The sequence below is a fragment of the Poromitra crassiceps genome (genome assembly GCF_964638095.1).
Source record: "Poromitra crassiceps genome assembly, chromosome: 25".
Classification (NCBI taxonomy): domain Eukaryota; kingdom Metazoa; phylum Chordata; class Actinopteri; order Beryciformes; family Melamphaidae; genus Poromitra; species Poromitra crassiceps.
The window spans coordinates 4,957,152-5,029,240 of NC_139649.1; the positions used below are offsets into that span (position 1 = coordinate 4,957,152).

Below are 72,089 nucleotides of genomic sequence, written 5' to 3' on the forward strand. Positions count from 1 at the left end.
TTTCTGATGCTTTGGCAATATTGTTGTCGTGACATTCATGCCAATAAAGCGATTTGAATTGAATTGAATTGAATTGAGAGAGACACAGAGAGAGAGAGATAGACAGAGACAGAGATAGACAGAGACAGAGAGAGTAGAGAGAGAGAGACAGAGACAGAGAGAGACAGAGAGAGAGAGAGACAGAGAGAGAGAGAGACAGAGAGGGAGAGCGAGACAGTCGCAGCCGCCAGCTGTCAGGAATGGTGAAATGAGCTATAGAGACCAAAACCATTTTTGTACCAAGCTGTAAACATCTTTATTTCTGCTGTAAATTCGGGCATTTTAACATGAGGCCTAGGGGGAATGACTCCCTTTTTGAGCCAGCCTCAAAGTGGCCATTCGAGGAACTGCAGTGTTTGGTAGTTCTGAGCTGGCCAGAACCGAAGGGTTGGGGCTTGGTTCTGGTGCCGTGCATCACCCAGGTGCTACTGTAGGCCCACACAATGCCCACACCATTATGTGAAGTGCTTCAGATGCCTTGAAAAGCACTGTATCGTTCAGGGGGGACCAACCTCATGTGACTCTGTGTGTGTGTGTGTGTGTGTGTGTGTGTGTGTGTGTGTGTGTGTGTGTGTGTGTGTGTGTGCGTGCGTGCGTGCGTGTGTGTGTGTGTGTGTGTGCGTGCGCGGCGTCTGGGTCAAGCAGACTGCTGCTCCACAACACTCTGCTTGACCTTTTCCTTTCCCCTTACACACTCTCTCTCTCTCTCTCTCCCCCTCTCTCTCCTTCTCTTTCTCTCCCCCTCTCTCTCCCTCTCTCTCTCTCTCTCCCTCCCCCTCTCTCTCCCTCTCTTTCTCCTAAACAGGGATATTCTGGTGGGTTGTGACCGTTTGTTATTGTTGTCCAAAAGTTAAAACCGTCTATAGACCCCTTATACGACTACGTCACACTGACATCACGCAGCGTCAGATGCGCATGACGGAGGTAGAAAGACAGAGTCCGCGCAGCCCTGGCAAGTAGGTGATCTGCAGCTGGAAAACTAGACAAGCTAGATATGTCTTTGTGTTGTGCAGTGGGATGCCAGAATCGGAAAGCTATTGTAGCAGAGTATTCGGGTCGGCCTATTCACACTTGGTTAATAAAATAATAAACGATAGAGCCAGGCTGTAACGTTATAACAAGCTTCACCTTTATTCTCCCCACATATCCTGTTCTACGACAACCCTCGAGGGAACATACGCAGCCTCGCATACACACGCAATAGAACACAACACAACACTGAACAGTCTGTTACACTATCAACAAAGCAAGGACTAAAGTTTTACAGAATCCCGTCAACTCATACTCCTTTTAATGCTAACCGTAGGTGTCTTTGGTTGCAAGCCGAAAGAGGAAATCATTAAAAATGCCCGACTTTGCAGTGCTCGCTCATTTCATATCAGGTAAGCTGTAGCTGTCATCGCTCGGTTAGTTAACAACCAAGTAACATTAAATAATGTCATTATTGAGTTGAACTGATTGGAACGAGGACATCATTAAAAATGCCCGACTTTGCGGTGTTCATTTCATATCAGGTAAGCTGCCTGTAGCTGTAGGCTGCTAACAGCCACATCGCTCGGTTAGTTAACAACCAAGTAACGTTAAATAATGTCATTATTGAGTTGTGTGCATTATCAACATAACAATAATCTTTGCAAGTTACAGAATAATTATCTACGCTATGTATTGCTGGCCACTCTAGGCTTGGCCATTTCTTCTTGTCTTTTATCCATTGACACGGCGCCAATGCGTATGGGTCTGTATCCCATTAACCAACGTTAATTTCGATGCATAACATTGCTTATCAGGCGATAAGCTGTTGTAGTAAGCCGAGAACTGCATATTAAAACTAAAATGTAACTGTGTGTCGCAGATGGGCGCAGAGCAGTCCTGACAGCGGGGCTTTTACACAGCTCTCTGTCTGTCAATGCCCAATGTTGACAGCTGTATAAGGGGTCTATAGACATGAACACTCCACCGGATAATGACTCCATTCACAGAAGCAGAGAGCTCTGCTTCCCAGTCAGAGCTGCTCTCCGCTGCTCCTAACTGGGAGCTCGCTGGATGCATTCTACCGTGGGTAGGCCGCTGACTATCCCTAAGTACCTCGTACAAGCCCACGTCAAAAAATCCAAACTATCCCTTTAAGCCATTATCCTCTGAGTCCAGCGTTTGGTTTGGCGTTTAAGCGTTCACGCTCAAACATCTGCCACACGCTCCTTTGCATTCCATTCACTGAAGTATCTCTCTCTCTTCCTGCTTCCTGCAGGGGAAGTGATGTCAGCCAGGCCCTAACACAGTCAGCCAATCACAACAGCCCAACTGATAACACGTGAATATTCTCAATTCACTCGGGCAAAATGGTTTGGGCTGGTAGGCCTGTGAGTAGAGAGAATTACAATAGTCGACCAGTTTTGGGCTATCTCGTCGAAAGGGCCTTTCTGTGTGGAGTTTGCATGTTCTCCCCGTACCCCCCAGGGGGTTCCTCCGTACATAACCCCCCACTGAAAACATGCAGAAGATCGTCATCCGACCAGTGACGACAACATCTGAAGTTGGTCCAATGATGGTCCAATGAAGGTCCCCGGGCGCTGGAAAGAAATAGCGACCACTGCTCCCGGCCTGCCCCCTGGAGGAAAGGACAAGCCTGGATGGGTCAAATGCAGAGGACATATTTCACCGGCCACCGTCAGCATGGGTTTGTGTAGTGGCCGCATGCATGTGTTGTAGTGTTCGTGTGACAATAAAGACGGGCTGCCGTCTGAAATCCTCGTTCTTCAGCGTCACGTATACGCAGGGTGAGGGTCTTAGCCTTGATGGTGATGGTCATTATGCCAGACTCATGTGGTTTACCTACACTGGATGCTCTTCCATGCATGCCAAGAAAGTTCATTTTGACATACTGTAATTTGAAAATTGTGGAATTACAGTAAATCAGAATATAAACTGCGAATATGATTAAACAGGGATCTAGCTCTTTCTCCTAGTTGTGCATACGCTAAATAAAATGCTCTTTCTCTTTCTTTCTTTCTTTCTTTCTTTCTTTCTTTCTTTCTTTCTTTCTTTCTTTCTTTCTTTCTTTCTTTCCATCCTTCGTTTTCCTCCTAAGCTACAAATTCACTACTTGCCCATGAACAATATTTAGACAATGCGCTGTAAGGGCCCCAAGCATGGCGTAATACTAGCCTGTTTTCCTAGTGACATAAACACTGTGTGTGTGTGTGTGTGTGCGTGCGTGCGTGTGTGTGTGTGTGTGTGTGTGTGTGTGTGTGTGTGTGTGTGTGTGTGTGCGTGCGTGTGTGTGTGTGAAGGTGACAACTTTCCCCCCTTCAGAGTGGAGTTTCTCTCATGTCACAGTCAGGAAGGTCACAATCATTAACAGTAACCTATTTGGTCTCACTATAAACACACACAAACATGCACGCGCGCACATAGGCACACACACACACACACACACACACAAAACTACACAAACACATATGCATGTACAGTATGTACACACTAACAGGCGTGCACATGCACACCTGCACATGACACATTAAACAGGGGTTAGAGAGAGAGCGATGACCTCACCTTCTGCTCAACCAGCAAAACATCCCCACTCACAAACCATCACTTCACAACTTCACAGTGTGTGTGTGTGTGTGTGTGTGTGTGTGTTTGTGTGTGTGTGTGCGTGTGTGTGCGTGCGTGCGTGCGTGCGCGCGCGCTGCGCGCGCGCGTGTGTGTGTGCGTGTGTGTGCGTGCGTGCATGCGTGCGTGCGTGCGTGTGTGTGTGCGTGTGCGTGTGTGCAGTCTGTGTGTGTGCACCCCAATCACCAGAATAAAATGTCGACATTGCACATTTGTGCAATCCAGGGATACGTACAATCTCGTAACGTACATATTTAACAACTTTGCTTATGTTTAGGCAAGTAAAACAACTTGCTTAAGGTTATGGTTTGGGTTAGGTTTAAATAACAAAAACATGAAATATGGTTGAAATCACGCTGGGACGCGAACAAAGTGTTTACGCCCTCCATCCACCCTGACCACAACGCCCTTACTTTCCACCGTACTGTTTCAATAGCAGACTCTGTGAGGTGGATAATATTGATCAATCAATCAATCAATCAATCAATCAATCAATCAATCAATCAATCAATTAAATCAATCAATCAGTTTTATATTTCTACAGCGCCAAATCACAACAAGAGTTATCTCAAGGCACTTTACAAATAGAGCAGGTAGATTGCAGGCTCTTTATTTTAGACCCAACAATTGAAACATTTCTCACATGCACAGTGTCTCAACACTGTTTCTCTCATGTCCCCCTTTGGAGGAAGAATAATTTTCATGCCCCGCCCCCGGCCTGACAAAATGAGCCAGGTTGCTGCAATTAAGCTGTTTTGCACTGCAAACTTTTCAAAAACAGGTTGTAGGCTTGATATAGCATTCTCAAGTCACGTTCAATATTGAGTATAACTACCCGCCCGTCATGAACCCCCCCCCCCCCCCCCCCGTCCCGTCATTCCTCTGCGCCCCCCAGGGGGCCCCACCCCACACTTTGAGAGACACTGATATACACAAATTGATATGCAACATAGTTAGGTCCTTGAAAGGATGCGCCTTCCCAGTGGTTTTTTAGTGGTGCTAAACCAACAAAGTTTGAAGCATAAAGTACCAAAGGCACAAGGTGCTGTATAGCACTCACAGAACTTCAGGACAAAGGAAATCTCTATTTCACTGATTAATTTGGCCGTGTCAAGCAAACACATGCAACATATTTTTGGTGCAAAAAACGTGATGTTGCAGAAAGATACAATGCGGATGTGTGTGCATGAGTGAAGTACGAATTCCATACATGTTTGTGGCTATCTAACATTCTTGTCTGTACTGTGGGCTATGTGTTTTTGCATACTGTTACGGTCTGCAGTGTAGACCTACATGTTCTTGTGTGAGGATGGGTCTGATGATGCATTTATTTTCTCAGACCCCTCATGCAGAAGTGTAGTGACTGTTGGCTCTCGGGCCGGGCAGGAAACAGTCGGATGCGTGGATGACTTTGAACAATCTGTGGAGCAGCCATGCATGGCCCTGCTTACTCTGTGTGAACCACTGTGCTACTGGAGGAAGGTTTGATGGCTTCCCCTTCTATATATCTGATGCTTTATAGTGGTTACCCCTTCCTCTGACAGCCTGTGATAGAACAGAATATGTCTTATACGTATACTATAGTCCTTTTGACTTATGTTCTTCTGATACTTTAGCCACATAGGTTCCATGTGTTTTATAATGTGTTTCCCTCATTTTTGTAATCTTGTTGTATGGCAATGTAAAAGAATACGCTTCATATGGATTCACTCACAAACGTGCACTGGAAATACCAAGAAGTAACGCCCCTATTCTTTGCCACAATTCTCTGTTTTCTTTAAAGCGGTAAAATATCTCTATTTGACTTGTTTTAATTATTTTAATGTAGCTTACAGTAATGCATTTTTGCTTGTTCCCCATTCCCAACCTGTGGGTCGGTGCCACTGGTTGCAAAAGTATTATGATCTTCGTGGGGGGGGGGGGGGGGGGGGGGGGATTAATTATTATTATTATTAGTAGTAGTAGTAGTAGTAGTAGGGCTAGTAGTAGTAGTAGTATTAGCATATGATAGTGCATTTTCTCCATTGTTGAATACCATTATTTAATTTGTAATCAATTATTTGTTAATTAGCCTATTGCAGACAGCTCCTCACTTTTACTTTCTGATTTGTGTGTGGTGCTGATGGACAGCTCCTTTAACACATGTTGGCCTCTGTACTGTTTACATGAACCTTGTGTTTTCCACTTTGTAACCTCTTTTATTTTTCTATGCTCTTTTCTAATATCTATTTGATGTAAAGCACTTGTCTTTGAATCGCCTGCTCTCTGTATGAAACTCGCCTTGCCTTGGCCTTCAGTCAGTTCATGCTGTGTAGCCTATGGAAGCGGAACCTTCGTGCACGGAGCTGTTTTCTGGGCGGAGGCTTTTCGCTGCTGCACAGATTCCTTTGACATTGCTTGAGAGGAGCAGGGTGAAGGTTTAGCAGCTGAAACATTACGGAGGACAGTGTGTGAGTTTGAAGCGGAGTCATGTACCGGCGGCCGCTGCAGGCTGCGCTCACAAACATCGTTAACGTGACAGCGTCCAGAGCCGCCACAGCTAAGGTAACAACACAACTAGCGTTAGCTTAGCTGGCTAATGATAGCCCTAGCCAGCCTGCACGTATCGTTAATTAGCACTGCATTATAAACTGCTTATGGTTAGAGAAGAACTTGTTGACTTTGGGTAAATAAGCAGTGACTGTCTGGAGTAATACCATTACCCATCGAATCAAAGCTCTCAAACCTGCCGACCTGTAGAGAGAGAGAGAGGGAGGGAGAGAGACTGTGTGTGTGTGTGTGTGTGTGTGTGTGTGCGTGTGTGCGTGCGTGCGCGCGCGCGTGTGTGAGGCATCATCAAATCAAAACACTGCTAACTAGCTAGCTAACTAGTTAATAGGATTACTCATCTGTGTCAGTTGGTGTCTGTGTAGGTGAACTTGACCGTGCTGCTTAACATCACTTAGCTCATGTTAACTGTCACGGAATGAGTCAAGACTTACCCTCAGGCTCTTCTAAAGTCCGTGTCAACACTGCCAGTTGAAGAGCCCTCCCATCGAGCATAGCATTTTCGTTAGACAATCTGTGTTGGGCATTAAACTCACCTTATTTCTGCACTTTGAAGTCACAGGTAGGGTCGGGTGGGGCAAACTAATTATATCGGAAGCCTAGTTGCGGAAAAAAGTGAGCTGTTCTTTTTTTTAAGACAAAGTTTGACGAGAATCACCGAGTTGCCTGGAAACAGAGTCCAGATGCATGCGCACTGGCATAATTTTGTCTTGTACCTACATTCTACAATGCATTTAGACAGACCACGACCGCTCACTTTTTTCCGGCAACTAGGCTTCCGATATAATTAGTTTGCCCCACCCGACCCTACCTGTGACTTCAAAGTGCAGAAATAAGGTGAGTTTAATGCCCAACACAGATTGTCTAACGAAAATGCTATGCTCGATGGGAGGGCTCTTCAACTGGCAGTGTTGACACGGAATTTAGAAGAGCCTGAGGGTAAAGTCAAGACCATAGACTGTATATGGTCAATGGTCAAAACCAACGTGTCCAGTGACATATATTTCTCAAACTTAAGTCAGATTTCTGAAGGCACAGTCAAATAAGATAAAAAAGGAGGGAGTGCTTCTCTTAGTGATCAGTAAGTCTTAAAAATAGACGATTTTCACGTAATTGTCAGTCCTGTTTGCTGTAATGTTTTCGGAGATGTCCTGTACTAGCAAACACTCACTGCAGCGGGAAGTGACCTGGGGTTCAATTTTAGAATGTTTCGTTGTCAAGTTAAAACCGTCTATTCACCTTATAAAATAAAAAATAAAAATAAAGTTTTCTCAACTCAACTCTCAACTCACCTCAACTTATTCAGAAGAGACCGTCTGGCTTGAGAGACTAACAGGAAGTGTAAATACAATCGGTGGTTCCAATTGCATTTACACTTCCTGTGACTCATAAACCTAGTCTGACTCATAATGTGAGTTAAACTAGGTTTGACCAGGTGAGTCAGACTAGTTTGAGCAGGTAAAACAGCTGGCGTTTTGAACAGGAAGTCACGATACAATGGGTCAAGTGGGCGGGGCTGCATAAGGTGAATAGTTGCACACTCATGGATTTGAATACGCAGGTTTTCCACAGTACTATTAAACAATCTTTAGGAATAAGTACTGAGTAGTAAATACTGAGAGCCTCTCAGAATTTGTGAATTAGGGGGGCAAAAGCTGTATTTGAAGTTATTCTGTTTGTTGCAAGGAAATTAGGCCCACACAATAATGTTAGGCTATACACGTTAAGTCAGAGATATGCCATATTATTCCCTGAACCCACAACAAATCACTCTCTTAACTAATAAGATGGAAGAACAACGCCATATATGAAGAATGACTTTATCTTCTTGACAGAGTAATACTATCTGATAGTAATTTGGCTTTTAAAATGTAAATTTCGGTGTAAGATGAATGAGTTATCTTTGTCATGTTGTGATAACCAAACCGGTAGGGTGGTGGCTCTCATTCATGGTCTATTGTTCAATTTCCTTCATAAATCCTACGTATATCATACATATATCATCATACCGTTCCACCGTGTGGATCCACGACCGTTTAACTTGTGATCTGTCGTGTATGAGTCTACTGTACTTCCTACTGTAGCGCCATGTAAAAAGTTACAGAACATTTCTGATGATCTTTACTTTGTAATGTTACCACATGCTTCTCCCAACAAATGTTTGCTGATCCGTACAAAAAAAAAAATAATGCCTGTCAGAGATGTTGTCTTTCAAAGGCAATGATGGTCCTTCTCATTCTCTCCCTTTCTGCCCCCTCTGTCTTCTCTCTCTCTCTCTCTCTCTCTCTCTCTCTCTCTCTCTCTCTCTCTCCCTCTCTCTCTCTCCCTCTCTCTCTCTCCCTCTCTCTCTCTCTCTCTCTCTCTCTCTCTCTCCCTCTCTCTCTCTCTCTCCCTCTCTCTCTCCCTCTCCCTCTCTCTCTCTCTCCCTCTCTCTCTCTCTCCCTCTCTCTCTCTTTCTCTCTCTGTGCCTCTTTGCATCTAGGTGTTAGATAAAGAAGCCTGTTTTGCCAGAGCTTTAGTCGCCTGCCAACTGGCCAGAGCCGCCTCTCCCTGCCTCACACCATGTCGGACACTGCACGTCACCACACAGGTAAGGGGACACACACACAGGGGTGGGGAAGGGGGGGGCAGTTCTGCGGCTCAGGAGGTAGAGCGGTCATCCACTAATCAGGTCGGTGGTTCGATCCCCGGCTCCTCCGGTCAGAAGGTCGGTGGTTCAATCCCCGGCTCCTCCAGTCCTCCAGCAAGATACTGAACCCCAACTTGCTCCTGATGGGTGTGCCAGCACCCTGCGTGGTAGCTTGCTCCTGATTGGCTGTGCCAGCACCCTGCGTGGTAGCTTGCTCCTGATTGGCTGTGCCACCACCCTGCGTAGTAGCTTCAGCTTGCCCCGATGGCTGTGCCAGTACCCTGCGTGGTAGCTTGTTCCTGATGGCTGTGCCAGCACCCTGCATGGTAGCTTGCTCCTGATTGGCTGTGCCACCACCCTGCGTAGTAGCTTCAGCTTGCCCCCGATGGCTGTGCCAGTACCCTGCGTGGTAGCTTGTTCCTGATGGCTGTGCCAGCACCCTGCATGGTAGCTTGCTCCTGATTGGCTGTGGCAGCACCCTGCGTGGTAGCTTGCTCCTGATTGGCTGTGCCACCACCCTGTGTGGTAGCTTGCTGCCATCGGTGTGTGAATGTAAACATGTAAAGAGCTTGTGAGCGGTCGTATACTAGAAAAGCGCTATATGTAATATATGCAGTCCATTCACCATACACACACACACACACACACACACACACGTACACATGCACATACACACACACACACAAATGTGCAATTCTGAACAGATTTATATATCATTCAAATGTCCCTGTAATCTGCAAAGCCTGACCGTCATCAACTCCCTGTGCCAACCACGGTTCTATCAGCAGCCAATCAAACGCCACGACCCAAAAGACCACGGTTCTATCTGCAGCCAATCAAACGCCACGACCCAGAATGCAAGTGCCGGGCCCCTGCTGCCCCCTCTCTCTCCCAGGCCTAATTCTGTACAGCACAGAGGAGAGAGAGAGAGAGAGAGAGGGAGAGGGAGAAAGAGAGAGAGAGCGTGAGAGAGAGAGAGAGAGAGAGAGCGCCCTGTATCAAAATACCAGCAGCCAAAGGAAAGAATGAAAGCTGAAAATGGTCAAAACATCGTATGCACATGAAGGTCACCACAATAAATGAATCTTCTTGAAACCATTTCCAAACACACAAACAGTTGCCCATACTGGTGAAGGGCAGTTGGGGCCGTGGAGGATGTAATTTAGACATCAAGGCAGCCAACAGCTGAGAATAGGTCCAACAGCTGCACTCTCTCTCTGTAAAGGCCAACTTCTGCAGGTGTGTGTCAACAACATCTGTGTGTGTTTGTGTGCAAGTGTGTGTGCGTGCGTGTGTGTGTCTATTTGTGCGCCGTTGATGTAATGGAGGATATACACTCACCGGGCACGTTATTAGGAACACCTTGCTAATAGCGGTGTGCTATATCGTATCGTTCGTGTTAATACCAGTACTATTCATATCGTGATAATGGCAGTATTCCGACTTGTTGATGTAATAACGTCGTACTGTTACGCTGCGTAACGCTATGACGTACTCACGGCAACAAGCATGGCTGAAAGCGGCTTCACGGGGGAGGAGTTAATCCCTAAAAGGCGAGTGAGCGACTTCAGTAGTGTGGAAGTGGTTTGGGTACAACAATAAACCTTGCTAATATCTTTGAAGGCAAACTGTTAAGTACAATGCTAACATATACAAACATACTGTATTTTGTTGCAATTGTATGTTCTTGAAATTAATAATACAATATTTTACAGTATTTTGTGGTATCGTCAAGAATATTGTTATTGCCGAAATACTAGGGGTGTCACGATACACTCAGTTCACGATACGATACGTATCACGATACTGGGTTCACGATAACGATACGATACGATACGATTTTAACAATATTTTTTTAAACTTGAATAATGACAATATATGACTGGAAAAGTAGTATTTTATTTGAAATGCACAAATACAAAACATGCTGTTGTGGGAAATTGTTATTACAATAACAACTAGAAAAAACATGAGATTGGAGATAAGGCTTATCTTGAAATAGAATGAGTTACACCGTCACTTAGATTTACTTTGAACTAAAAGGTTTCTCAGCAGTATAAATTCTCATTATGCATCTTCAGTTTTTCTTCAAACTCAAACAACAAGACTTTTCTTAGTCTATTTTTTATGCATCTTCAGTTTTTCCTGTCAAGTAAACAGTTTTGCCAGAAACTCAATTGAATGGTTTCTCTCCTGTATAACTTCTCATGTGTCTCTTCAGAGACTTGTTCAACTGAACTACTTTCCACACATTGAACTTCAACAAACAAAGACGTTTCTTTGTCTACTTTTGGAAAAAAAAAAAAAATTTTTTTTTTTTTTTTTTTTTTTTCACGATATGAGATTTCATCTCAACGATACATATCGTGACGTTTTACTATCGCGAAATTTCGTGGGACGATATATTGTGACACCCCTACGAAATACCCTGAAATATGGTGGTATTATTTTAGGGCCATATGCCCACCCCTACTTGCTAATACTGGGAAAGTATCAGCTTTCAGTTCAGCACCACAGCGAGACTGTGCATACTCGAACGTTAACTCGGCGCGTTGGCCGCGGTACACGTCCAAAACGTTATTGTGTCGTTTACCAAGAACTTGCAATCATGTCGGTGGGGGGGACATTTTATTGTCCCTCCATTTCAAAACTCATTCCGGTGAGCCTGCAGAAGGCTTTGCTAGATGAGGGACAAGCATGTTAAATGAGGAAATGGCATTTCCTCATTCCACACAACAAGGATTTGACGGCGCAGAGTCACATTTTTGAGGAGCTGCACGCCACCTACGCCGAGCTGCGCCGAGGGACGCCCAGCTGCGGCGACCCCCTCGGCGCAGTCAGCGCCGGCGATTTCGCTCGAGCATAATTTGCGCTTTACTGCTTTCTGTTCACCACAGCTGGAAAGAGGTTATCTGACTTTACTGTCAGCTTCAAACACTCACCGGATGTTGTGTTGTTGTTTTTGCACGATTCTGTGTCACCTCTCTAGAGACTCTGCTGTGCTGTGTGTGAAAATCCCAGGAGATGATCCGTTTCAGAAATCCTCAAAACTGAGATTAGGGATGCAGAACGATTGGCAACGTTTACCATTTATTTGAATTTAAATGTTTATTTATAAATGAATCATTTTAACCCGATCAATCCTCTTCGGTCTCCATCCGCCCATAAAGGCTTTAAAATGAGATGCCTGCGTAGGCCCAAAACCAACACGACAGGCTGATAAAATGACCGACTCTCTCTCTCTCTCTCTTTCTCTCTCTCCAGCTGTGTAATGTGAAGGAGACGCCCCAGCACACGGAGGAAGAGGTGGGGGCCTTCACTAAGCTCATTGAGGCCATGGGCTTCACAGGACCCCTCAAATACAACAAATGGGTGAGTGATGGAGAGGGAGTGATGGAGAGAAAGGGGAGAGGGAGTGATGGAGAGAAAGGGGAGAGGGAGAGAGGGCGGGCGTAACCTGCGCTGTGTCGACAGCACTGGCAGCAACCCGTGTTAAGAGCTCGCCCAGGGGTGGAGCAGCCGGGATTCCATCCACCGACCTCCCACTTCCAAAGCGGACACACACACACACACACACACACACACACACACACACACACACACACACACACACACACATTTAACACATACATTTAACACATACATTTGACCATGCCAAATTTCACAGACCGACCGAGGATCATGTAATTCCCCCCCCCCCCCCAGTGCACCCCCAAACAGAGGAGGCGCTAGTGCAGCGACCAGGACACATACTCTTAATCCGGCTTCCCACCCGCAGACACGGACAATTGTGCCTGTATGGACGCCTGACCAAGCCGGAGGTAACCCGGGGGGGGGGGCTCGAACCCGCGGCCCTCGTGTTGATAGGCAGGGGAATCTACCACCGCAGATCTTTCACAATTTCATCTTTTTTAGTCACATGCACCTCCTCATCACAGCCTTGTAGTGTGTGTACGTTTCCCAACAACTCGCACATCGTAAAAGCTTCAAAGGATGATGTTGTTTTTAATGGTCATGGCGCAGGTTTGGTTGTGTGGGAGGTTTTTGGACACAGAGTCTCCGAGGTGGCGTACAGTAAGTGTGGAGGAAGTGGGTTGTTGGTGTGTCCCCCTGGCAAAGCGTTGGGCTACAGGCCGGCTTGGCAACACATCTCTGACCTCATATCCTGTTTCAGCTCAGAGGGCTGTGCTGCCTTGTGCAAGAGCGCTGCATCCAAACACATTTTTTGTTTCAGCCCACAAAAATATCTCACGGTCACGGTGGACTGTTAAAGGCAGGTGGTTAACTGAAAATACAGTACTACTCACTCAGGGATGAACCGTATTGGATCTTTTTGCCGATATCAGATATGCTGTTATTTTACAACTCTGACAGATTGCTGATATGGGCACATTTTTTCCACCTTATTTCAGAGAACATCAAGGGCCCTATCTTCCCAAAAACGCCAATTTAGTGCGCAATGCAAATTGGGGGTGGACACAAGCGCATGCCTGTGATAATTGTACTGGGCATTGGCTGCCACAAGCCAAAGCAGGCGTTTCAGCGCTAAAATGTGGGATAGATGGCATTATCCTATTGTCAGCAGCGCGCAATTACTTTGCACTAAGAGCTTTGAAAAGGACCTTTTACGCCCAAATACCTCACTGCGCTGGGAGTGCACCGTAATCTCCGTGCAGCGCAGCGCAAAAAATAATTCCTTTTGGATATGTCATTACGCACAGCCTTGCCACACCAATACATCAAATTATGCTGCTAAAATTGGGTATTAGCAGATAATTCAGTGAGGCAATCAACTATAACTCACTGAGAAACTTTTATCACATCGCAAAGAGGGAAATGAATTGAGAAAACTTGTTGGACAATGGACATAGGCTATTTACCTTCATAACCCGGAGGGTCGTTGGCACCACAGACGATCTGTCAATAAGCTCTCTCCATCTCTCTCTCTGTCCTCGCACAAGTGAGTACACTCTATTACGCGTGGAGAGAATTACAGTATATTGCATGCCTCGCGCAAACAGCCATTGCGAGACGGGAATCTGATTGGTTTTGATTGACGTAATGACCAGCATTGCCTGGCCACACCGTGAATAATTCTGGTAGTTAAGACCGCCCAAATCCCGTTTGCGCAGGCATTTGGGGACGCAGATGATTTTGACACGGCTCTAATTTGCGTCTGCAACACGTGCCGTGAACGTTTCCGCATGCCCGCCGAGAATTGCATCCCCAACATATTTTGGGGCTATTTTAACTTAGAAATCAGATCAAATTATTACGCTTACTCTTATGGTGATGGCCCACTGGCAGATGCAGACATAAATACAATGCTTTTCAAAATGTACACATTCACTGGGCAAAATAGGAAAAGTACCTTCAACTTAGACATGTGCATATATTTATTTATGTAACATTTTCTTTCAAACAAAACTGCAAGATTCATCCTACTTAAACAGGCTTGGATGATATATCTGCCTGTCATATTGGCAGAAATGTTCGTTTCGGGCTGATGCGGATATTTCATTTTAACCCATTGATACCTGATGCAGCATTTGTGTGTGTATCCCTTTAAGAGTCAGTACACAGCCCAGCCGGCAGGAAAGTCTTGCGGGTCTTGACGAGAGTTGGTGAAACTCACCCCGAATGAGGAAATGAGATCCCTGTAAAGAGTAGTGGAAATAGCCCGGGGGTGAATAGCCAGTCTGATGTTTCTTTAGGGGTCATATAATGACGATATGGGTAGAACACAGGAAGAAAACTGTCTATTTACATGGAGTAACAGCACGCTGCCATGTGGTCCCGATGGAGCGCATTCAAGGACTGGCTTGGAGTACTCTTTCGATCACAACAACGCCTACGACGGTCCAAATCGCTGTGGAGAACACTGGGTGAGTCGTCAGATAATAATTAATGTGAGGAGAGGGCTCCAGGTTAAAAAAAAACGAAATTCTCCTTTAAAGGGATACACACACAAATGAGGGATATACACGCAAATGCTGCATCAGGTATCAATGGGTTAAAGCCTTTATCAGCTGATACCGACGACGTGCCGATATCATCGTGCAACTGAGTTTATTATCTTATATTATTATGTTACCTCTTAAGTTTGTCGATGTTTCCGTTAAAGATAAAGTTACAGGGACAAGTTACATCCATTGAGTTGCATTTTGACCTTCTGTTCACAAGTTTCCAGTAACACCAATTGTGATGATTTGAGTAGACTCAGTTCTGAACTAGAGAGTGAGAACTTTCACCAGCTTTCCTTGTTAAAACTGGGTGGAAACAATTACAGTTTAAAAAAAAAGCATTGCAAAACCAATCCAGAGTGTTTAGGGCGGACCTTCATGCAGAAGTTTTGTGCTTGTAAACAGACAAATAAAGTAACGTTGCTCGGGATATCCATTTACAATGTTGTCCATGTTACAAAGTGATTCTCTGTATCTCCAGTTTGTTTCACTACGGAGGATAATGGGGGGAGAGCATCATTTCCGGTAACTTGTCAAAGGGGCGTAGGTTTGTAGCAGACGCCGCTGTTCAAGTAACTCTTTTTGGCGAGGACTTCCCAGGCGGTTGGTAGGTGGAGATCTCCAATTGTCTGGGAGCCGAGACTATGATTTGAGTAACATTTTTCTACTGCCATTTCTGCATCTTGTATCAATATCTTGACCATTTTTGACTGCACCTGGCTTTCTAAGTAAAATGAAATATTTGTATATTTTATAATGAAATATTTAAATTATTTTAATTTTAACATTTTAACATTTTTTTTTATATTGCCGATATTTACTCTATTCTTTTACTTTATATTATTCTCTTTAAATCGTGCACCTTTTGGATTGTACTAAATTCCTATTTATCACTCAGGAACCTTCTAATCTGTGTGTATATATCAGACTGCACTTATATTTCTCTGTCATTTTATCTTTTATATTTTTTGTCTGCTGACTAGTGACCGCTACTCCGCATACGACACTAAGTCAAATTCCTCGTATGTGATCTGATTACGTACTGTGGCAATAAAAGTGATTCTGATTCTCATTCTCTCTCATCTTCATAATGCCAACATCCTATTATATATTAATTGTACACTCTTGAACATCTCTCAATATATCATTAATTGTATAGTCCGACTCCTAAGTCCTAACATGTCTGTAAACAATCTTTGGTAATTGATTGCTAATGATGTCTTCTCTTTTTCGTTTGTGTTTGCAGAAAATCAAGATTGCTGCCTTGCGCATGTACACATGCTGTGTAGAGAGAATCAACTATGACGACTTCTTTGAGAGTAAGAGTGAAACATGTCAAACAAAGTGGTGGAGCAGTATAGGTTTAACTCACTTATATTTCTAGGAAGTCCATTCAAGCCTATATATTTTTTGTTATATATATTTTTTTCCTTATATTTTTTGAAATCTCTCTTACATTAGACATAATCTTTTCCAAGGGCATGCAGTAGTTGAGTTCGTTTACCCGTTGTGAGTGACTGGGGGGGTCCTCCATTTGCAAATACAATCCATTTATATAGAATAATATTTTTCGCTGCTGTCATGGTGGCCAATCCAAGAAAACCAGCTGGATGTACTGAATTGAACTGGAGACTAGAGTAATCTCTCCCAGAAGTACTATGGAAGGTGATAAATGAATGTGCATATTTAAAGCTTTCTTGAGTGTATTTTTCTATGGCCTCCCACCATTGTACTAACTTTGGACACCCCCAGTATCTAAACTCTGAATACCCCAAATATTTGGTTTGGACAAGTTGTTACAGCTCTGCTAAAAATGCATGCAGTGTGTGCTTTAATATTCATAGCAGCATGGTGCTGCTATGAATATGAAAGTTGTCCAGTATTATTTTATTTGCTTGTCAGCAGATGACTTTCTGTAGAAAGAATTAGTTATTAGATCGTTTTACAGCAATGTGTTTTTTTACTCTGGAGACCTGTTTAACGTGTCCATGACACATCTGTGTGTTCCACCCCAAAATATTCGGGAGAAAGCAGTATCAATCTCATGCCATCGTCAATGTAATATTCAAAATATGATGTGATATCAGTTTAATAGACTTATAATACTAGAAATTGTGCGCGCGCTCGATTTCTAGGCTGGAGGAGATGATGCGCCATGGGTGCACTTTTTTGGGGGGTTATGACTAAACACGTGCCACATGTGTCTCATGCCACATCATCCATATCATCAGTGGGTACGAACGACATCACTTGATGACTGTGGGGCATGACATGACATCATCAGTGGTTATGACATCATCCTTAATGTCACTCAGTGCTTTCCAGTTGACCCTTGCCCCCCGCTGCCCGCTGCCCTCATCTCTGTCAGGGATTGGCTGCTTAGAGCGTACGTAGCCTTCCTGGTCGTACCAGGCCCTCAAAGACCTCAGCAGCAAACTTCATCACTGATGACATGTTCAATGGCATCATCCGTGGGAAGCAGGGAAGGGAATGCTGATGATGTCACTGATGATGTCACTGATGATGGCTCTGTGAGTGTGAAGGCCTAAAAATGTAAAATATCACTCTAGTGCCCCTGTGGGCAGATGTTTTTCAGCTTTCTTTTGCACTAGATTAATTCCAGACCCCTGAAAAGAGTTTTGGCAAATTTAGAAGGATATTGGAGTAACAGCTGGGGAGATAAATGTGCTCAGACCAACATGCAGACGCATTTGGTGATTCTATAGTAAGAAGATGCTGAACGTTGATAGAAAGCGTGCCGTTTGTAGGGGTCAAATCTGACATGATGTCCCCAGAGAGGCGAGTTAGAGACACCCTGGTTCACAGCTCTGTGCTCTGATCCTATACAGGTCTCCTGTTTAACTGAGTGAGAGACCCCAGCCCGCCATGTTAATGATCTGAACCTGACCCAAACACTCCCTGTGTGAAGGCACCACTTTCCCTCCGTCACACACACACACACACACACACACACACACACACACACACACACACACACACACACACACACACACACACACACACTCTGCTGGCACTGCTACACACACACACACACACACACACACACACACACACACTGCTGGCACCGCTACCAGTCCTGACAAGGCCAAAGTATACATATACAGCATTGGTTTGGTACTGGTCCCGGTCCAAACACACACACTGGCAGTAAACAGAGAGGCGTTGGTAGTGGGACCGCTCCAAACGGAGCTGAGGGGCGTTCAGGGACACTGTCACCACCTGCCTGACACATTTATTTGACACTTTACTGCCTGGCACACATGTGCACAGCACTGCACACACACACACACACGCACGCACACACATACACACACACACACACACACACACACACTCTCTCTCTCGCTCTCTCGCTCACCCACGCACCCTTGGACCTGCCACTTGCAGCTTACTGCATTTTAAACTCTGCAACAGCAAAAGCGCGCTCATACATATTCAGTATGCAGGGTCCCCTGGTACACAGGTGTCTCATACATATTCAGTATGCAGGGTCCCCTGGTACACAGGTGTCTCATACATATTCAGTAGGCAGGGTCCCCTGGTACACAGGTGTCTCATACATATTCAGTATGCAGGGTCCCCTGGTACACAGGTGTCTCATGCATATTCAGTATGCAGGGTCCCCTGGTACACAGGTGTCTCATACATATTCAGTAGGCAGGGTCCCCTGGTACACAGGTGTCTCATACATATTCAGTATGCAGGGTCCCCCGGTACACAGGTGTCTCATACATATTCAGTATGCAGGGTCCCCTGGTACACAGGTGTCTCATACATATTCAGTAAGCAGGGTCCCCTGGTACACAGGTGTCTCATACATATTCAGTAGGCAGGGTCCCCTGGTACACAGGTGTCTCATACATATTCAGTAGGCAGGGTCCCCTGGTACACAGGTGTCTCATACATATTCAGTAGGCAGGGTCCCCTGGTACACAGGTGTCTCATACATATTCAGTATGCAGGGTCCCCTGGTACACAGGTGTCTCATACATATTCAGTATGCAGGGTCCCCTGGTACACAGGTGTCTCATACATATTCAGTAGGCAGGGTCCCCTGGTACACAGGTGTCTCATACATATTCAGTATGCAGGGTCCCCTGGTACACAGGTGTCTCATACATATTCAGTATGCAGGGTCCCCTGGTACACAGGTGTCTCATACATATTCAGTATGCAGGGTCACCTGGTACACAGGTGTCTCATACATATTCAGTATGCAGGGTCCCCTGGTACACAGGTGTCTCATGCATATTCAGTAGGCAGGGTCCCCTGGTACACAGGTGTCTCATACATATTATTCAGTATGCAGGGTCACCTGGTACACAGGTGTCTCATACATATTCAGTATGCAGGGTCCCCTGGTACACAGGTGTCTCATACATATTCAGTATGCAGGGTCCCCTGGTACACAGGTGTCTCATACATATTCAGTATGCAGGGTCCCCTGGTACACAGGTGTCTCATACATATTCAGTATGCAGGGTCCCCTGGTACACAGGTGTCTCATACATATTCAGTATGCAGGGTCCCCTGGTACACAGGTGTCTCATACATATTCAGTATGCAGGGTCCCCTGGTACACAGGTGGCTCATACATATTCAGTATGCAGGGTCCCCTGGTACACAGGTGTCTCATGCATATTCAGTAGGCAGGGTCCCCTGGTACACAGGTGTCTCATACATATTCAGTATGCAGGGTCCCCTGGTACACAGGTGGCTCATACATATTCAGTATGCAGGGTCCCCTGGTACACAGGTGTCTCATACATATTCAGTATGCAGGGTCCCCTGGTACACAGGTGTCTCATACATATTCAGTAAGCAGGGTCCCCTGGTACACAGGTGGCTCATACATGATTATGATTAGCATGATCTCTGGTACCAGCCTCTCTGTGACCCAGCTTATAGAGAGGTTAGGGGAGCAAGATCTCTGGTACCAGCCTCCCTGTGACCCAGCTTATAGAGAGGTTAGGGTTAGCATGATCTCTGGTACCAGCCTCCCTGTGACCCAGCTTATAGAGAGGTTAGGGTTAGCATGATCTCTGGTACCAGCCTCTCTGTGACCCAGCTTATAGAGAGGTTAGGGTTAGCATGATCTCTGGTACTCTGTGACCCAGCTTATAGGTAGTAAAACATGGAACCGTGAATGGCAAGAAATCGCCAAAATTCTGCAACCCAGTACTGAAGACACAGTACTATACTGTATACTTGAAGAATACAGCAGAAAGTGGAAAATGTGTTTAAAACAAAGAAGAAAAAAAAACAGCTGAAACTAAATCAGTTCATGCTCTGTGCAGCTAGAGACTGTCAATGACTGGTGGACGTGTCAATTGTCCCACCACTTTTTGTAACGTGTGTCTGTGTGTGTGTGTGTCTGTGTGTGTGTGTGTGTGTGTGTGTGTGTGTGTGTGTGTGTGTGTGTGTGTGCGCTTGTGTTGCAGAATGTACCCTCCCCGACACGCTCAACTCTTGGTTCCTGATAGCACAGCTGCATGTATGGTGAGTTTTATACACGCGCACACACACACACAAAATAGTGTGGACTTTTTCATTTTCTGTTAGATCTCATATCATGTCTTTCTTTTCCACTATTCTCTCCATATTTCACGCCCCCCTCCCACACACTTCTGATGTTGCTCCCCCCTCCCTCTCTCTCCCTCTCTCTCTCTCTCTCTCTCTCTCTCTCTCTCTCTCTCTCTCTCTCTCTCTCTCTGTCAGGATGTGTTTGGTACGGATGCGACAGGAGGGCAGAGAAGGGAAGTACATGTGCCGTTACATCGTCCACTCCATGTGGGAGGATGTAGAGCAGAGGAGCAAGATCATGGGGGTAAGTGTGTGTGTGTGTGTGTGTGTGTGTGTGTGGAGATGGGAGGGGTCTCATTCATAAAACGATACCTAGATTTATTTATTTTTGTGTGTGTGTGTGTGTGTGTGTGTGTGTGTGTGTGTGGGGAGGTGGGGGGACGTCATCGGGGGTCTCATTTATAAAACGGTACCTAGATTTTTTTCTTTTTTGTGTGTGTGTGTGTGTGTGTGTGTCTGTGTGTTACCTCACAAACGCCATTTTCAAGCTCGGTAACGCCATATCTCAGTAACACCTTGACGTAATTTCTTCACATTTGGCTCAAACCTCAAAGTCTGGGCAGACATGGATGTTGACTGCTAACTTGTTGGCAGAGGCTATATCCACAGTGCGGTCCTTCTAGTACTAAAAGTGATTGAGAAAAATGAATGGGGAAATATCGGAACCCGAGGTGACATCATGATGTCATGTGACTTGTTGAGCTCTGTAACTAGTTGAGGGGCGGAGTCAGTGTGAGGCTTGTGCTTGTATGGAACTTTCAAGTTGAAATTCTAGTGACTGTTTTATAAATGAGAGCCAAAGTCCCTCAGCAGGATTAAGCCCACAGGAATCATGTAACCGCATTTTCACCATACATACATATTGTACATACATGACATGACATGTATAGCCTGATGCACAGTGTGTCTATGACAGCACACAGGATAGTAGAGCCCAATTAGAACAGCTCAAAGGACGTTTATGAGTCATGTTGAGGAGGCCATAAGGAGATCACATGACAATGATTCCACAGCATTCAGCATGTCCTCAGCTCTGACGGAATGCCCTGCATAATGACCCTGGACATAACCAAAAGTCCTAGATAATGACCCTGGACATAACCAAAAGTCATGCATAATGACCCCGGACATAACCAAAAGCTGCAGCAGCTCTGGTAGAAAGTCCTGCATAATGACCCTGGACATAACCAAAAGTCCTGCATAATGACCCTGGACATAATGACCCTGGACAAAACCAAAAGTCCTGCATAATGACTCTGGACATAACCAAAAGTCCTGCATAAAGACCCTGGACATTATGACCCTGGACATAACCAAAAGTCCTGCATAATGACCCTGGACATTATGACCCTGGACATAACCAAAAGCTGCAGCATCATTGAAGTCCTCCTTCATGCTTTTATCCTACATTAGCATTGCAGTAGCTACAGTTGTATTTTCATTCAGTCATTCAGCCCATTTTCAGGACTCGTGACTCAACTTGGACTGATTACAACACTGGCAACAGAATAAGCATATTGCTACGTAGGTCCAAACCGCTACTTATGAAAACAGAACAAATGGTCGTTCTGTTTAATAATAACTCATGACTGTAGAAACAATTGAAGCAGCTGAACAAGAGTTCTACCCCAGCAGGCAGCCTCCTGGTGCCAAGGCTTCTGAGCAGGTCCCAGGAGAGGCAGCCTCCTGGTTCCAAGGCTTCTGAGCAGGTCCCAGGAGACGCAGCCTCCTGGTTCCAAGGCTTCTGAGCAGGTCCCAGGAGAGGCAGTCTCCTGGTGCCAAGGCTTCTGAGCAGGTCCCAGGAGACGCAGCCTCCTGGTTCCAAGGCTTCTGAGCAGGTCCCAGGAGAGGCAGTCTCCTGGTGCCAAGGCTTCTGAGCAGGTCCAAGGAGAGGCAGTCTCCTGGTGCCAAGGCTTCTGAGCAGGTCCCAGGAGACGCAGCCTCCTGGTTCCAAGGCTTCTGAGCAGGTCACGGGAGAGGCAGCCTCCTGGTGCCAAAGCTTCTGAGCAGGTCCCAGGAGACGCAGCCTCCTGGTTCCAAGGCTTCTGAGCAGGTCCCAGGAGAGGCAGCCTCCTGGTTCCAAGGCTTCTGAGCAGGTCCCAGGAGAAGCAGCCTCCTGGTTCCAAGGCTTCTGAACAGGTCCCAGGAGAGGCAGCCTCCTGGTTCCAAGGCTTCTGAGCAGGTCCCAGGAGAAGCAGCCTCCTGGTTCCAAGGCTTCTGTTCTGAGCAGGTCCCAGGAGAGGCAGCCTCCTGGTTCCAAGGCTTCTGAGCAGGTCCCAGGAGACGCAGCCTCCTGGTGCCAAGGCTTCTGAGCAGGTACCAGGAGAGGCAGCCTCCTGGTGCCAAGGCTTCTGAGCAGGTCCCAGGAGAGGCAGCCTCCTGGTGCCAAGGCTTCTGAGCAGGTCCCAGGAGACGCAGCCTCCTGGTTCCAAGGCTTCTGAGCAGGTCCCAGGAGACGCAGCCTCCTGGTTCCAAGGCTTCTGAGCAGGTCCCAGGAGAGGCAGCCTCCTGGTTCCAAGGCTTCTGAGCAGGTCCCAGGAGACGCAGCCTCCTGGTTCCAAGGCTTCTGAGCAGGTCCCAGGAGAGGCAGCCTCCTGGTTCCAAGGCCTCTGAGCAGGTCCCAGGAGAGGCAGCCTCCTGGTGCCAAGGCTTCTGAGCAGGTCCCAGGAGAGGCAGCCTCCTGGTGCCAAGGCTTCTGAGCAGGTCCCAGGAGACGCAGCCTCCTGGTGCCAAGGCTTCTGAGCAGGTCCCAGGAGAGGCAGCCTGGCGGCTGTCGCTGCTCCACAGTCCTCCCCTCTATTCTTTCTCAGTGGAGCAGCTCCAGGAAGTGACATCACGCTCGCCTCGCTGACCTCACAGACTTAAAGCTTGGCTTCTCTCGCTTTCAGAAAGACTTTCTCATACACACAAATCTAGACTTAACTGTCCAGGAACATAGAGGAAAAAACATACTGTAATTCTGTGTGTGTGTGTGTGTGTGTGTGTGTGTGTGTGTGTGTGCTGTGCAAGTGAAAGTTATGTTCCTCAATTTCTAATGTCTCTGAAATCAGCCATAAAACAATGTTGCTTGTAACATGAAGCGTCCGGAGTGTGTGGATCATATGTGATAGCAAACATATACTCTGAATGTACTCTGAACACTATGGCTGATTCACTTAGTGTTTCTATGCCTCCGCCGGTGATAGCCGCGGCCGGAGACATTATGTTTTCGGGTTGTCCATCCGTCCGTCCGATGCTCGTGAACGCGATATCTCAGGAACGCCTAGACGGAATTTCTTCAAGATTTGGCTCAAACGGCCACTTGGACTCAACGAGGAGCTGCTTCGATTTTGGTGGTCAAAGGTCAAAGTTCAAGGTCACTGTGACCCACGTGTCCGTCCTAATTGCAACTCTTTCACTCCATTTCTTATGTTGTAATGTTATATTCTTAAACAGGTTGGTCATTGCATCATGTGCTGTAGTTTTATTTTGCTGTTTTCTAAGCTGAATAAACGCTGTAGTCGGGTGAAGGGCGTCCTTGGATTGAGAAATCGGGGAAAGGTGGTACTGAAGCCCAAAACAAGTGTGAGAACCGCTGATGGTGTGAACACACTGGCTTTGCATTATAGGGCGTAATCTTTCATTATAGGGCGTAATCTTTCATTATAGGGTGCAACATTAACACCAGCCTGCAGCCAAGTGCTGTTCAGTTTGCCTGCTTCAGCAGGTCACACAGCAACCCTGTGACAGCCTCTCTCTCTCTCTCTCTCTCTCTCTTAGAGCCCGACCCATACTGGATTTTTTTATGCCGATACCGATATTAGGGAGTAAAATATATATTCTTATATTATATATGCACACATTATATTACACTTTTTTTTGTTGTTGCAATGATCCCTCAAATATCAAACACTTGACAAAGATATGACTTGACATGACTTGAGATATGTAATGTAGGCAGGATATTTTACAGCTTATCAATCAACTTTATTGTCCAGAATTACATCAATGCAATGAAATAGTAAACTTCACTAGGAATTTAATAATTATAAATAACTAGAAATAGAAAAACACAAATAGAAGAAGAATAAAAAAAAAAGATCAAATATACACAACATGCTGTCTATAAAAAAAAATCGGCCAACATAACGACTGATACCGATATATCGCTTATCGGCCGATATAAGCCGATAATATCGGTGGACCGAGCCAGTGAGACTCTCTGTCTCTACCTGCTGAACAGTGAGCCAGTGAGACTCTCTCTCTGCCTGCTGAACAGTGAGCCAGTGAGACTCTCTCTCTCTCTCTGCCTGCTGAACAGTGAGACTCTCTCTGCCTGCTGAACAGTGAGACTCTCTCTCTGCCTGCTGAACAGTGAGACTCTCTCTCTCTCTCTCTGCCTGCTGAACAGTGAGACTCTCTCTCTCTCTCTCTCTCTCTGCCTGCTGAACAGTGAGACTCTCTCTCTCTCTGCCTGCTGAACAGTGAGACTCTCTCTCTCTCTGCCTGCTGAACAGTGAGACTCTCTCTCTCTGCCTGCTGAACAGTGAGACTCTCTCTGCCTGCTGAACAGTGAGACTCTCTCTCTCTCTCTCTCTCTGCCTGCTGAACAGTGAGACTCTCTCTCTCTCTCTCTCTCTCTCTCTGCCTGCTGAACAGTGAGACTCTCTCTCTCTCTCTCTGCCTGCTGAACAGTGAGACTCTCTCTCTCTCTCTCTCTCTGCCTGCTGAACAGTGAGCCAGTGAGAGCAGCAGGTGAGCTTTGGGGTCCGCCAGTCAATTTGGCCGCTGGATGAAAAGGTTAAATTTCCTTATAAAAACACTTCAACGCTGCCAGTCGCCACATACTGTATATAATCCAAGTCACTGAGAGCGGCTGCCTGCAGGGGGCGTCAGTGTGGCTTGCAGGCGGAGGGCGAAGCAATCACATGTCTCTATGTTACGCCTGATGTTAACAGAGCAGGATGGCTGGCCGGGAGCCAAGGTCAAGATCACTGTTTACAATGAGGTCTGTAGTTTGACTCCTCTAGCCTGGCCTGACAGAAAGAGGTCACACATGAGAGATTACTGTGTGTGTGTGTGTGTGTGTGTGTGTGTGTGTGTGTGTGTGTGTGTGTGTGTGTGTGTGTGCACTGTGCGTGTGTGCGTGATGGGCGGAGCATGTGGGGCTGCAGGTGTTTTCACAGCTGTGCATGTGAACTGCTTTTTGTCAGCATACGTACATACACATGCATATATCCTTATTTGAGTTGAGGCCTCCTCTCACACACACACACACGCACATACATACACACACACACACACACACACACACACACACACGCACATACATACACACACACACACACACACACACACCACAGGCTACATCCCCACGACACGGATTCGTTCTAAACCAGCGTCTTAAAAGGAAAGTGATGTCTGTCCCGAGTGTTGCAGCTGCGCTCAAGCAAAAACCTATGTCCATACTAGTGCTGCACGATTCATCGAATCGCAATCTCAATCGCGATGTCCGCACATGTGATTACATAACCGCAAAAGGGTGCGATTATTGATATATTATATAATATATATTGATTTATTTATGTTTGCGTGTGCCTCGTCTAACATTACACGCGACGCAGCAGATAAACAAACACACGTTTCTCTGCCACCACACTGGACATCAACACTAGCGGCAGGAGACTTCTCCCACTCCTGCAAATACAGTAATGTTGTGTATAACGTTAACACAAACATATAACATCTTACCTAGAGAGAGCAGCCATGAGATCGCTAACAGCTGGCTAAGCTAAGCCACTAGCCGATCAGAAAAGCATGTAAACACAGCCATGTGATTAGTGAGAAAGTTGGTAAAAGAATGAGAGAGCTGCGGGTGCTTATGCAGAACTAGTGCACGTTTAAGTGTACAGAGAAAAAACACTCCAGTCTGTCATAGGGCTGGGCAATATAATCGATACGGCAATATATCGCGATATTTTATTTCCCGATACTGTATCGATACTTGGATGCCAAGTATCGCGATATTAAAAAAATATATATATGTTGCAGGCCATGCCATGCCAGGCCTCTGCATCTGGTGATTCCCACCCCTAATCGATACTGTATTGATATTTCCCATATCGATGCGTTCAGTAACACTCAACACTCAGTAGTTTTGACTAAATTTGTCCACTAACTTATCAGTATAATGTGATGTACAATACATATTATTACACTACCTGGGTGGTACACAGTGTGTTGTATCTTTAGCTCTATTATTTAATTTTGAGTAAATTCTGTAGAATATCGCAATATATCGCAATGTGTATCGCATCGCAATTTATCGGGATACAATCTGTATCGTGACCCAAGTATCGTGATACGTATCGTATCGTGAGATCCTTGCCAATACCCAGCCCTAGTCTGTCAGCTCGCCTTCAGTGTCTGCATGTAACCTCCTTTGAGAGAGCCTGGTGACGCCATGTTAACGTGCTGTAACCTCGTGTCACCAGGCTCTCTCTAAAAGAAGACGAGTCAGGTGAGTGTGGTGTTTAAGGTCAAGTGTAATCTGTTGCTACAAAAGAAATAAACTGGGTGTGTCTTACTCATTGTATTACTGGACAGACGTGTAACTAACTTTGCAATGTGAGCCATCTTACTCAGCCTATGTGCTGTAACACAGTGCTGCAGTTTCTTTTGTCTGTTTGAGGCAGGCACATGTCTCAAACACAGAGCCGTATAATAGAAGAGTTCCGGCATCTCCATTCACTCCAATGGACCAGTTTTTTTCCAGGAAGTAGAAAGTGGAACTCTTGAGTAAAAAAAGCAGCACTGTGGAGTTGCAGCAAAATAGACAGTTTGTGTTGTACTTTGAAAGGGTTTTTCATCCCTTGAATCAAATTGTACATTATCAGCTTTATTTTAGCATGCAAAAGTAGCGCAAGACCCATTCCTGGCTGTTCATTGGCTAATGAGTCTCGCATTTTAGTCCTCCGCTGACGCCACTCTCTTACTAGAGGACACTACTCAAACATAGACTGATATCACAGGATGTTGTGAAGAGTACATGGCTATATAATTTGTAAAGGTTTTATAAAAAAAATATATATATGCTGTATTCTGATCATAAAATGTTTTATATTTTTTGAAAGATACATTTATTTCAAATTGTTTTATTTATTTATTTTTTTATATATTTTAATATGTTTCATGTATTTTAGTCTGATACTGTGAAAGCATGGTATTTTTGTCCAAGGTAGTCATGCCATCAAAAACTCATAACCGGCACATTCCTAGATACCATTTGTTTATTATATCGCAATTGCAATATTGTCCACAATAATCGCACCTTTTCCCCAAATCGTGCAGCACTAGTCCATACTAACAGGCTTGAATGCACATATCTCATGCTGTGTGTGTTCAGCAAAATAATCTCCACAAATGAGGACCACTTTTATGACTTTTGAAGCGTTTCCTGAAAATCGTGTTAAAAAACACACACAATTTACGCTTCCAAAGTCATAAGGTGGTCCTTATTTGCCGAGATTATCTTGCTGAAGACAAACTTTGCCGTTTCATAAACTTTTGTTGACCGCAAACCTCATTTCATGCATTTGACCGAAATTCCCGTACAAAAAAAAATCTTTGACTTTTACACGTACGAGCCAGAAATGCTAATGTCCAGGTCTTCCAGACTCATTCCTGCGGTAGTACTGTATTCTGAGTTTTGTAGCTGACCCTGACCTCTGACCTCCATACGAGGCGGGACAAGAGAAAACAGAGCGGCCCTACAGGGCTCAGTCATGTCTCACATTATAGGCAGACGTGGACCTGTTGTGGATGCTTGTTTTCCAGACCATTTGTTTTGAAAGCACACCTGTGGTTTGAGTTCCCCTCGCCTCTCACCAGCACCCCCTGCTGGCTGTTACCCTCGCCTCTCACCAGGCACCCCCTGCTGGCTGTTACCCTCGCCTCTCACCAGGCACCCCCTGCTGGCTGTTACCCTCGCCTCTCACCAGGCACCCCCTGCTGGCTCCCACCTGGTGCAGACACTGTAATATTGTGTCATGTGATATTATTCTCTGCTATGTTTAAATCAGTGGCTCTCAAACCTTTTCACGTCAAGGAGGAGCCCTAAACGCACACAAGTTAGACCACAGACCCCCGTCTGATCAGATTGTTGCTTTTAAAAGTTTGATTACAGAACCTGTATGAAAGGTAGGGGTGTCAAAATTAATCGTTTAATCGATGCATCGAGATGCGGACGTGTGAATCAAATCGTTTACAGATGAATCATTGAATCGTTTATTTTTAAATTTCTGTTGACATTCAGATTTTAATGCACTTTCTAAGTCAAAAAGGGACTTCATATTTATCTGACTGCTTGTATTAATTGATGAAAAGTAGCCGTGTGCAGTAAAAATATAGAAAATTGAGGATTTGATACTTGGAGCTGCCATACTTTTGAGCTGTATCCAGATGCATCGTGGAATCTAATCGAATCGTTGACAGATGAATCGTAATCGAATCGTGAGGTCAGTGAAGATTCACAGCCCTAATGAAAAGCATGAGCAAAATAGTCACACATTCTGTCATTGTGTTACCAAATGTGGATCGAATTGTGGTAAAAAAAAAAAAAAGTATTCCCCTTTTTGCTGGGGACCCCCTGGAACCCCCTCAAGGACCCCTGGGGGGCGCCGGACCCCACTTTGAGAACCACTGGTGTAAATGTCCCCTTCTGAAAGACTGGCCCATCAACATTATGCAGTAAACGTGTCTGTATCGGGGACGTATGTTTCTCAAGTTATATTACAAAGATCTATACTGTGTGTGTGTGTGTGTGTGTGTGTGTGTGTGTGTGTGTGTGTGAGAGAGAGTGAGAGAGAAATGGAAGAACCTGGCCTACAGCCCACACAAAATGTTCATAATCAAGCACATATTTTTACAGCACACACACAGAGTGCAGCAGTGATTGCAGTTGTTCTTAAGTTTCATGCTAATTGTGGTTGGAGCAGTGAAAACATTGGTCATGTTCTCCGTGTTCCTACCTGCTGCCAGCCGACACCAAGCAACACACACACACACACACACACACCACACACCACACCATTGACCTTTTTCACAGCAGCCATTTTGTGTCTAAAAGGCAGGGTAAACATAGGTGCAACTAAAACATTAATGAGGGTCTTGTATAGCGTCTATTTGACTCTAAATGGGCGAGTTATATAAAAATCCACCCCCCCCGTACAGTTGTTATCAAAGGTGAAATTGGCTATATAGGCCAAAACCGTGTGGATCGTCTTCACCTGTCTAATTCAATTGGCCAGTCTTGAGCGCCGATTGAATGTAATTGGCCACTGCACTAACGAGCCACCAGATTGGGCGTCCTTAAAGGAGAATTCCTGTTTTTTTACACCCCAGACCTTATTTCCAGCTTAAAATATGATGTCCTACTCACCCAAATAACTTTGGTGTCATTCTGATCCCCTAGAAGATATTCAGATCCGAGTAGAGTCCTGGAACTGGCCTAAACGGGCGTAAACGGGGCATACATCGTTCACACTGTAAATAACGTATTCTCTGTCACGTCGCGGCTCATTATGGTTGTTATATAATTATGAGAACATGAATTAGCGATGTAACGACCCTCCGTGCTGCCGACAGCCTGCTCCGTTTGCTGTAGTGTCCGTCACAGATAACACCTCCCGCTTTATCTCCCCCTGCTGTTTGTAATCGATATATGGCCTTATTCCATACGAGCGGCAATTGAATTGAATCGACCATAATCTTGAAATCAGATCATATCTAAGCTAGGCTGCTAAGCTACACAACACAACAGACGGAGTCAACTCTGACCTGCCCCGGATGTGCTTATGTTCTTCTTCTGTGGTTTTCTCTTCAATGCAATGCGCGTTCATGTGAATTGTCGGGGAATGCCCTCTGATTGGCCCACAAATGTGCCTCGCGCCGTCACCCACTACTGTATGTGCGTCACTACACCCTCCCTCCTCCCACCCCCCTCCTCCTGTAGAAGCCCCTGGGGAAAATGGCGGCGGCGATTAGTGTCAGGCAGTCTGAATGAAATTGAATGTAACGTTCCCAATTCTATGTATTAAATTCTAAAAAAAATTAACGGCAACATTTGGGAAGGCTAAGCCACACAACTAGTTAGTTATAATCTAACACCGTGCTTCAAAGACGGAGAACTGGCTGTGTTACGACGATGACGGTAAAATGACTCAAAAAGGTCTCCGCGGAGATCTCTGTTACAGGCAGGCTCTACGCCTCCTCCTGACCAGGCGTAACTCTTACGCCTGGGCGTAGTGAAAAGAAGGCTTAAGCCATCTTGGTGCAACCGGCGTAGCTGTTAGGTCGTAAAGTTATAACCAACTTAGCTTAAGACCAGCGTAAGACCAGTTGGTGCAACCGGCCCCTGTTCTGTTACCAAACAGAAGCGCTTCTTGCTGCTTAAAAATAAGGTCTGGGGTGTAAAAAACAGGAATTCTCCTTTAATGCGGAAGTGATTCTGGACCTGTTAGCGAGCAGTCCCAATGCTACTGTGCTGTTTTCAGTGCAGTGTGCAAAAACAAACATCTGAATTCACTCAGTGTACAATTTAAAGTACTTGAGTAGAATATCTGTAATTTAATAATCCAGCCATAATCAATAACAGTGAATATTATATCTACACGTGAAAGGGTAACTGCGGGTGATCATAACAGCAGGGAAAAACAAAACACACACACACACAGACACACACACACACACACACACACACAAGACACTCCGTGCGCTGGTCTGTGCGCATTGGAAGCGCTCTCGACATGATTTCCAAAGCGTTCTGATCTGAAATACACACGTCGTCCAGTGTGAACAGCCACAGTCTTGTCTTTTTATGCTCTTCTAAGCACATTTTTGTACAGTATGTCCTCCATGTTGCCAGTTCTGTTACAAAATACCTCTCTCGCCCTCCCTGTCTCTTTCTCTCCCTCTCTCTCTCTCTCTCTCTCTCCCTCCCTCCCCCTCTCTCTCACCCTCCCTGTCTCTCTCTCTCCCTCCCTCCCTCTCTCTCTCTCCCTCCCTGTCTCTCTCTCGTAGATTGATGCCATCCATAGAAAGGAAAGCATGAAAGCAATGACAGAGACCTTCTATGCAGCTATATTTGGATATGATGAGGTAAGAGAGTGATGTCAAACAAAACAATTTTAAATCATATTCCTACCGTACCTCATTTGATCAGATTTTTGTTGTTTGTAAAATTGGGTTAATCTTCTATTTAGACGGCAGAAATGTGTCATGATATTAAAATATCTTCATATCATGATAAGATCCCACTGAAAGACGATAAATGATAATGTTGACTTATCGCCCAGCCCTAAATTGGATTATTACATGTAGTATGTGTAATTTTGTTTTATGACATTATTCTTAAAAGATTTGACTTTGACAGAGAATGACAATGTTTGGATGTGTGTGTGTGTGTGTGTGTGTGTGTGTGTGTGTGTGTGTGTGTGTGTGTGTGTGTGTGTGTGTGTGTGTGTGTGTGTGTGTGTGTGTGTGTGTGTGTGTGTGTGTGTGTGTGTGTGTGTAGGGCATCCTCTCTGATGACTGTGTGTTAGCAGCAGCTCTGTGGAGGAATATGTTCAATCGTCAGTGTGAAGACCCCAAACAGCTGGAACTCATGGTGGAATACGTACGCAAACAGGTGTGTGTGTGTGTGTGTGTGTGTGTGTGTGTGTGTGTACACACTTTCTTCATATCTACAGTATTACTCTGTGCAGGCTACAAGCTACACAATTTTCTGATCACTGTGTTGTCATTGGCTGTTGTGCTCTCTCGTAGGCATTCTTAACTCAAACATGTGGCTGGTTGCCTAGGTAACCCACATTGTTTACAGTAGCTTCCCTCTCTCTGGTTCTGGACAGGTGACACACACAGCCCACGGTGGGGCAAGCTATCGTCAAGTATAGAGACAGTCCGCATGTCTGGGAACGCCCATACAGACTCTAGGAACGCCCACAATAGACGCTGGTTTAGCTGGCTCAGCCTGGCTGGGGGCGGGGTCAGGGTGGGGTAAAAACCCCCGTTCTATCCATTCAGCAAAGTTAGAATTTAGCTGATAGCCCAGCCCAGGCAGACACGATCGGGGATTTAACCACCGCAGTAAACGCACATCTGAGCAGACGTCTTGTGTTCTGCTCTAGAACCCCCAAACCTGTAGTTTAGAGCCGCAGCACCGTCCTTTGGTGAGTCAGCCCATGAGATATATCGGCGGTTTTACCCCACTCGCGCGCCAGCCGTTTAACATTTTGTGGGCGTTCCCAGACATGCGGACTGTCTCTATGCCAACCACAAGCAGCTATCACTATGAAATAATGAACTATCCAATATGTTGGGATGCTGTGGTCATGTGCACCGTTTGGAGTCCATCTTGAAACATGAGATGCTGTGGTCATGTGCACCGTGTGGAGTCCATGTTGAAACATGAGATGCTGTGGTCATGTGCACCGTGTGGAGTCCATGTTGAAACATGGAAATTGGCCGCGTCACCAGCCAGAATTAGTTCTTGAAAAGTGCTTGAAATGTATGATTAGCAAAGAGTGTCAGCCCTGTGTTTCATTTGACCGCCTTTATCAGCAGATAGCCATGATGTGCCCATATGACATCCCTAATTAAAGCCCATGCTGCCAGCAGATATTGGGTCAATATGAGGCGAAATGCTGGCTGTATTGGGAGACTTAAATTCCACACTCTTTTCTAACGGTTTGTGCGTTTGTGCCCACTGGGCACTGAGTGGCCTCCTCTCCTCTCTGAATATGTTCTCTCCCTCTGTGAGAGTGAAAACACACTCCACCTGCAGGCTGCATCTGTGTCTGCTCCATGACCTCCAGTCTCCTCTTCTCTCTCTCTCTCTCACAGGCACACGCACGCGCACACACACACGCGTGTGCGCACACACACACACACACACAGGTGTGTCAAAGGTCATGGAAGCCATGTCCAACTCAATCAGCCATTGAGGTGTGTGTGTGTGTGTAACATTCGGAATCTTACATCAGAAAACAAACACATGACATGGCAGCAACACTCACTAGTTGCGCGTGTGTGTGTGTGTGTGTGTGTGTCTTGGCATGTGTGTTAGAAATACAGTCTCCCACACACACACATCCACAAGCAAGGTAAACAATGCAGTCAGGACAGAGTCACTGTGCCGTGTCACTCACACACACACACACACACACACACAGGCCTCACAGTGACCCCCAGCTCCATTCAGTTTGCTAACGACCTCACCTCAGCCATGTTATGACATCAGAGGTGGGCGTGGCCTCACCTCAGCCATATTATGACATCAGTGGAGGGTGTGGCTTCACCTTAGCCATGTTATGACCTCAGAGGGTGTTTAGCATGTGGAAAGCCTGGCCTTTCATTTAATTCATTTATCTCGACTTATTGCCAGATGCAGTACATCAGCTGACTGGAGGACAATGACCTTTGACCCTATAACATTGTGTGTGTGTGTGTGTGTGTGTGTGTGTGTGTGTGTGTGTGTGTGTGTGTGTGTGTGTGTGTGTGTGTGTGTGTGTGTGTGTGTGTGTGTGTGTGTGTGTGTGTATGTATATAGATGCAGTTCATCGACGCCCTGGATGGGGATGACCTGCTGCTGACAGGAGAGGTGAAGTGGCGCCCTCTGCTGGAAGACAATGCACAGAGCATCCTCAAGGTGGCCACGCCCACCTACAATGACGCAGGTCTCTGAGCCCAGAAGAGAGACCACACCCACAGACTCCCCCCCCCCCCCTCTCTCTCTTTCTGTCCACTTCTCTCGTTTTTTGTTTTCTCTTTCTGCCGCTCTTCTCTGTTCATCATGTTGGCTTCTAAGATGGAGCGCAACAGTCTTTCCAATATAGTCACTTCCTGTATCTGGTTCGCCACTGCCACTCCCCCTTAGGAGACTGGTCAGCCAATGAAGGTTCATACCATTGACACACAGCCAATCACAAGCTGATAACCACGCTCATTTAGGAGACAGGAAGAGTACCATTTCTTACTATCGGCAGAGCCTGGAGTGGAGTGTCTCTAAATTATCCGTCTCTGGCTACACTCCTAAGCGGCTGCTCCTCTTCCATCTCTCTCTCTCTCTCTCTCTCTCTCACACACACACACACACACACCTTCCTCCTCTTCCTTTCTTCCTTCCTCTCTCAAATTATTTGTCTGGCCGAATTCTGTTTCTACATGCTCAGTATAAGCAGTCAGGGACTTTCAAACCTGATTTTTACGCATTGACACACACACACACACACACACACCTTGCCAACCTCGACAATCTCATACCCAGCTAACCAACCAATCCGAAAGCAAGTTCTATCGCTTCTGAGAGCTCCTCCCACTTCCTGTTGTACATGCAATTGTGGAGACACACACACACACACACGAGAAGAGAACAAGATGCTGCTTCTCTATATTTATCTCTGTCTCGGTTTTCACTCGAATGCTGCATCTATATTAATAAATTATGTTATATGTACCAACACGTTTACACACGGTTCTCCCACAGAGCGGTTAGCTAAGACCTCACACGGTTCTCCCACAGAGCTGTTAGCTAAGACTTCTGACACTGTGGCTGCAACATGTCTATAGTCTGTCATGTTTCCTGGTGACCAGAGGAGAGTTCAGCAGCTCTGCACCTGTCTCCTGATACAACTGTCTCTCTCTGTATGGTGTGTCTGTCTCTCTCTGCATGGTGTGACTGTCTCTGTATGGTGTGTCTGTCTCTCTCTGCATGGTGCGACTGTCTCTGTATGGTGTGACTGTCCGTCTGTCTCTCTTGTCAATTGGATGCTCTCAGAAGCGTACAGGAATCTCAGCTGTCCAGACTCAGGACGTGGTCACTGTATTACATAAAAACAAGGAGTTCTTTTTATTTTAGAAAACTGAATGAATAAAGTGTTCTCTGGATGTATGATATGACTGACCCTTGGTTTGTTTTCTCCTGCTGTTTTGGGAACTTGTGGACAAGAGACAAATGGCCCAATTCCATCGCAGCTAGTAGCGCGGTCCCGCTCCGCTCGACTCGATAAATGGTCTCATCCCACCGGTAAAAACCGGCCCAGCCCGGTTAGATTTGAGGCTGAGTGGTGCTACTTTTGGTCCCTGCCTCGTCGGGGTTCTATTCTGCGAACCCGGGTTTATACGGTGACGTGAAAACATTCTAGACGACTGATTGGTCAGGCAGAATCGTGTTTACTGTCTGACTGTCAATGCAGCGCTGCATACCAGTTTAGTGGGGGCTTACCTTCTCTTATATTATGTTATTTCCATCAGTCTTTTGTGTTGCTGCCTTCGGCGCTGGTGAAATAAAATCGATCTCCTTGCTCAGCTTTAACATGCGCTCCTCGGGAAGCCCTTTGTAGCCCTTTGGTTCTCCTCGTAGCGCCTCTCCCGTCCCCGCGCAGTGCATGCATGTGAGTTTGAGTAACAACAAAGTGATATCCATTCTCCTAGCCGATTGTCACATTTGCCCATGTACACTGTAGCTCATTTAGAGGCACCAGTATTTCATAATCAGTTTAAAAGTTCCGTGTATTGATTTCTTTTTAACGTTATACTTATAGCCTACTTCGGCAATGGGCGGAGGGCAGATATGCGGTCCCATTGACGACCAGGTGTGGGCGGAGGCAAGTAAACTTGCTATGGAAACAGAGTCTATATCAAGTCGAGCCGAGTAATACCAGATAGAGTGGAGCTGTACTGTGCTGTTATATGTGGTGGAAATGAGCCATTAGTGCTGCTGGGCAATATGGACCAAAGATCATATCTCTGGATTTTCTTTTAGGCTGAATGGCAAAACACAATATATCTTGGTATTTTCTACGAAGTGGGCTAAATGTGCAGGTGACCAGACGTCCCCGATTTTCAGGGACAGTCCCCGTTTTTGGTGACCTGTCGCGAAAATGTCCCCAATTTTCCACTCCTTGTCCACGGCCAACGTTACTACTGTGTTTCAGAGGCTTCAGCGGGTTCATTTTAAAGTTAGAGTGAAGATACTTATATCATACAGTACGTATATCATATCATATATCACGAAACTTTTCAACCACAAACAGATGGCATTCCGGGGATCTATGATTTCCTAGGTATAATATATATATATATTTATTATATTAATATGATATATTTATTGATGATGATTACTCTATAGATACATTTATAGGTGTGGGAAAAACAATGAGGTCAACAGTGCAACAATTGGCGAAAAGAGGATGGGATCACACCAGCCAGCCACAAACAAATGTGAGCCAGGTGTGTAAAGTGGGGGGTCCGTTGTGGGAGGGGGCGGCAGCCCCCTTTCTCAAGTTAACGGGAGGATGCTTGCCATACCATTGACTACCATTCATTGTGCTAAGCTAACTAGCACTCACAATTTTTCTATTACATGCACAGAGAAGAGAAGGGACTATCTTCTTGTCTTTCTATTGGGAAGATGTCAAATAGGTAATAGGCAAGTCTCCCAAAATGTTAAGTTAGTGGTGATTTATCTAGCCTTGCAAGACAGCTGGACTATTTTATCTATATTTCTTTTCCTACACATCTAGTCAGATGAATTCATATAGATGCCATTTTTATGCATGCGGTTTGAAGGAATGGAAAAAGTCTATGGGATTCTAAAAACCAAACTAATGTATCTCTTTAATCGAACTCATTAAACTACAAACTTAAATTAAACCAGAATAGAATCTCACTTGCTGCTGTTTAGGGCAGGGTTTTCTATTTCAATAGTCTCAAGAAGATGTCCTGCCACAGACCATACCCCACAAACAGACCAGACCCAACGAGCCACAGACCATACCCCACAAACAGACCAGACCCAACGAGCCACATTAATTTGGGGAAATCTAGAGGACGGGATGGGATGCCTGTATAGTTTTGGGCTTGCCCCACCGCCTTTAAATTAATTCATAAACAGAGGGCTGACAGTGGTGTTGGCACCAGGGCACCACTAGAGGGCACTGTGAGGTGCCTTATAAGCGCTCCACATTTGAACAGACTGTGCTGTCAGTAGGGAAGGAAATATTGGAACCCTAACCCTAACCCTAACCCATCTCAAACAATGCCTTCTAGGGGCAATGCTGATTTATTTTTGCATATTTTTGCATGCATTCATTTAGTTTGACAATTATTGAGTTGATTTGAGTTAAGTTGTGGACCAGTGATTGTGCATGAATAACATCACTGGTCCACAACTTAACTCTCACACAGTGTGTGTGTGTGTGTGTGTGTGTGGGTGTGTGTGTGTGTCTGTCTCTCTCTGAGGCCATTCACACCTGGCATTAACATGTGTTTTCTGCCATCAGATTGCAATCAGATTGTGTTTTATCACTTGAAAGTACAGGTGTAAACACCCCCAAAACGCATTGAAGAAGGATTGCAATCTGATCGGCCAAACCACCTCCGGAGGTGGTCAGGGATGCGTTGTGTACACATTGAACACAAGTGTAAATGCAATGTGTCCTCTCAATCTGGATACAGCAACTGTATGCAGATTGAGAGGACAACCATTTCTGCCATTAGATTGCAATCTGATGGCAGAAAACACATGTTAACGCCAGGTGTAAATGGTCTCTCTCTCTCTCTCTCTCTCTCTCTCTCTCTCTCTCTCTCTCTCTCTCTCTCTTTTGTCTTCATGAGTGAAATTATCATTCAGGTTTGCCACCTGTTGTTTGCATATCCATGCCATGACCTGAATGTTTCACATACACACACGCACACACACACACCTGCACACACACTGCCAGAAGCAGTCGCATGATGAAGCGATCTATGTGGCAGCTATCTTGCCAAGTTAATTTATGATGTGTGCTGTAGGGCTGTCTACCTCGAGGGATGTCTGTAGGGCTGTCTGTCTGTAGGTCTCCCTGTCTGTAGGTCTCCCTGTCTGTAGGGCTGTTTGTCTGTAGGGCTGTTTGACTGTAGGGCTGTTTGTCTGTAGGGCTGTCTGTCTGTAGGGCTGTTTGTCTGTAGGGCTGTCTGTCTGTAGTGCTGTTTGTCTGTAGGGCTGTTTGCCTGTAGGGCTGTTTGCCTGTAGGGCTGTTTGTCTGTAGGGCTGTCTGTCTGTAGGGCTGTCTGTCTGTAGGGCTGTTTGTCTGTAGGGCTGTTTGCCTGTAGGGCTGTTTGTCTGTAGGGCTGTCTGCCTGTAGGGCTGTTTGCCTGTAGGGCTGTCTGTCTGTAGGGCTGTTTGTGTGTAGGGCTGTTTGACTGTAGGGCTGTTTGACTGTAGGGCTGTTTGTCTGTAGAGCTGTCTGTCTGTAGGGCTGTTTGACTGTAGGGCTGTTTGTCTGTAGGGCTGTTTGTCTGTAGAGCTGTCTGTCTGTAGGGCTGTTTGACTGTAGGGCTGTTTGTCTGTAGGGCTGTTTGACTGTAGAGCTGTCTGTAGGGCTGTTTGTCTGTAGAGCTGTCTGTCTGTAGGGCTGTTTGTCTGTAGGGCTGTTTGACTGTAGAGCTGTCTGTCTGTAGGGCTGTTTGCCTGTAGGGCTGTCTGTCTGTAGGGCTGTTTGACTGTAGGGCTGTCTGTCTGTAGGGCTGTCTGTCTGTCTGGGCTGTCTGTCACCGTGCAGGAATCTCCCTTGTGCTTTCGGGTGGCTGCTCCACAGCAGGGTGTGTGGTGCCATAAGTTGCCTGATGACAACTGATCGGAACACATCTGATTTGCACATCAATATAAACCTATTCAGTCTGCGCTCGCAGCGGAGGGAGGAGGGCTACATTGTGTGTGGGAAGAGCTGCGATCATTAGATCATCTGGATGACGAGCAAGTAGAGAAAAGCAGCAGTGTGGACAGCAGGCTAGCTTCACTCATAACAGAGAAAAGCAGCAGTGTGGACAGCAGGCTAGCTTCACTCATAACAGAGAAAAGCAGCAGTGTGGACAGCAGGCTAGCTTCACTCATAACAGAGCAGCAGTGTGGACAGCAGGCTAGCTTCACTCATAACAGAACAGAGCTACTTCATAGAAACAAACAGGTGAACACTTTGCACTCCCGGTTTAGTGGAGTGTGTCATGTTTGCATTGTGTTTGCCACGTGCGATGGTGTGTGTGAGGCCCTTGACTGCGCCGCGGGGAAAATGTCAACATAGTGCGGTTGTGACAGTCGCTTGCCATCCACCGGTCGGCTTGTCTAAAGTGGACCTCAGAAAACTTTTTTCATTCTTGGCAGAGCACTTTGGATATTGAAAATATGAATGCGCAGAGCACTTCCAAAGCGCACAGACAGTAGCTAACGTTAGCTAGTTAGCATACAAGATAAATACCAAGCTAACATCAAGCAGCCGACAAGATAATACAATAAAGAATTCTCACCCGGAACCCCCAAAAAAGCAGGGATACCTCTCCAGGCTTTGCTTTTAACATCTTCTCAGTCCCGCCTCTTCCTCGATGTTGACGGGTCGGTCGAAAAAAGTGACATTGATGAACAGCGCTCTTCTCCAAAAGTTGAACAGTTTTCTACTTGAGGTGTGGCAGGCACCCAGAGGGCTCCGCCGAAAACCATGCGGTGCTAGCAGTGTTGGGCAAGTTACTTTCAAAATGTAATATACTACATATTACTAGTTACTTTCATTTGAAAGTAATAAGTTACTTTATAATATTACTTTCTGTGTAGAGTAACTCGTTACTTTTTACAATACTTTTGCATTACTTTCACCAAAACAACAGCAGCAGCAGAATGACATCGCCGCCCCGGGAACCATCCCGAAAAATAATGTCAACCGCCTTTACGTCAGTGTAAACCATCCAAAATTCTAAATGTTATTCTTTTCCTTTTGTTATTGTCATCTGTAGTGGTTATTTGCATAAAAACACAGTTTGATTAGGAAACGATTGTATCTTTTTTAAATATGTGCTTTGATTTAATCAAACTCAATTTGTAACTTGAGTTACTTGACAAAGTAACTGGTATAATATGACTGAAATCCTATAAGTAATAAGTTATGTTACTGAGTTACTGCTAAAAGTAATATATTACATGTAATATGTTACTTTTGTAATGAGTTACGCCCAACACTGGGTGCTAGGAAGAGGAGTGCTGCCACTCCGTCGTTGTGTTTACATGCACACTAAACCGTTTATTATGGGATTTCTAGAGTTACCTGATGATCAAGTGTCATGTAAACAGCATCCTTTACTGGATAAAGGCCGTTATCGGTTTATGAGAAAACCCATAAACACGCCTACCGTAGGTTTCTGATGAATGATCAGCTTTATTCATTGCAGTCAATAGAGCGTGACACGTACCACATAACACGGCACATCCCGTTTGACAGCTGCCTGCTCTCTGTGTCAGTTCTGTAACGTTCATTTATTTTTTGTTTTTTAGCCAGGGAGATTTTGTTGCGCACGCGCACAGCTTTTCAGAAAATTGCAAAACCCAGGCGTCCGTTTGAAGCTTCTGCTGCCCAAACGTAATGGTTTGTATGCCGCCCATGGCTCACGGAAAAATGTTTCTCGATGACTTGGTGCCCGAACACGTGAAAATGACACAGGGAAACAAGATCGACTTTTTCTTCCTCTTTTCACATCTCTCTCTCTCTCTCTCTCTCTCTCTCTCTCCCTCTCTCTCTCTCTCTCTCAGTGTTTTTCCCAGGCTTTGGAAAAACCCGCTGGCCGTCATCAGGTGCCTCAGGACATTACAAGCCCTTTCTAACAGTCCAGACAGCCTGGGAGCTGAATGGTCAGAATTAGTCATGTCGACAGAGAGGAACTTCTGTATTTTGGTGTTCAGTAAAATACTCGACTTTGGTTTCTGTATACTGCTTTCTCTAAACCTCTCTCTACTCTCTTGTCCTTTGCGTTACTTTCACCTCTTTTCATCCTCCTTTATTTGAGCTGTGCGGGTCTCAGGCCTCTTAGAGAGCTAAGGTGTGGTTCATTCACTGGGCTCCCTAAACAGTTTTGTAATTGCACAAATTGGGTCTGACTGGAAAGCTGAGACTCTTGTGGATTCAGTGAGCCAAATTGTATTCATGTGTGATGATGCTAGTCCCCATAGTCGCTATTTCATTGTAGTCAGACCACTTGTTGAATTTTGAGCACGCTGTATAAAATGACCTAATGTGACCTCTGGGATAATCACAGCCTCATGAAACTTTACAACCACAAACTAGAGACCTACTGTAGGGCTTTCAGGGGGTGTATGGCTTTATATTGACTATATGAAGTGCTTGCCACCCAATCGGCAGAAAATGGGCCCTTTTAACTCATTCAGTGCCAGCCACTTTTGGAGAACGGATGCTCCCAGTGCCAGAGTTTTCAGAGCGTTTTCAGTGATTTCTCGAGGCCCACAGAATATTGTGTGATATTACTATGTAAACACCGAACACGCACAAGAACGAGCTGGCTCTATTGTATCATCAGCAAAAAAAAGTTTATTGATACCATTTTCCGTTCTTTAGTTATGAGCCGGAGAAGATAGGTTGTTTTCAGCGTTTTCAGGCTTTTCAAATTATTAGCTGAGATAATCCGCCTTTTGTGAAATGCAGCATTTCAAGCACATTCACTGAGTCTGAAGATAATATTTTCTGATGTAGTGACGTAGTTGTTGTGTGATGCCCTGCGTGCACCACCCGGCACCACCCCCCTCCCCCCCTCCCCCCGTAAACTCCTCCCCACACTGCACACAGCCTCACGCAACCATTATATTTTCGGACTGCTGCGTTTGTGTGCTGCTGTCGGCTCTCAGCGCCACAGCAGGGAAGAGCCAACCCGGATTGCTGAATGGTTTGGCGTCAGGGGCTGCTTTCCTGTCTGCTAATCGGGTGGGGAAACTATACAGACAGACAGACAGACAGACAGGGACAGAGGGGCTCAGTTGTGAGCGCGGATTGACTCCTGTTCGGAGCCAATCTCCCGCGACAGAGCAAATGGCTCTGGGAGCATGTATCGGTTTGTCTTTGATCCACGGCTTTTAGGCTGTTTCTCGGACCTGTCTCTAATCTGGACTGCACCGAGCAAGCACTGTCGCCACCTAATGAGTCCGTAAAATAGGTTATACACCTCCAATAGCTACTATAGTTGTACAGGAGCTGCGGAAGGCTTTGATCGACGTCCCACCGTCAAAAAACGCATTGGACGTCGAAGGACGTCCGTGGCATTCTACGTCACTATTTAATTGGACGTCGAAGGACGTCCATGGCATTCAATGAGTTAACAGCGACCGTTTAGAGGTGGTAAAGCAGGAAGTAAAGCAGGTATAACCAACCAATAACAAATGCGGGCCCTGTCACTGGAACACCGAGATTGAATGGAAGCATCATTATTGCTATTGGTTACACCTGCTTTACTTTCATGCTTTACCACCTCAAAAAAACTTGCTGTCAAAAGGGTCTATGGAAGTCTGCAGTAAAGCAGGAGGCCATAGAGCCAAAACGCCTACATCAAAACATCAAAAACACATTTCTGCCTTTTCCCATCCTCTGCCTCAGGATAGCCACGCAGCGCTGCGCCTGACCACACCTCATGTTCAGAGCAACACACCCATGGGCGCACAGATGAGCACAAGTGCATTTTCTAAACAACGTGGGTGTGAGAATAACAACTGCGTCGGTTGGAAACTAGCAATGGCGCTTGTGCTGCGCCGCTGTGCGCTGGGCGTAACATACTGTAGGGATCTATGTAGTCTCGCTGGCTAGCCTCCCCTCCCTTCTGTGAGAGGAGTCTGGCCGCACGGAAACAGGCTGCTGGCATAAGCCCTCCCCTGCTCTACAGCTGCTCTCCCATTGGAGCGACTGTTTCAGTCGCTGCCGGATGTCCGCTTCCCGCTTATTACAAGCTCTGTCATTGGCTCTGACCACGTCAATCAGAGCGGCTTCCGCTCCCTCCTCCCTGTGTGTCGCTGTAAATAGTGCCCTGCCGCCTCAGTGAAAACAACAACGCTAACTAGCTAGCAAGCTAACGGCAGAAACCTACACGCTAGCTCGTTGCTACACGCTGAAAACGGCAAGTTGGATTGTTGGAAACTATTTTCCAACGGCACTGCCGCTAAGCGCCACCCATCGCAATTCCACAATGGAGACCTGCGTCGCCAGACTCCTCTCCCGGAAGTGAGGGGAGGTTGGCCAGCGAGACTAGGATCTATGTAACTTTGGATGTACAGTGTATGACGTGTTGTGAAAAGGGGATCGTTTAGTGGGTTAACCTCCCCACTGTTGTATCTATTCATAAAGAAACCTGTTCTTCTTCCCTTATATTGTAGCTACAAACTGTCTTTGTGTGTGTGTGTGTGTGTGTGTGTGTGTGTGTGTGTGTGTGTGTGTGTGTGTGTGTGTGTGTGTGTGTGTGTGTGTGTGTGTGTATAAGTCCATGTATGCCCCAGATGCCGGTGTCTGATATCAGATGTAGAACATGAGTTTGGATCTGATCCCAGTTCCTCCTCTGCTCCTGACCTGCCTGACGATCTGATCCCAGTTCCTCCTCTGCTCCTGACCTGCCTGACGATCTGATCCCAGCCCCAATTCCATGGAAATATGCACACACACAAATATCCGTACAAATTCACACACACATACACGTCGGTTATGAATAGGCACCCAAAACAACTTGGAGAGGTGATTGGTGTCTGATTTATGGTCACTGGGGTTTTCTCTATCTAACACACAGGTCCTGTACCAACACCTCACACAAAGCAGCCAGGAACCTACTTCTTCAACTCTCAGTGTATCTGTCAAGGAACATGTTCAGGAATGAGCCTGTTTTGCCATCTATTTTTGAAATACATCAGGTTCTTCACAGGTGGTCAACATAGGGTGACCAGACGTCCCTTCCCGCAAGGAATAGCCACGTTATTTCTGAGATGTCAACAATTGGCCGATGGATTTCAAAATGGATGGCTCATGCATGCTTGCTAACCAGCTAGTATTTCAGTCACATCACTGGCGTACTGAGCCCGACGTTTAGTAGACTAGAGCAACAGGCAGTGGGCTTAGCTAACGGGGTCCGCTAGCTACGTTAGCTAAGTGCCGCTTCTATATGCCGACCAACTTGCAATGCCGATGGGGTCCGCTCAAGACCGCCGCCTCAGTTCCACAATGAAGGCAAAGGGTGGTTTCTCTCAGGGTTAGGGTTAGGGGTTAGTCCGCCCAAGGTAGTGGGCTATCGGCATTGCGGGCTATCGGCATTGCAGGTTGTCGGCATATACAGTAGAAGCGGCACTTAGCTAACATAGCTAGCTAGTTAAATGCTAGCTCGTCCTTAGTCAGAATCAAATTGACATGACGTATGACCATTAATAGTCATACATAATCGTCCCATTTTAGTAACTAACTTAAATTTCTGAACTTGAGCACAAAATCAAGTTATTTGTTTAAAAAATGGTGAGCAGTGTGATTAATTAACACTGTCAGGACATGACTCAGAAACATGTGAAATACCTTCAAAATGACAAAATACACCGGAGGGGGCATTTAAACATCTTGTCCCTGTTCTGCTCTCATCTATGGCAGCACTTGTTAAACTAGAAGGGCACTCAGAGAGTGTAGACCCCCGCCAAGGCCCATGCCCCGCTGTGTCAGGAGCCCATGTGGGTCACCAGCCTGTTGCCCCCCATGCCCCGCTGTGTCAGGAGCCCATGTGGGTCACCAGCCTGTGCCCCCCATGCCCCGCTGTGTCAGGAGCCCATGTGGGTCACCAGCCTGTTGCCCCCCATGCCCCGCTGTGTCAGGAGCCCATGTGGGTCACCAGCCTGTTGCCCCCCATGCCCCGCTGTGTCAGGAGCCCATGTGGGTCACCAGCCTGTTGCCCCCCATGCCCCGCTGTGTCCATGTGGGTCACCAGCCTGTTGCCCCCCATGCCCCGCTGTGTCAGGAGCCCATGTGGGTCATCAGGAACCCATGTGGGTCACCAGCCTGTGCCCCCCATGCCCCGCTGTGTCAGGAGCCCATGTGGGTCACCAGCCTGTGCCCCCCATGCCCCGCTGTGTCAGGAGCCCAAGTGGGTCACCAGCCTGTTGCCCTGTGAGTCCCAACATGACGAGAGCAGCCTGCGATCTCATTAGCGCTGATCCCAGGGTGACGAGTCGATCTGACATCTAGGGCAGTGAAAAAGTTGAACAACCTCCTGCACAAGATCAGTGAGCAGGGCGCTCACTTTTTGCACAAGGTCAGTGAGCAGAGTATGCATTTTTGCACAAGGTCAGACACCAGGATGTTCACTTTTGCACAAGGTCAGTGAGCAGAGTGCACTTTTGCACAAGGTCAGTGAGCAGAGTGCACTTTTGCACAAGGTCAGTGAGCAGAGTATGCACTTTTGCACAAGGTCAGTGAGCAGAGTATGCACTTTTGCACAAGGTCAGTGAGCAGAGTATGCACTTTTGCACAAGGTCAGTGAGCAGAGTGTTCACTTGTGCACAAGGTCAGTGAGCAGAGTGTGCACTTTTAGAGCCGCAGTGAAATTTGCCCTCTGCATTTATCCCATCCTGGCTCGTCGTCCATGGTCAGGCCAGGAGCGGTGGGCAGCTGCAGCGGAGCTCCCGGGGACCAACTTCTTCCAAACCGTAAACACTTGTCTTTCACACCGGAGAGCCGTGTTCGATCCCCAGGTTTTCCAAAGTCTACATTTCAACTGTGAGTCACATTTAAAGTTTTTTTTTGTTATTTAAGCCTAACCCAAACCATAATTCTAACCTTAACCACGTTGCTTTAGTTCCCTAACCTTAACCAAGTTGTTTTTGTTCCATAACCTTAAGTTGTTTCTTATGTTTTCAAATTAACTGGAAAATTCTGTGACATTTTCAAGTGAACCGACATTTTTAAATGTATGTTGGAAAACGTCCGTTCATTTCAAATGTGGATATACAGTATTATGGTATATGGTATATTATATATATATATATATATATATATATATATGGTATATGGTTCACAAACGAATGTCACGTATCTGTGGTTTGTAGGAACGTTATCTGCCGACCTTTTATTGCTGACTGGATTGTTTTGAAGGGTCTGAATAATCACAGATCGCAGTCACTCTCAACTGTCAACTTTTTGCAGTGACGTTTCTGCTCCAGGTGAGAAAACGACACACACACACACACACACACACGTGTCACACACACACGCACACACGTGTCACACACACACACACACACACACACACACGTGTCACACACACACACACACACGCATAAAGGAAGGCATTCTCTGGGAAAGTGGAAAACCGTTGGTCTTTAGTTATGTGGGAACAGCTTGACTCCCAGCCATGTGCACGACGAGCCTGCTGAAACAAGCACCATAGGTGACATAACCCCTCCCTCTATTTCTCCATCTCTCTCTCTCTCAACCTCTCTCTCCATCTCTCCCCCCTCTCTCCACCTCTGTGTTTTCTCTCACATTATTTCCTCTCCAATCTCTCCTTTTTTGCTTCTTTATCTCTGAACTTCCATTCCTCGTTCCCCATGTCTTTCTGTCATTGAAAGTGGCCGTGGGGGTTGTGCGTAGGCTACGTGGTCGCAGCTATATTGCAAATTTGTTTGTTTTCTGTCATTCTGACACTTTCAATCTCATGTACGGTAGTTCTTTTATTTTTCTCATTCCGATTTTGTCACTCCATATCACTTGACATAACCTCCCGTGTGTGTGTGTGTGTGTGTGTGTGTGTGTGTGTGTGTGTGTGTGTGTGTGTGTCTGTCTCTCTCTCTCTCTCTCTCTCTCTCTGAAAACCTGAGTGGAAACGTTGAAATATTGCCAAGAATTGTTGAGGTGGAAAAGTTGGTGTATCGGGGGGGAGACAAAGTAAATGTGATTTAGTGCGACTGAAACAGATTAAGCGAATCTTTCACTGTTTGGTTAACTAAACCGTCCAATAACCAAACTCCGTTCAAAAACCATTCATTTCATGTTGGTAAATACGTACATATTTAGGCACCATTTGATTTAAAGGTTTAGACCGCCTGCCGCGCTGTTTTAACTGAAGACTGTGGGATTAACAGGCGACTCACTTCTAGAATTTACATTTTATTCACTTACAGTAAATGCTTGGTGGATTATATATGTATGCCGGAATAAAAGAGTTTCCCATTTTGTTTTGCCAATCTTCTGAAAATTCGGCAAAAGTTTGCGATACATTTGGATGGAAACCCAACTGGTGTCTGTCTCTCTCTCCCTCTCCAACAGGTATTTATGGGTCCTAGCTCTCCCTGCAGGGCTTTGCCTGCCAGGCTGCTGGGCGTCTCACCTGCCAACTCCTCCACACCTGTCTGATATGACATATCAATCTCTTCACACCTGTCTGATATGACATTATCAATCTCTTCACACCTGTGCCTCCTCCACACCTGTCTGATATGACATATCAATCTCTTCACACCTGTCTGATATGCCATTATCAATCTGTTCACACCTTTGCCTCCTCCACACCTGTCTGATATGACATTATGAATCTCCCTTCCGGTTTGTTCCTTCATCCCTGAAAAAGTGTTCTTTTGTGGGTACGAATATTCGTCTGATGACTGCACTAAATCTTTTGGCATGCCGCTTCACCTGCCCATCCCCCCCAGAGGACCACAATGGAAATAAGCCTGTGGCTTTGTTATGTTTGAATCCTCTGCAGTTTTTTATGTTTTATAATGGCTGTCTTCTGTGACGCAGTATTATGTGTGTTTTAAATTGTCAAATAAAACCTTTTGAGGAAAACATTATACATTATATTATTACCAAGATTATTAATGATACAAAGTGGGTTGATTACTGGTAAAGCCATCCTTTAATCCTGTCAGGCATTTTAACATGGGGGCGAATGGGGAACGACTCCCTTTTGGAGCCAGCCTCAAGTGGCCATTCGAGGAACTACAGATGACGGTATCACTTCCGCGGCTTCATCTGTCAAAGCCTGAGCTTGCTGCCTGGTGTGGCCAGGCGAGACTACAGAGAAGCAAAAGGTATTTGTCACGCCTGGCATACAACACACACTGCTCAACCTCTCCTCAGTTCACATGCAAACTCATATCAAATGTATTGAAAGTACACAAAAGGTTGTAGCAAATGTATAATACATATTCCCTATGAACAAAGATCAACAAAAAAATAATACAAGAGATACCATAACAATTATACTTCATAACTGTGTGTCTGTGTAATCATAACAACACCTAACGCTCAACCTATGACTGGCAAAATGACGAAGCACTTTTCACTAGCAATACTGCACTACTGCACTATAGAAAATATAAAAGAAACTGAAACATACACTAAAACCTGTAGCATCAAACCACTACATCTTTACAATGAAATAAACAAACATAAATACACTTAAGGCCCAATTATGCTCAATCAATGTTAAATACGGATATGGACGAAGCATCCTGTCCGTACTCTGCGTTCATTTGGTCCATAATTCTGCATGTTTTCTGAAAGGTGAAACCGAGCAGTGCACACGCGCGCGCGCGCACACACACACACACACACACTTGACTCTCTACTGCCCACTAATGTATGTATTGCATAACGTGATGCCAACGTGAAAGACATTTTATTTTGATGCTGCAGTGCACACACAAACAGTGATGGATGGAGCGATTAATTTTCACAGTTCTGGATACTTCGAGTTGATACATGTGAATGTATCGACCCTTTTGAACCTTTCCAGTTGTGATACCTTTCTCAAAACCAGTGCGGCTACTCGAAGGTCCAGACCTCCAGACTGTGGATGTTGAAGTCCTGCTGGGTGGAGAGGGGCTGGTTGTTGAAGGTGGCACAGCTGGTGGTGGTGCCTCGGCACAGCTCAGCATCCAGCCACAGGCCCAGCTGGCCACCTCCTCCTCCCATCTGCAGAGAGTCAGTATTGCCTTTCACAAAGTAGGAATTGTCTCCTGTCCAGCGGTACACCTGGATCTCAGGACGGAAGCGATAGAGGAAGGTCTCTCCTGTGCCGTAGTAGTGTCTGCTCACTCTGAAGGGATGAGTAGAGAACGCCCCAAACACCTGGCTGTCCAGGTCTTTGATGACCAGCAGCACGGGGTGGTCCTCGTCCAGGTTCCTCCTGTACAGGGTCTTGAGGCTGGTCCCGTGCGTCACAGTGCTGTAGGCCAGTCTCCAGCTGTAACCCTGCACACAGGCTGGCAGGCGACACACCAGCTGCTCCATGTGTGTGTCCTGCATTATAGCACTGGTGCCACAGAGTATGGGCAGAACATCCATGATGTGGAGAGCTCCAGTTGCCTGAGTTCCACCGGTCCAATATAGCCTCAGCCAGGAATGATTTATGACATCACTGATGAAATCACAATTGATTTATGACATCACTGATGACATCACAATTGCTAGAATGGAATCACTGATGACATCACAATTGCTCGAGTGACATCACTGATGACTGGGAATTTTGGCATTATCGATCGTACATCGTACAGAAGGCGAAATTATCGTACAAATACGATAATTATCGTACACCTGGCAACGCTGGCTTCTGCAGGAAAGGAGTTATCACTGATGAAGCCACTGATGATGTCACAGTGCCTATGACACTCGATGATGTAATCAGTGATGTCATTCAAGCATCATGTGATCAGTGATAAGTGATGTCATCAGTGATTCCCTCGAGCTATTACAATCTTACTACTTGGGTGGTGTTCAGTGTTGGGAGTAACTAGTTACTCTAACTTAACTACTTTTTGCAGTAACTAGTAATCTAACTAATTACTTTTCAAATTTGGTAACTCAGTTACAGTTACTAAAATAGTAACTGGGCTTGTTACTACGGTAGTTACTTTATAGGACATGAAAATAACGGACAACTTCAGAGGATTATCCGGTTTCTGATCCTCAGACCTCGTTCGGGGAGAGAGCTGCAGCTGCAGCCAGAGCCCCAGAGGCTAATGACCTTGGGTAGGCTATTATAAGCCTCCCCAATAAGCAAATGAATGTTCAATGCCACACTGTAAGACAATCGAAGTGGACTTTTAAAAGTAATGCAAAAGTTACCTTCCCTAGTAACTAATTACTTTGGAGTAACTAGTAACTTTAAAGTAATTAAATTACTTTTTGAGAGAAGTAACTAGTAACTGTAACTAATTACCAATTTTCAGTAACTTGCCCAACACTGGTGGTGTTAATATGGTATCCATTTCATGGCATTGATTCAGTATCCCATTCTACATAGGTAGCTCAATACGATGTTACAGAAATGTGACTGAGCAACGCTCTGTCGTTCTTTAACACTCTCCAGGAGGTACACCACACCATGGTTCTTATGCCATTATAGCCTATATTTAAACAGCAATTAGCCTATTTCACATTACACCCAAGGCAGCCATTTTGTGTCTAAAATGCAGGAAGTAACACAATGTAAAAAAATAAATAGCTGCTGAAAAAATATATGTATCTCACTGCTGCTGATATATAAATATAGGCCTCCAATTTATATCAGCAGCATGCCGTTTAATATAAGAGGACACAGACAGTCCTCTTGTCGTCTTGCTCCTAAATGAAGGTACATTTAAATGAATAGAATAGGCAGTATGTGATTTTCCTCTGTTACATGGAAAACCAGAGTGAATCATCTACCAGAGACAAAGATGATTTTGGTGTCCATGTTCTCACCACGTAACACGGAACCTGACCAACTATCTCCCCGGACCTCCATGTGTCCCTTTAATGTTCCACGAGAAAGCACTTGAGGTTAGCCATCTGCCGAATGACATGATGCAATATTGTTTTGATCATGCGCATAAAATGATGCAGGCTTCGTTTGACACGACGGCCGTCTGGCACGCAGTGTTTGTTTACAGTGTAATTATGGGTTTAATATTTCAGTTGTATTTTCCAGTGCACAGTGTATTCATGAAGCATGACTCACTCACACTTGATGATGCCTCATCATCATTTCCACAGCGCTCTGCTCACATGTTCTCTGCTCAGCTTGTGGAAAAACAACAAGCAAAAACACCATTGACTTCATCTTTTTCACAGAAGTTGTTCTGTGGTCTCATTGACTTGCATGGCGCTTGGTGGTTTGGAGTCTTTTTGGAGCCGGCCTCCTGTGGACGCAAGAGGAACTGCTGCTGCTACTGCCACTTGTCCATCATGCCTGTCAGTTATCTGTCTGTCTGTCTGACTCTCTCTCTCTCTCTCTCTCTCTCTCTCTACACAGCAGTAGAATGAAATGTCTCTCTGTACAGTATGTTAATTGTTTTATGCTAATGCGTTTACAGTAATGAGCCGCTCTGAGAAGCTTTGCTGTGTCAGTCTCTTGAGTCACTCCCACATGTCCTGTGGGTGTTACAGCAGCCACATTGTCAGATCACAAGTCCACTGTCCTGACAAGGGTCTATTATGAGGTTTATTTTAATTTCAACCTTTCTTTCTTTTGCCATTTCTCTTCTCACTGGGAACAGATTGCATTTGGACAATATTTGAGTCACACTTGGTGGGATAATAACCCTAACCCATCGACTTAGCTTTGGTTTCAAAGGTGGATGGGACACATTTTGTACAGGCCCACATTCTCAGGCCCAAGGCGGCCAATTTTTATTTCATATATATATATTCAAGATTCAAGATCCTTTATTGTCATTGTCATTTACACAACAATGAAATTGGAAAATGCATCCTCTACAGTGTAAAAGGTTAAAAAAAAGTGCTATAGTAACAGACAGACAATACGCAAAGACAGACAATGGGTAAAAGGTAATAAAAAGGGGGGTCATGGTAAAAGGAATTAGAGGGGTAAAACAACCATGCATATATATATACATACTGTGTGTATATATATATATATATATATATATATATACATATATACAGGATGTGTGTGTATGTATATACTGTATATACACAGTATATACACAGTGTATATATATATATATATACACAGTATATATACACAGTATATATATATATATACTGGGGGTATATATATATATATATATATATATATATATATATATATATATATATATATATATAATACACCCAGTAGCCTATATATATATATACTGTGTATATATATATATACACACACACACACACACACACACACACACACATATATATACAGCATTAGAGCAAGTGTCATAATACTAAATTTCTTTGAAACGGAGCGGTTGTTACAAACTGTATCGTCCTCATTTGAGAAGGTGACCCTGTTGATTTCCAACAAAGAGATGTCAAAGTGTTCACAGGCCCCAACTGCTTCCTGTTTAGAGCCATCAAAGGACAGAGATACGCGTTTCCTTTACAAAGGACAGAGATACATGTTTCCTGTCTGACATGCAGCCATTCAGCCACAGGCTGCAGGCCTCTCATGTTCCAACCCTCCCAGCCTGACAGCACTTCAATGGCCTGATGCTCAAAGAGTACCACAGGGATGACGTCTTTTTGTAGGCCAACCAGGAAGTTAGCATCACACTGGGTACCACAGGGATGACGTGTTTTTGTAGGCCAACCAGGAAGTTAGCATCACACTGGGTACCACAGGGATGACGTCTTTTTGTAGGCCAACCAGCAAGTTAGCATCACACTGGGTACCACAGAGATGATGTCTTTTTGTAGGCCAACCAGGAAGTTAGCATCACACTGGGTACCACAGGGATGACGTCTTTTTGTAGGCCAACCAGGAAGTTAGCATCACACTGGGTACCACAGGGATGATGTCTTTTTGTAGGCCAACCAGGAAGTTAGCATCACACTGGGTACCACAGGGATGATGTCTTTTTGTAGGCCAACCAGGAAGTTAGCATCACACTGGGTACCACAGAGATGATGTCTTTTTGTAGGCCAACCAGGAAGTTAGCATCACACTGGGTACCACAGGGATGATGTCTTTTTGTAGGCCAACCAGGAAGTTAGCATCACACTGGGTACCACAGGGATGATGTCTTTTTGTAGGCCAACCAGGAAGTTAGCATCACACTGGGTACCACAGGGATGATGTCTTTTTGTAGGCCAACCAGGAAGTTAGCATCACGCTGGGTACCGCAGGGATGACGTCTTTTTGTAGGCCAACCAGGAAGTTAGCATCACGCTGGGTACCACAGGGATGATGTCTTTTTGTAGGCCAACCAGGAAGTTAGCATCACGCTGGGTACCACAGGGATGATGTCTTTTTTTAGGCCAACCAGGAAGTTAGCATCATGCTGGGTACCACAGGGATGACGTCTTTTTGTAAGCCAACCAGCAAGTTAGCATCATGCTGGGTACCACAGGGATGACGTCTTTTTGTAGGCCAACCAGCAAGTTAGCATCACGCTGGGTACCGCAGGGATGATGTCTTTTTGTAGGCCAACCAGGAAGTTAGCATCACGCTGGGTACCACAGGGATGACGTCTTTTTGTAGGCCAACCAGGAAGCTAGCATCACGCTGGGTACCACAGGGATGACGTCTTTTTTTAGGCCAACCAGGAAGTTAGCATCACGCTGGGTACCACAGGGATGACGTCTTTTTGTAGGCCAACCAGGAAGTTAGCATCACACTGGGTACCACAGGGATGACGTCTTTTTGTAAGCCAACCAGGAAGTTAGCATCACACTGGGTACCACAGGCATGACGTCTTTTTGTAGGCCAACCAGGAAGTTAGCATCACACTGGGTACCACAGGGATGACGTCTTTTTTTAGGCCAACCAGGAAGTTAGCATCACACTGGGTACCACAGGGATGACGTCTTTTTGTAGGCCAACCAGGAAGTTAGCATCACACTGGGTACCACAGGGATGACGTCTTTTTGTAAGCCAACCAGGAAGTTAGCATCACACTGGGTACCACAGGGATGACGTCTTTTTGTAGGCCAACCAGGAAGTTAGCATCACACTGGGTACCACAGGGATGACGTCTTTTTTTAGGCCAACCAGGAAGTTAGCATCACACTGGGTACCACAGGGATGACGTCTTTTTTTAGGCCAACCAGGAAGTTAGCATCACACTGGGTACCACAGGGATGATGTCTTTTTTTAGGCCAACCAGGAAGTTAGCATCACACTGGGTACCACAGAGATGATGTCTTTTTGTAGGCCAACCAGGAAGTTAGCATCACACTGGGTACCACAGAGATGATGTCTTTTTTTAGGCCAACCAGGAAGTTAGCATCACACTGGGTACCACAGGGATGACGTCTTTTTTTAGGCCAACCAGGAAGTTAGCATCACACTGGGTACCACAGAGATGATGTCTTTTTTTAGGCCAACCAGGAAGTTAGCATCACACTGGGTACCACAGGGATGACGTCTTTTTTTAGGCCAACCAGGAAGTTAGCATCACACTGGGTACCACAGAGATGACGTCTTTTTGTAGGCCAACCAGGAAGTTAGCATCACACTGGGTACCACAGGGATGACGTCTTTTTGTAGGCCAACCAGGAAGTTAGCATCACACTGGGTACCACAGGGATGACGTCTTTTTGTAGGCCAACCAGGAAGTTAGCATCACACTGGGTACCACAGGGATGACGTCTTTTTGTAGGCCAACCAGGAAGTTAGCATCACACTGGGTACCACAGGGATGACGTCTTTTTGTAGGCCAACCAGGAAGTTACCATCACACCTTGTACCACAGGGATGACGTCTTTTTGTAGGCCAACCAGGAAGTTACCATCACACTGGGTACCACATGGATGATGTCTTTTTGTAGGCCAACCAGGAAGTTACCATCACACTGGGTACCACAGGGATGATGTCTTTTTGTAGGCCAACCAGCAAGTTAGCATCACACTGGGTACCACATGGATGATGTCTTTTTGTAGGCCAACCAGGAAGTTAGCATCACACTGGGTACCACAGGGATGACGCCTTTTTGTAGGCCAACCAGGAAGTTAGCATCACACTGGGTACCACATGGATGATGTCTTTTTGTAGGCCAACCAGGAAGTTACCATCACACTGGGTACCACAGGGATGACGCCTTTTTGTAGGCCAACCAGGAAGTTACCATCACACTGGGTACCACATGGATGATGTCTTTTTGTAGGCCAACCAGGAAGTTAGCATCACACTGGGTACCACATGGATGATGTCTTTTTGTAGGCCAACCAGCAAGTTAGCATCACGCTGGGTTCCCTCGCCTGGAAGTCAATGGTATTTTTGTATGGGGATTTTGGTTAAATGCCTGAAATACGGTCTGTGGAAAAGTTTATGAAACTGAGACCTTTGTGTTCAGCAAGATAATTTTCACAAATGAACACACACACCAGTTTTATAATTTTTTAGGCTTAAATGTGATCGCCAAAAATACAATTTTCAAAAAATGCTTTGAAAATCATGAAAATGGTGTCACTTACTTCCAGGTTTTAGGACTCATTCCTGTGGCACTCTTATTAATGGCTGACTGCCATGACATCTGTGTGGACGCCGGTGAGCTACTGTAGGGTGCACAGCAGTCCCAAATACCTGTGTCCACACACACACACACCCTCACACACACACACACACACACACACACACACACACACACACACACACACACACGCACACAAACTTGTGCAAACGGTTCATGTGTCTTTTACAAACACCCACTAGCTACAATGTACCCATTTAGCAGGAGAATAGAGTTACATTGCACAGCTACTTCCCAAACAGAGAGAGAGAGGAAGGGGGAGGGGGCGAGAGAGACAAAGGGAGAGAGACGTGTACGTGTGTGTGTGTTTGAGTGAGAGAGAGAGAGAGAGAGAGAGAGGTCAGCAGTGGCAGGTTTAACCTGATCGCTCAGTTAGCAAAGGAGGATGCTGCTTATAGGCCTACTGTAGGCCTGGGTATATTGTTTTAAAAGTGACGATAGCAGTACCCTTAAACCGATAGCAGTACCGATAGCAGTACCCTTAAACTGATACCAGTTAGCAGTACCCTTAAACTAATACCAGTACCAATAGAGTAGTTAATTCGATACGTTTTGGTGGCATCTCTCGGCACGCTGAACTGTCAACTCTGTCACACACACTCCACTTCACCACCACCACAGACTGTATATGGGTTGTAGCCCATAATAACCCCTAGCTAACACCCTAAACGTTTACCCTGTCCACTATGGGGCTAATCTAGACCGATGCCTATATACTTCTAATCTCAACCCCAAACTGTCAATTTGCGCTTTTAAGTGATCACTTTGGAGGATTTTCCACACATGGTCCTCATAAGTATAGCAATATACAAGAACACACACGTTTCTCTCTTTCATACATTATTCCTCTCTTCTCTATGTTATAGTACATCGTATTCTCTCCATTTTCTTTTCTTTACACATTCTCTCTCACACACACACATACCCTCACATACCCTCAGGGAAACTATAAAAGTGTTAAGAGTAATGGCCTGTCACTGGGCTGAGTGGCTGGAGACGTCTCTAACTGGTTTAGCTGTTAGTTACTGTACAGGAGGAGAGAATGTGCTGATGTACTGTAGCAGCTTACAGTGAGGTTGAAAATATCTCAGCTGCTTTGAACAATCATCCTATTTCAATATCTGATCTCGGAGCTTGTTTCAAAGCTTTGTTTGATTGTGTTTTGAATGTTTTGAAGATCCAGAGGAAGTTTGTTCCATAAGGACAAAGATCTATATAATAGTCTTTTTCATTGCATTTAGTTCTAGGGCACGGTAACGAAAGTAGTCCAGTGGCTGTTGCGCATGTCTTATGGCTGAATATGAGCCTAATTAGCATTGACTGACACTTGTTTTCATCACAGTATAGGCAGCAAGGCAGCTTTTGTAGAGCACATTTCCTGCACTGATGGGGGCAATTCAAAGTGCTTTACAGAGTAATAATAATATGGTAGAGGTAAAAGTTTTCCAATTCAAAAGTTTAAAAGTACAGACAAGTGGTACAAAATATAAAAGATTAAATTGGACTCATTAGAACCACAGGAGTCTGTACAGCCATGTGTGACATAATCATAGATTTTAAGATGTCCAGGGTCTGAAAGACACAGCATGCAGTGAAAAGATGTTATTCTTGCCTTTTTCTTTCTTTCCATATTTCTGCACACTGTGGTGGCAAGAAAGCTGAGACTCCAAAGAGCCCATTCTCTGCTTAAAATAATTGTAATATAAATGTATATACACACAAACGTATCCTGCTTAGGGCCCCCAAATGTGCATCCCCTGCTGTAGATTCAGATTTATATTTATATTTGCATTATAGCTTTATACGCTAGATTCAGATTCATAATCCAGACACTCACACTTTGACTCCCGTATCCCTCTGTGGTGTTGGATATTGTTGGCCAGCGGTACACTAATCCTTGCACTAACACTGTCATATTTGTTTTTTATCTGCCTGTTTTGATTCTTAAATGTGTATGAATGACCTATTTGTTTTTGTCTGCAACACACCTGCCTTAAATTGCCCCTCGAGGGGACTAATAAAGTATTTTGAATTGAATTGAATTTCTAGAAACCCAGTCCGCTTCCCGGTGTCGACGATGAGAAACAGCCACATTGTTCTTCAGGGATCAGGTTTGTGTGTTTGATCTGAGACAAAAGAACATAGAGAGAGAGAGACGTCTGTCATGATCGTCCCTGGCAGGCATCTCTGTTTGGCGTGGAGTTGGGCGCTTGGCATTTAAAGTATTTGACGATGTTCCAAAATATTGGGCATTGCTCTGGAGCAAAGACCTCTCGGTGCAATGGGGGGTATAGCCCTGGTGCCCTGGGGGGTGTGACCCTGGTGCCCTGGGGGCTATAACCCTGGTGCCCTGGGGGGTATAACCCTGGTGCCCTGGGGGGTATAGCCCTGGTGCCCTGGGGGGTGTGACCCTGGTGCCCTGGGGGGTGTGACCCCGCTCGCCTGGCTAAATTCCCACCCAGGCCTGTGAAGTGATTTGAGTATCTAGAAAGGCACCATATAAATGCAATCAATTATCACACATCCATAACATGCTTTGTCTAACTGAATTAAAGACATTGCACTGGATCTATAGTCTAATATTGTGTAAGTTACAGTATACAGTGCTATTGTGTGCTTATGATTATGCAAACAGATTAATCCACTGTAAAACATTTTAACCAAATAATGTTCAAACATCAGGGTAGCAAGACAAAGCTAATCTTTGATATGTTAATTGGTCTTCCAATAGTGGTTCCATGCCAAAATACTCAGTTATTAAACACTTGACTCCACCTTCTAATAGCTAACCTCATTTAGGAACTATTTAAAATCATGTTTGCAAATGCTTTCAGCTGTTTACTTTGGCTGTTCGCCCTACTAGTGGCACTATTGGTTCCACCATGTACCAAGGCAGGGAGTAAAACAATTACTGTACAGTAGCATAATGCTACGACTGCGGAGACCTGGCCTCAATTCCCGGTAGCGGTTCTTCCGTCTTGGCCAAACGTTCCTACAGACAAAATTTGGCCGTGTCTGCGGGTGGGAAGCCGGTGGGGTATGAGTCCTGGTCGGCGCTCTAGCTCGTCCTCTGGTCGGTCGGTCGGGGCACCTGTTTGGGGAAGGAGGCCTGGGGGGAATAGCATGATCCTCCCACGCGCTACGTCCTGCCAGTGAAACTCCTCGCTGTCAGGTGAACAGAAGCGGCTCTGCATATATCGGAGGAAGCATGTACTCATCTACAACTCTCCCCGGCGTGGAGCATCGACAGCAGGGGTAATTGGCCAAGTACAGGGGGGCAGTAGCCGGGGTTGGTGGGTTTGATCTCCACTGCGACTCCATGGTTGTAACTGACTGGGGTCGTGAACAGAGTAACTGTCTTCACAGCATGGTGCATGGTTGTAACTGACTGGGGTCGTGAACAGAGTAACTGGCTTCACAGCATGGTGCATGGTTGTAACTGACTGGTGTCGTGAACAGAGTAACTGTCTTCACAGCATGGTGCATGGTTGTAACTGACTGGGGTCGTGAACACAGTAACTGTCTTCACAGCATGGTGCATGGTTGTAACTGACTGGGGTCGTGAACACAGTAACTGGCTTCACAGCATGGTGCATGGTTGTAACTGACTGGTGTCGTGAACAGAGTAACTGTCTTCACAGCATGGTGCATGGTTGTAACTGACTGGGGTCGTGAACACAGTAACTGGCTTCACAGCGTGGTGCATGGTTGTAACTGACTGGTGTCGTGAACACAGTAACTGGCTTCACAGCATGGTGCATGGTTGTAACTGACTGGGGTCGTGAACACAGTAACTGGCTTCACAGCGTGGTGCATGGTTGTAACTGACTGGTGTCGTGAACAGAGTAACTGTCTTCACAGCATGGTGCATGGTTGTAACTGACTGGGGTCGTGAACACAGTAACTGGCTTCACAGCATGGTGCATGGTTGTAACTGACTGGGGTCGTGAACAGAGTAACTGGCTTCACAGCGTGGTGCATGGTTGTAACTGACTGGGGTCGTGAACAGAGTAACTGGCTTCACTGGTTGGGAAGTTGGAAACCAGTCCGTCCACTTCTGCTGCTGCTGTCATCTTTATTACTGCCATTCATGTCAACTCATCCCCTCTCAGACTCACTCTGTCTTTGTCCCCGTCTATAGTGTCTGTCACTTATAGCGTCTGTCACTCTGTGTGTGTGTGTGTGTGTGTGTGTGTGTGTGTCTCTCTCTCTATCTCTCTTTCTGTCGTTGGTGATTATCCACACTTACTCACCAGAAGCAGAATTTGAATGGGTGCCTCTGGGTGCTGCCTGAGTGACTCATGGCCAACAATGTGGAGAATCGCTAGTCGGCTAATAATAATTATAATTTTGCCAAAACAAAATTACTCATCAATTAGTCATCAACTAATCTCTGGAGACAGACTTTCGACTTGCATCTAAAATCTGTTTCGGGCTCCGTCAAAAGGGGTGTAACAGCGCTCGCACGCATGCTGCGCTTTACCCCATCAAAATAGAGTGAACGTGACCGAGTGTGTAGTCAAAACTTACCATTTTCAGCGTGTAGCAAGTTGCTACTTGCTACTAGCAACGAGCTGGAGTTGTTATTGTTGTTTCATAGCGACGGACGGATTTGAGAGCGACACGCAGGGAGCGGAAAAGAAATCCATTAATGGGTCAAAGCCGGTCGGTTGGAACCAATGGCAGAGCTTGCAGGGAGCTGCCGACCGCGCCTCCTGAGTTCCTGTTGCACCACATTGAAACGGGGCTGCCCTAGATTTTTGTGACGTCAAAGTAGGGTCACGAGCCAAAAAAGGTTGGGAACCCACTTACTCATGTTGGTTGCTTTTTTTCTGTTGCTTGTCTTTTTCTTATTTATTGTTTGCATGTTTATTTTCTCTTGTGTTTGTTTATATTGTATGCTTTGTACGGATTATTACTCATATTGCTTTCATTTCTGAGGTAGAGACCCAGAATATAGCCCACCTAGGGTTTCCTATCTCTACCTGCGCAAGCTTTTGTTGATTTCCTTTTCTCTGTTTCTGTTTTTAATATGTGCAAATAAAATAAATCAATCAATCAATCAATTAGTGCTGCATTTTCTGAAGCAAAATAGTTGTGAATTGTAACTGTAATTTCAGCGCGGTGAGATGGTTGGGTGGTTGGGAGTGATCACTCACTGTCAACCCAACCACAGATGTCAAATGACATGACTCATGAGTTTCAGCCAGCCTGTGTCTTTGGAGGTTATGCAGATCATCAGGTTCCATGATGGCCAGCAGCACTGAGTGCCTGAAGTCAAGAGGCTGACTCACCTCACAGGCAGAAAGCGGGGCCGTGGTGGCCTTAAAGTTTAGTAGAAGCTTGTGACCAGAAGGTTGTCGGGTTCAATCCCCACGGTAGGACCGGCAGGACAAATCTGTGTGAAAAGGCAGCACTTTTGCCCGTCCATCATTCGCTCTCCTTCCACATCACCTGAAGGCAACACGGTTCCCTGGCCAACATTTTTGAGTTTATGCACGGCGCCGACTAAAGGCACCTGATATCCTGTAAACATCCGCGAGGGTTTCTACTTAAAGCGTGACTTAATATTGACCTAACAGGGCGAGGTGCGGTTACTCACGTCCAATGCTCAAACTGCTGTTACATCATCGACCCATTTGAATGTTAAATAGCCGTCGTGAGACAAAAGGCTGACAGTTGTTGTAGGGAGATTTCATTTGTATTTCCAAGTCATGGAGGAGGGTGGAAAACAACAAAGCCAGATGTACTTGATTGGCAGGTCCTTAACGAGGCATATTTACCTACAATAAGGCATCGTCATCATACGCCGGCAAGCCACGCCCTTGGCTCCTTCTTGCCCTTGATCTTAGGAAAACAAACTCTCCAGGGACACAGCGACATTTGTGACATCATGTTGTCAAGACACTGTGATCCTTTGACCCTTGCACTCATTATTATTAAAGGATAACTTCACCCAAAAATGAAAATTCAGTCATTACCCCCCATCACCCCCATGCCGATGTAAGGATGGTGTTTTAGTCCACAAAACATTTGTGGTTACCTCCCATGTTTCCTTTTTTCCAAACCATGACCCTAAACTTAACGAAGTTGTTTGCCTCAACATAACCAACATTTAAACAGAACTATGTTTTCAAATTAACCGTCGCGTCACCATTTCACTCATATGTCATTTTAAACGGCGGTTTACTGTATAGTACAGTGATTTATGATGGTTGCGACATACCATGATCATAGCCTATTGTCGATGTCGATGTCCATTGGACATGATATTCTATCATCGATGTCCATTGGACAATAGTAATTGAGATAAATCAGCGATACTCGTCGGGCTATTATAAATCACTGTACTATAAACTGCTCTTAAGAGTTATTGGAAATTGGCTTATGCTGTCATTTCGGTATGAAGACGCGTTGGCTTATACAGTAGGCTACATGCTACTACTACAGATAAATAAATATAGAGCTGTCTGTCTGTTGCAAGGTGCACCTGTTGTCCGGAGTTGCGAGGCACATCTCATCGCCTCCAAAATTTGCCAAAACTCTTTTCAGGGCTCTGGAATGAATGTGGTGCAACGCCCACAGAGTCCAGGGGTGTTGGAGTTTTGGGGGAAGGTTATTAATACGCTGTCAGACCTGCTGGAGGTGCAACTCCTGGTGGACCCGGCAGTACATTTGTTGAATGATGACTCGCATATCTTCTTCACCGGAAAATCACGTAATATCTGGCTAGCAGGTCTAACGGCCGCCAAGAAGATTGTTGCTCAACGTTGGAATCCTCCACATGATATATCACATACTCATTGACTTCGGAGCTTTTTGGACATTTCATACCTGGAACTATCTTCAGCAAGAATTAACAATGCAAAACCAAACACGATTGTAGTATGGACAGATTTAATTTCGAAGTTAAAAGGTCTTCTGATTAGGTGATTATTTTTATTTGATGTCTGCCTGTTTTTGTTTTTGTTTTTGTTTTAATTTATATGGTCAGTTGCAATATCCGGATTGGTGGTAAGGGGTGAGGGGTGGGGGGTGGGGAGGGCATTGGGGGGGTAGAGGGATAAGTGCATTTATAATAATTATTCATAATTGTATGGTAATCGTAGGATAATGTATGTAATGTATGTATGTATGTTTTACCTACAAAATAAAAAATTAATGATAAAAAAAAAACGCCCACAGCAATGTGTTACATTTTTAGGCCTTCACACTCACAGAGCCATTGTGACATCATCACCATCCCTTCCCTGTTTCCCACTGATGATGTCACCAATGATGTCAATGATGATGATGTAGTATCACCATTGATTACACTGTATATACGGTAATTATTATCGTTTTCATCCTTTTTTCATGTCATGGTGGCTTAGCGCTGACATGCGCTGTGCTGGTAAAAAGCTTACTGTCATGTTCTTAAACGCTTGTTGATTCTTGGACTGGCTGAGCAGGTGCTTACATCACCTCTCTTCAGTTTGCTTTGACTCTGATGTTATCTGAGTGACCTGCTCTTCACACCAGCTCTCTCTTCACTGTCAAGCTCTCTCCTCTCTCATGGCCTAAAGGTAGGTAGGTAGGTAGGTACTTTTATTAATCCTCAAGGGGAAATTCCTCTGATACAGCAGCAAAAAAATACACAGACAGGATATACTGCAGATATAGCATAAAATAAAAAATAAAGAAGCAAATATACACAATTATTATGTAGCAAACATACACAATTACTGTATATTATATGTCATATTACCACAGGTACCACATGGGATTGGGACAGGACAGGACAGGATTTGTTTTTATTTTTTATTTTTTTTTTAACTCTGGCCCATGTTTGGGGCGGGGCGGGAGTGTTTCTGTGGGAGTGGGATGACACCCTCTAATTCTGACCCGCTTGCTGCATTCTAGGGTTAAATGTGACGAGTCCTTCTGCTGTTATTGAGCCACTAGAGGACCAGAGGCACTAATCTGCTTTGTCGCCTTACCATCATCCCCAGTTCAGTTGGCAGATGGAGACGTGGGGGTGTGTGTGTGTTTGAGAGAGAGAGAGAGAGACACACACACACACACACACACACACCGAACCATGTGGTGAGTACGGGCGACCAGATTTAAATCGTCATGTGTGGGCTGGTCCCCGCTGAAGTGCCTCTGAGCAAAAACAACCAACTCTCTGTCATTATGCTTCATACTTAATATGTTTTTTATTCTAATTATTTGTGGCACAGTGGTATTTGTGGCACAGTGGTACTTCTGTCGCCTCACAGCAAGAAGGTCCTGGGTTCGATTGCCCCCTTGGATGCTGTGGGTGCTGAGGCCGTGTCCCCCCCCGTGTCTTCAGTACGTACTGCCCAGGTGGGCTATCTCGTCAAAAGGGCCTTTCTCAGTGGAGTTTGCATGTTCTCCCCGTGCTCCCCTGGGGTTCCTCCATACAACATCAGTATATGGACCCCCACTAAAAAGAAACATACAGAAGATCGTCTCTGACCAGTGACACCAATGTCTGAAGTTGGTCCCCAGGCGCTTACAATAGAAAGCTGCCCACTGCTCCTGGCTGCCCCCCAGAGGAAGAACAAGCCTGGGTGGGTTAAAAGCAGAGAATATTTCACCGGCCACGGTCAGCATGAGTGTGTGTGGCTGGCAGCATGGCAACATTTGTTTTCAATTTCACATTTCTACAATTTTAGACGTTGAGACTCAGAGACGTTACTGTGAAACTACAACGTTTTGCGCTGTGGAACAATGTTGCTAGTTCACAATTCTTTTGGAGATGGCATTGGTGGTGTAACAGAGTGGTGTGACGGGTGTGTGTGTGTGTGTGTGTGTGTGTGTGTGTGTGTGTGTGTAGCTTTTAGGTGAATTGGGGTTGTAGCCTACATGTAACACGCTACCATGGAGAGAGAGAGAGAGTCGGCCTCAGGAGACGACAGGCAGGCTTCTCCATTTCACACACCATGTGACAGAGACAGAGAGAGAGATAGAGGCAGAATGACAGAGAGACAGACAAGAGAGAGAGACAGAATGCTAGAGGAGAGAGAGACAGAGAGAGCCAGGCAGACAGAGAACCCAAATATTTAGTGACCAGTTCACTGACCAGTCCTGCTGAACACATTCTGTGAGATTGTTCTATTGTTTTCTTCTGATCACTTTTTTTGATTGTTTTAAAGCATAGTAGTATAAATGCATGTCTACATTTGTTTTTGCTCATGTCAATTTTAGATTTATTGTAATTAATATATATTGTAACGTATCGCTCATACGCCAAGGAACGGAGAGTTGTAGTTGGTACAGGGTCTTTATTCACAGGCTTCTTTAGCTCCTAGCAGCTAGCTTCACACCGCTAGCTCTACACATAACAACCGGTCTCGCTCACTCTATAGCTTGACTCCCCGTTTCCCCTAGGAACACACCCACACACATCAGTTCCTAGCTACAATCCAGACACTTAGGTTGCACATCACATTACAGGTAATACCTGGATTACCCAAACACGTTACATACTCCTCACCCAACATTAGCTCGACGCCCACGTCGACACCCACAACCCACACATATCCCCCTGTACCAAAACACACCACCCCACAACATTTTGTATTCCCCCAATTTGTCTCTTATTTTTCAGCACACTTTCCAATTTCCGTTCCACCACCACCATTTGCATTTCTTTTCATTCCCTCTTTTCCCATTCCTTAAATTCAACCCACATTTCAATTCACATTCCCATCATCATTTAGTTACTTCCCATTAGCACCCTTTTCCCCAACATTTAAATTCCCTCTTTTCTCTTTGCACTCATCTTCAATTTAACTCAAACCCATCACATTGACATCATTCTTTTTCCCATTACCTTCATTTAAACCTTTTTTTCTTACTCACATTATCCCACTTCAACCACTATTTCCATCCCCCCTTTTAAAGCTTCTGTCCCATCTGAAGCACATTACAGTCGACACAGCTAAGGCAGTAGTCCTCTACATCTCCCTTCATCTGTACCCAGTAGAAAACTCGACAAAGGCGGCTGAGTGTTTCTTCAGCCCCTCGATGCCCCTGCCCCCTGCGGCCCCTGTGCGCCCCCCGTAGCGCCAGTCCCCGCAGGCAGCTGGGCACCACCACGACGCTGCCACTCTTCCCGCGCCCATCTAACCCCAGAATCCCCGACTCTCTCACCCTCAAGTCCGGAAACAACTCCCACAGTTCCTTCGTGGTACTTGAATACATGCATATTTCCTCCAGGCGAGGCCGGTATCCGGCCGCCACCCACCTGCGCACCGGTCCAACGCTAGCGTCCTCCGCCTGTCTGCGTATCCACTCCTCCAGATCGACATCCTCCATAGTCACATTCTCATCCTCCCGGTCTTGCACTCGCTCGTCCTCCCGTCCCGCTCCCCCAGGGGGCGGCGTGTTGAGGACAGCAGGGCGGACACCATCGGCGTCGATCTCCACCTCGACTTTCTGCAGTGCAGCCGTGGGGGTTGTGTAGCGGCATGGTTGGGCCGGCTCCTCCAGCGTTGACCCCTCTCGCTCCCCCGGGGACACGAGCGCCGCTCCCCCGACTGTAACAGCATTGCAGGTGATGTCGCTCACTTCCCTCTGGCTGTTCAAAACGATCCCCGCTCCAGAGCAGCTAGCCTGGGCCGGCTCAACAGTCACTCTCCTGCCCAGCACAATCGGCTCTGTACTGCCCCGTTGCTCCGCTGCTTGTAGCTCAGGCTGCTCCCCTGGCTGTGTGTCTCTTCCAGCGTTCGCACTCTTAGTGCAGTCTCTAGCTAAATGTTCAGGCGACTGGCAAGCCCAACAAAGCCTCACCTGTTCACCGCCTGCACGTCTCTCCTCTCTCGCTGTTCTCCAATCTCCGACAGCTTCTTGACATTCTCTGGCTAAATGTCCAATCGCTCCACATGCCCAGCAGGCTCCCTGCTGTCCATGTCGTTGTCCCGCATACCCGGTCCGTCTCCCGGGCTCGCCTCGGCACCACCTCGCCACGTGGCCCGGTTCTCCACAGCTCCAGCACAGTCTATTTTGTGGCTCCTCCGTCCGCTTCTCTCCGTGCTGCGCGACCTCTCGTAGCAGCTCCATAAGCCCCTCTGCCCAGGCTGGTATCGTCTCCAACAGCCGTCTGACTTCCTTCAACACACTGGCTTCCATGCCCGCCAGCATCGAGCTGATCTCTGTCGTCAGCCCCTCTTCTCTCCCGTTCGCCGACAGGCTTTCTTCTAGACGCGCCATCACACGTGGCGCTCGTAGCAGCTAGCTCTCCCAGCTAGCTCGCTACAGCTAGGTCGCTCGAGCCTTTGATCTCCAACTTTTCTCCGCCGTTCCTCCTCACTCTCTCCCCTCTCGACCGAAACAGAGGCGCTACCGCTTCACTTGCTGACACCAATGTAACGTATCGCTCATACGCCAAGGAACGGAGAGTTGTAGTTGGTACAGGGTCTTTATTCACAGGCTTCTTTAGCTCCTAGCAGCTAGCTTCACACCGCTAGCTCTACACATAACAACCGGTCTCGCTCACTCTATAGCTTGACTCCCCGTTTCCCCTAGGAACACACCCACACACATTAGTTCCTAGCTACAATCCAGACACTTAGGTTGCACATCACATTACAGGTAATACCTGGATTACCCAAACACGTTACAATATGATGGCTATTTTGAGTGTTAATACATGTTGATTGGACAATGGGTTGAGTTTTAACACTTACAGAGTGAACACAATTTTTATGAAAAAAATCCTTGTGAAAAAGAGTGCAGGGAGGGAAGGGAAGTATTTTGGCCATCTTTCTTTCCACATAGAGAGAGAGAGAGAGAGAGAGAGAGAGAGAGAGAGAGAGAGAGAGAGAGAATATTTTGTTTGTGTGTGAGAAAGGGAGAAAATAGAGAAATAGAGCTGTGTCAAAGCAGACAGAATAAGACCAGAAGTGAGGCGATTCGGCCTTCAAAATAAAATCATATATGTGCCACTTGCACAGAACAACAAACTAATCAATTATTAAACCTCAGTTATAGGACAAATCAGTGTGACGTCACAGCCCCCCAGAAATGCGGAACCCCGCAGCAGTTAACTAGTACCTATGAGTTGTGCCAAACAAATGTTAATATCTCAAAAAGTATAGGTACATCACATCTTATGTGTCCCATCACAGCTTATATTTTGACATTCTGAGTGAGAGTAGAATTAGCTCAAGAGTTTGAAGAAGTATAATATATGCATGTCTTGTTAAAGTTGTGTGAACTGTTGCAGTTTTTAAAATGTAAACAGGGTCAGTCGGCTAGAATCAGACACTCAAGCTCATGCTCCATATGGGTCCCATTGCCGTTTCCAACCAGTGACGCAGTTTGTTTACCAAAATGCTATTCTATTCTATTCTATTCTATTCTATTCTATTCTATGTGATAAATTATTAGACAAAGAGAGATCATCGGTCCTGGTCCTGGTCCTGGTTCCACGGTGCTTAGTTTTTGCCAAATATGGTTTCCAAATAAGTTTCTATTAGGCCACAACCGTAAAGGTGAATTTTAGACGCACTTATGTCTAGATAGCCTATATGGCAAATGCATCCTGATCCTGTTGTAATTTGCTCTAGCCAACTGCACATGGTTTTATTGTGAAATCTCTAGCCGGAACTACCTTTATTTTTTTATTCTGGTCTATTTGACAGTTCGAGACAGAGGAGGGGGAGGAGCTTCACGTTAGGTTGCAACAGGTGAGCATGGAGAGAGAGGGAGAGAGAGAGAGAGAGAGAGAGAGAGAGAGACCTTGCTGAAAGGCCCCCGGGAGTACAGACCTGTCTGACAGGGAATTAGAGAAGCGAGGACCATTTGAGCTCTCTCTCACCGTGTCTGAGGGGACTCTATACCTCGATCCAGCCTGCTCTCTATTCTGCTTATTGGATTACTGCGCGTTGAACCCTGGCGGAATAAACACTGTCTGTTATAGGGACTTTATAGACTGTCAGTGAGGCTCTATGGTGAGTTAACTGTCACCTTAATGTGTTGTATTCATCTCTTAACAATATTCTTATAATAGCTATATCTATACAGGGAAGTGTGTGGGGTAGCTAGTGCGTTTAGTGACCGTATGGTAGGCTATTTTTTATTTATTTATCTCTAGCCTATAATATGGCTATAGGCTGCGCATTCTTATATGCCCGGCCCATAGGGACTTACAGTGTTTGTGTTGTAGGTAGCCTACTCAGTGGTGAGTTCATAGCAACCTTATCATCCTATGGTAATTTTCTTTCATCTCCCATTTTATAATGTCCCTGCAACATCCCTATAGCTTTTTATACTTTTGTTGTGGTATTTCTAGTGTCGTCTAAACAATTTTTTATAGGATTTCTAGGCTATAGTTTGTTTGTTTTTCCCCCCTTCCCTCGTAAGACCAGGAGAGAGTATTGTATTGTATTGGGGACCTGAGCGACTATAAAAGCCAGGCTGTGCTGAGGTGCTGAGGAGGAGCAGAGCGCCATGATCAGCTCGGAGGGGCTGCGGCCCGCCAGCAGCAGGAAGCCGCTGGGGAAGCTGGCCTCCCGGCTGGAGGAGGTGAAGAACCCGTGGCGTCAGGTCTCCACGCTGGAGCTCAGCCACAACGAGGCGGCGCGTCTGGCCACGGACGCGCTGCTGGAGAGCGGGGAGAAGGAGTACCGCAGGTAGGCAGACAGGAGGGCCAGAGACAAACTAACACTATATGGGACAAATTTGTGCTTGTGTCTGTGGTGGGACAATGTGGACAAATAACCTAACCACTAGAATTGTGAGATAGAAAAAGCTTCTGAGAAATTCTAAAGTTCCAATTTTGAATTCATCATAAGTAATTTATGATTTGACACAAGATCATCCATATCAGATACAACTTTATTGCAGTTAATTTCCATAGGCTGCCAGCCTCTTTCTTTCTTTCCCCAAAATTCATGATGCCCCCATATCCTATCCCATTCTTTTTGCTTTCATGCTTTCATCACAAAATGCACAATTGTTATGGAATTTTTAGGTACCACTAGCATGTTCCAAAAAAGAAGAACAATAGGCTACATTTAGATCAAGGAGCTTTACATTAAAAGTGTCATATAGCCTACACTTTGTCCATGTTAGGGTTAATACCCCTGTCACTGCCCCCTGAATGACCAAGGCACTAGTTCAATTTAAATGAGATCTCTCAGAATTATTTTTAGCCTAAATGTGTGATTTGGTTAGAGTGATATTTTTATGTATTTGGTGTAATGTGTCAAACAGCAATATCAGGCTATCTTGGCTCAATTGTTGAGTGTCTATCTATGGAATCAAATAACATAATCATGACCCATAGACATCTTGGAATTCAGGGAGGGGGGCTCCTTATTTCAAGTTTTCAACTTTTGGATGAATTTCCCCAAGGGAACAATTCAAGGAGAACTTCATGGAAAAACAATGCAGATTTATTTTGCACAGTTTTGCAGACATTCATTTAGTTTGACAGATATTGAGTTGATTTGAGTTCAGTTGTGGACCAGCAGTGATTCATGCACAAATGACATCACTGGTCCACAACTAGGGATGCACGATATATCGGCAATCATATCGGTATCGGCCGATGTTAGTCATTTTTTAACATATCAGTCATATCGGTATCGGTCAGATGTTGCAATGTTAATATCGGTTATCATTATCAGCCAAATTCTTCACATTGATATGAAATAATGCAGTAAATCTATGATTTATGGGCTTTTCCAAAGGCTTTGCAAATAAAGAAATGCATAACTTTTTCAAATTCAGTGTTAACATGTGTTTTTCAGTATGTACAAAATGTGATGATCATAAAAATTTGGTTTTATACAGATCATATCGACATCGGTAAATATCGGTTATCGGCCATAACAGCAATGTTAATATCGGTTATCGGCATCGGCCAAAATGTTCATATCGGTGCATCCCTATCCACAACTTAACTCAAATCTTTCGGGGGAAGTTCTCCTTTAATGATAGCTTAACTTAACATGTAGCCTGTCCACAGGGTGCTGACCGAGGAACGGGAGCTCAACTTCCTGTCCCCGCTGGAGGTCCGCTACATCACGCAGAACGTGGCCAAGGCCTGCGAGGACAGCAACGGCACCGGTCTCCATGGCAACGACCACGACATCGGGGACGGAGACGCCGTGTCCGAGCTGACCTCCGGGACTTACTTCCCCATGATGTCTGACGAGGATCCGCCCATGCTGGAGCTGGGCTGGCCAGAATCCCCTGCCAGATACGGCCCATCAGAGACCCAGATCTACTTCCAGAGGGACAAGTCCCACAACGTCAAGGACCTCATCAGGTCGCTGATCAACAAAGCCAAAAAGGTACGGTGGCACAGCGGGTCCCAATGTGGGGTCCCGGGCCATGCAGGGGGTCCCCCAGGAAAATGAGAAGTAGGCTAGATAGATTTCAGTGTGATTTCATTGAGCTGCCTTGATCTGATGTTCCTAAAAGCAGTGGCCCTACTAGGGTGTGTTTTCTGGTCTGGCATCGTGATCTGCAACAGTCCACACACTGGTGACTGCTGCTCCCACCATTTACTGATATCACCACAAAGTGTGTGACGTTTCGGGGCAAAGCCCTTCCTCAGACATGAAACAAGTGCAGAGACACACCTTCAAGTCCCTTTACAGGGGTTACCTGACAGGGGTCACCTGACTGATCATGTGATACACCATGCATAGTAAAAAGATGCATAAAGGTACTGTTAGGTTAGAAATAGAAAAATACATACAATATATTCAAATATAATACAATGCTACCAGTGTGCTACAGATTTGCATACACACTAGTCCAACAGGTAAAAGACCTGCAGTGTCAAGAGATCAGAACAACTTGAATCTGACTGATGCATCAGGTATAAACCGTCATAATGAAATGCAATCTCAAGAAGAAAAACATATAAAGTATAACTTGACTATTAATAAGAGGCGCCTTTACTACTCTGAAAATGTGGTAATATTGAATAACCTAAAAAGACCACAGCAATGGACAATATGGTGTAGAACCCACCCAATAGAGTAGAATATAAAATTATAAAGTATAATATTATATTATCAAGTATAAATTGAGAAATACACAAAGAGTTATGACTGAAATACAGAGGTTAATTACTGTACAAAAACAATCACACCTAGTAGCTTCATTTATGTTAGTTGAGTTATTAATTTAGTTTTGACTATAAGAACTTGGTGTGTACATATTGGATGTTAATTGGGTGTCTTTTTCCTTCCACCTGAGCACATCATTTCTGCCTCCAGTGGTTTTCGCTTCATTTGCTTACAAACAAATGGAGCAGGCGTGTCTGCTGACACATGTTTGATTAGCGCTTATCTCTCTGACTCCACACGCAGACAGACACACACACACACACACACACACACACACACACACACACACACACACACACACACAGACAGACAGACAGGCAGGCAGACAG

General features: G+C 45.6%; 3 protein-coding genes across 3 annotated transcripts in view; 2 read left to right on the forward strand and 1 right to left on the reverse strand.

Annotated features, from left to right (window-relative positions):
• Positions 1-6,058: 6,058 nt before the first annotated feature.
• uqcc1 (ubiquinol-cytochrome c reductase complex assembly factor 1) lies at positions 6,059-35,304 on the forward strand. The gene is made up of 9 exons (XM_083660720.1): positions 6,059-6,195; positions 8,681-8,788; positions 12,092-12,199; positions 16,037-16,109; positions 20,253-20,310; positions 20,530-20,638; positions 31,453-31,530; positions 31,946-32,059; positions 33,980-35,304. Exons 1-9 carry the CDS (start codon positions 6,121-6,123, stop codon positions 34,112-34,114), a joined length of 858 nt encoding a protein of 285 aa, XP_083516846.1. The 5' UTR covers positions 6,059-6,120; the 3' UTR covers positions 34,115-35,304.
• Positions 35,305-49,016: 13,712 nt separating this feature from the next.
• Positions 49,017-49,538, reverse strand: LOC310798459 (nuclear receptor coactivator 7-like; the record flags this gene model as incomplete). The annotated part of the gene is made up of 1 exon (XM_083661003.1): positions 49,017-49,538. The coding sequence occupies one exon, from the start codon at positions 49,536-49,538 to the stop codon at positions 49,017-49,019; it is 522 nt and encodes a 173-aa protein (XP_083517129.1).
• Positions 49,539-68,568: 19,030 nt separating this feature from the next.
• Positions 68,569-72,089, forward strand: part of fam83c (family with sequence similarity 83 member C) — a 22,163-nt gene continuing 18,642 nt past the window's right edge. Inside the window, exons 1-3 of the mRNA XM_083660640.1 lie at positions 68,569-68,625; positions 69,038-69,306; positions 70,647-70,974. Of these exons, the coding sequence (XP_083516766.1) occupies positions 69,125-69,306; positions 70,647-70,974 (510 nt within the window). The 5' untranslated portion in view covers positions 68,569-68,625; positions 69,038-69,124. The remainder of the gene's footprint in view (positions 68,626-69,037; positions 69,307-70,646; positions 70,975-72,089) is intronic.

Bases quoted from the DNA above. Each gene is read 5' to 3' on its own strand.
- uqcc1 (XM_083660720.1), top strand. From the start codon at position 6,121: ATGTACCGGCGGCCGCTGCAGGCTGCGCTCACAAACATCGTTAACGTG. The intron at 6,196-8,680 runs GTAACAACACAA...CTTTGCATCTAG, and splicing joins CCAGAGCCGCCACAGCTAAG to GTGTTAGATAAAGAAGCCTG. The intron at 12,200-16,036 runs GTGAGTGATGGA...TTGTGTTTGCAG, and splicing joins CCCTCAAATACAACAAATGG to AAAATCAAGATTGCTGCCTT.